Source organism: Apium graveolens, chromosome 7, assembly GCF_009905375.1.
Source record: "Apium graveolens cultivar Ventura chromosome 7, ASM990537v1, whole genome shotgun sequence".
NCBI lineage: Eukaryota > Viridiplantae > Streptophyta > Magnoliopsida > Apiales > Apiaceae > Apium > Apium graveolens.
The window spans coordinates 77,263,181-77,335,269 of NC_133653.1; the positions used below are offsets into that span (position 1 = coordinate 77,263,181).

The 72,089-nt window shown below is 35.3% G+C and overlaps 3 protein-coding genes across 3 annotated transcripts; 2 read left to right on the forward strand and 1 right to left on the reverse strand.

The window, feature by feature from the left end:
- Positions 1-6,847: 6,847 nt before the first annotated feature.
- On the forward strand, positions 6,848-13,877 carry LOC141670425 (U3 snoRNP-associated protein-like EMB2271). The gene is made up of 7 exons (XM_074476255.1): positions 6,848-7,421; positions 8,684-9,026; positions 9,452-9,676; positions 10,918-11,143; positions 11,367-11,536; positions 13,301-13,366; positions 13,562-13,877. Exons 1-7 carry the CDS (start codon positions 7,024-7,026, stop codon positions 13,640-13,642), a joined length of 1,509 nt encoding a protein of 502 aa, XP_074332356.1. The 5' UTR covers positions 6,848-7,023; the 3' UTR covers positions 13,643-13,877.
- Positions 13,878-15,253: 1,376 nt separating this feature from the next.
- On the reverse strand, positions 15,254-25,854 carry LOC141670663 (uncharacterized). Its single transcript, XM_074476612.1, has 19 exons — positions 25,610-25,854; positions 24,370-24,473; positions 23,525-23,611; positions 23,316-23,391; positions 23,142-23,216; positions 22,912-22,965; positions 22,731-22,790; positions 22,539-22,655; positions 22,157-22,251; positions 21,858-22,060; positions 19,783-19,880; positions 19,373-19,476; positions 19,115-19,280; positions 18,809-18,928; positions 18,334-18,416; positions 17,867-18,008; positions 17,462-17,491; positions 16,602-16,672; positions 15,254-16,440 (listed from the first exon to the last, which is right to left on the reverse strand). Exons 1-19 carry the CDS (start codon positions 25,646-25,648, stop codon positions 15,603-15,605), a joined length of 2,562 nt encoding a protein of 853 aa, XP_074332713.1. The 5' UTR covers positions 25,649-25,854; the 3' UTR covers positions 15,254-15,602.
- A 24,907-nt stretch (positions 25,855-50,761) lies between these two features.
- Positions 50,762-51,538, forward strand: LOC141673768 (putative mitochondrial protein AtMg00860). Its single transcript, XM_074480509.1, has 2 exons — positions 50,762-50,923; positions 51,158-51,538. The coding sequence occupies exons 1-2, from the start codon at positions 50,762-50,764 to the stop codon at positions 51,536-51,538; spliced, it is 543 nt and encodes a 180-aa protein (XP_074336610.1).
- The last annotated feature ends 20,551 nt before the right edge of the window (positions 51,539-72,089 follow it).

Below are 72,089 nucleotides of genomic sequence, written 5' to 3' on the forward strand. Positions count from 1 at the left end.
ACACAATCAATAGGGAATCCTAATACAATACAATAAGGAATCCTAATACATATCCATCTATTGATTGCTACAATAAGTAAAGTCCTATCTCGACATATCTCTCCAAATAATCCCTCATTTGATATCTCCTGAATTCCAGCTTGACAATTATTGATGTGACTAAATGCTGATGTCAGATACTGACCAGCAAATACTGATAGTAAATGTTGATGACGTCACCTCTGTCAAACTCTGATATCAAAATAGTGATCAATAAACTCTAATAGTTTAAATACCGATATCATCAATTTCTTCTAACATTCTCTTTTCTAAAAAGGACTTGAAGGCCAACAAAACTAAAAAGTTCCAGACAAATCAGTGTTCAAGAATTTAAATCTTCGAATTCAGAGAAAAATGATGAGGATAATGACTCAGTCATGCATTCAACCAACAAAGATGAACGTTCTTATAAACAAACTTCATCCAAACAAGATCCATGAAGTTAGAAATTTGCATTTCATCTCAAAACTGTCTGGAAAGCCAGTGTTTGACCATAAAAAAAGAATTAACAACTTGTAACTTCTTCTTTAATTATTGAAAGGAGGATATACACCCTTGACATGTAGATATGCTTAGACACAACAAGAGCTGGAAGTCCTACTTTAACTGTCAGAAGTCTAATACTTCGAGAATCAATGAAGGTCCAATATTTTTCATGAAGAGACTAAATTGTCTAGATGAAGGGATCTTTCCTAAAAGGAATATCAAATAGAAAAGAAATATGAAAGAAAACATTCTCTTACATGCTCAAACACAAGGAGCTACTTTCAGAGTAATATTTTTTTCTCAAAAATATTTCCTTGTACACTACATTTATCAGTAGCTTAACATAAATCAATTATGGATCTTTAATGTTCATATGTCAGTATGTGTTTTATTATCATCAAGGCTTTAATTTATGATTGTTATTATACCAGTCATAAATTGGGGGATCTTGTTAGGAATCAAGCCTAAATCTCGATGATAAATAAATCACATTGCATAATTATGTTAAGGCAACTTGTAGCCTTCAACGGCTAGCCATCCCAAGGGATATTCGTTGAAGGAGTAGCACATCAACTGATGAGGTTGTTATAACATTTTTATGAGAATTCTTTAAATATATGGAAATATAATTATTCATTCAGAATCAGAAGTCATGTTGACTCAATGGATAATCTAGAATAGGGTGGCTAAGTGTAAATATTTGATGCCATATAATTTAGATTAAGTGAAGTGAGTTACCAAGTACTAAATGAAGGGAAAGCATCAACTACCATCTATATCAACTTATCAATGGCTAAGGAAAGTTGTAACAAAAAACCTCCAATGGCTAAGGACAACTGTAGCTAATAATTATCAATGGCTAAGAAGATATATATAGCAACTGACAGTAACATGATAGTGATCAAAACCTAACACTGTCACAACATATGGGCTAATGGGAATCTCAGAAAAGAAAAAGAGAAGTCATAATAAACTTTACATGTGATCTTGGATTCTGAGAAGAAGAAACATTGTATTTCCATGCATGACAAACTGGAGGGATATTCAAAGCAATATATCAGAATACAATTCAGCTTCATTTGTCAAGACTCACGAGAAAGAGAATAAAAAAGCAACCTTGCTGGATCTCGAAGACTGTGTTATGTATTGTCTAATAAGCATTGTAACTTGGTGATTTATAAACCAAGTAGTAGCAGATGTTTAACTTAAGAAATATATTTTACATTTTGAGAGAGCTTGAGAGAGATATCCTCATCTAAATGAAATACTATAAAATACAGCCATGAGATTACATTTGTAATTGTAGCAGATTATTTTTGTCAAATAAACCTCAAGTGGCAAGTCAAAAACAAAACACCTGAAAAATTAAAACATCTGTGTTCATGTTTCATCTCCCAACCCAAGTACAAATTAATCTAAAAACTTTAATTTATATTCAATCCCACTTTTACAAATTAACTTAAACTGTGATTGTTAGTGAAGCTCTATGTGAAAATAATAATTTGGCTTCATTTCCATGTCATTTCTTTTCTTTGCGTTGATGTCTCCGTGATAATTTTACAGATCCTCTAACCGACCTTTAAGAATTTTAACCTCTCTATTAAATTCTTTTTTCTTTTTCCTATTTCAGCTATCCAGTATGCAGTTTATTGTTAATTTTTTATAATAACTGAGCAAGTTTAAGTACACTGACTTCTGAAAATTAGTTAGCGCAAGTACAATGGCATCACTTTTTTCAGAAAATGGCTGAATTTTAGACCATCTCCAACCCAATTCTAAATTTGCACTTTTACACCATTTTAGTGTAAAACTCCTCTCCAACCCAACTCTAAAAGTTACACCATTTTGGTGTGACACCAAAAGTTACACCAAATTTGGTGTCACGCTAATTTTTTAGAGTTTTTGTATATTCCCATATCGCCCTTGTATTCCTTTACCAAAAAGAAATTTGTTCCATTTGTATCCAACTACTTTATTACTTTTAACTTTAGTTTTGTACTTTGGTAATAAAATAACCTATGTAGTAAAAGAATGGTGTAAAATTTGGTGTTGATGGGTTGGGGTTGAATTTAAAAATAGTGTAGTTTTGACACTATTTTGGTGTAAAAATTATACCAAAATAGTGTAATGGGTTGGAGATGCTCTTATAATCAACAACCATAAATGGTCAAACCATATACTCCCTCCCTCCTTCCCAAATGTAAACATTTGGGTTGAGCACGAAATTTTAAAAAAATGATAAAATAGTGGACAAAAGTTAAAAAGTAAGTAAAGTAGTAGGACCGATTAATATTATATGTATAAAGTGGGTATGGTGGAGAGAAATAGTGAATATAGTTATTTTAAAAATTAATTTTTTTTACTATTTTGGGAAAATTTTAAAATGTAAATAATTGGAAGGAACATCCCAAAAAAGAAAGTGTAAACAAATAGGAGGACAGACGGAGTAATAATTTTTAACGTAAATAGTCGATATCTACTTTGGTGTAAACATGAATGCCCAAGGTGTTATAAACCTTGACCGAAAATATTAATTATATTTAATGTAGAGGAAATATAGGAGAATAGAAGATATGGAGAGAAAGTTGTATCTCATTTCATTAGCTAAATGAGCTATTTATAGTAGTTGGTTTACAAGTCTTACTAAGTAAGCTATTCAAATCTTCTTTATTAAGTATTACAAAACTTTCTCGATAAGCTTTACGAGTCTTCCTCGATAAGCTTTACAAATCTTCCTGATTAAGTTTCTTTCTTAAAAAGCTGTGCAAGTCTTTCTCAGTAAGATTTGAGAGACTTTCTCGATACGCTTTGATAATCACTTTATATTTATTCAAATATTTTAACACTCCCCCTTCATTGTCAAATGCGAGTTATTGCGAAGATTAACTACCTCGTTAAAACCTTGCAAGGAAAAACCCAGTGGGATAAAAATCTTGACAAAAGAAAAAGAGTACAGCCTCCCCCTGAATAAAATGTCTCACATTTTGATATTTTGATGTAGCAAACTTTTTAACCTCCGCATACCCATATTATTTCTCAGCTTCTCAAATGTCGATGTAGGTAGTGACTTTGTAAGTATATCCGCCAGATTATCGCATGAGCGAACTTGTTGTACATCAATATCACCATTTTCTTGATGTTCATGAGTGTAGAAGAATTTTGGCAATATATGTTTTGTTTGATCCCCTTTAATATATCCTTCCTTAAGTTGTTTGATGCAGGCCGAGTTATCCTCGAATAAAATTGTAGGACTGTCTGAAATGCTTGATAATCCACATGAATCTCGAATATGTTGAATGCCCGACCTTAGCCAATTACATTCTCTGCTTGCTTCATGAATTGCTAGTAACTCTGCGTGGTTTGATGAAGTTGCAGCTATAGTCTGTTTTGTAGACTTCCAAGAGATAGCAGTATCACAATATGTAAATAGGTAACCTGTTTGTGATCGCCCAAAGTGAGGATCTGACATGTATCCAACATTTGCATATCCAACTAGCCATGATCTTGAATTGTTTGGGAAGAATAGTCCAAGATCGATTGTCCTTCGAAGATATATGAATATATGTTTGATTCCATCCCAATGCCTTTTAGTAGGTTCAAAACTAAATCTTGCTAACAGGTTCACTGCAAATGTAATATCAGGTCGTTTGTTGTTTGTAAGATACATGAGAGTGCCAATTGCACTGAGATATGGAACTTCAGGTCCAAGAGCCTCTTCATTTTGTTTTCTAAGACGGAAAGGATCTTTTTCAACCTCGAGTGATCGAACAACCATTGATGTGGTTAGTGGATGAGTTTTGTCCATGTGGAACCGATCAAGAATCTTTTCAGTGTAGTTTGATTGATGAACAAATATTCCTGAAGATAAGTGTTCCACCTGTATACGTAAACAAAATCTTGTCCTTCCAAGATCTTTAATTTCAAACTCATTTTTCAAATAGTTAGTAGCATTAGTAATATCTTCAGTAGTACCGATAATATTCAAATCATCCACATATACAACAATAATAACAAAACCAGTTGATGATCGTTTAATGAAAATGCAAGGACACACTTGATTATTAACATATCCATCATTCAATAAGTATTCATTAAGCCTGTTGTACCACATATGACCAGATTGTTTCAAACCATACAATGATCATTGTAATTTAACAGAATATAAATGTCGAGGCTTAGTGTCCTCAATATTTAATCCTTCGGGAATTTTCATCATATAAATATCACTATCAAGTGATCCATATAGGTATGTTGTCACAACGTCCATCAAACGTGTTTCTAGTTTTTCCATACAAGCCATACCCATTAGAAAATGAAAAGTAACTCCATCCATCACAGGAGAGTATGTTTCCTGGTAATCAAAACCAGGTCTTTGAGAGAATCCTTGGCTACAAACCGGGCTTTATATATCACAATTTCATTTTTCTCATTTCATTTTCGTACAAATACCCATCTATTCCAGGCAGGTACTACACCAGCTGGTGTTTGGACTATAGGTCCAAATACATTTCTCTTGCGCAAGGATTGCAATTCTTCTTGGATCACAATTTTCCATTTTCGCCAATCATCTCGGTGTCAACACTCTTCCACACTTTGTGGTTCAAGATCGGAGTTCATAATAATATCAGATGCCACGGAAAAAGCATATGCATCATCAACCTCAGTACTCCCACGATCCAGTAATTTCGCGTTATGGACATAATTGATTGAGATCTCATAGTTTTCAAGTACCTTTGCTTCTGTGGAAGCATTTGCCACTTCTGGGTCATGTGCCAATTCTGGGGCAACCTTCTCTTATGGAGGCAATCCCACGTATGGGAGTTTTGTTACAGCCACTTCAGGGGCTTGAACCTCTTTAGGAGGCAATACCACTTCTGGGATATTTTCTGAAACTTTTGCCACTTATGGGGCAATTCCAATCAATTTCCGTTTTTGTGGTACAATATCTTTTGCATCAATTTCGCTGAAATTGATTTATTGCCAGGGATTTTAATCCTGGTCGGAGCATTAACAGCAGGTCTATATGATTTCACAATATTTCTAGAATCATTAAATGCATCTGGCATTTGATTAGCAATATTTTGCATATGTATAATTTTTTGAACCTCAGATTCACATTGTTTAGTTTGCGGATCAATAACATTTAATCCTAAGGTATTCCATGATATTTCTGAACTTAATTTATGCAAAATTTTATCTCCCCCTAATGTAGGGAACATAGATTCATCAAAACGACAATCAGCATACCGAGCAGTAAAAACATCACCAGTTAATGGATCCCGATACCTTATAATAGACAGAGAATCAAAACCAACATATATACCAATTCTTCTTTGAGGTCCCATTTTAGTTCTTTGAGGTGGTAATATAGAAACATACACAGTACAACCAAATACTTTTAAATGAGATATATTAGGTACTTGACCAAGAACCAATTCTTGAGGGGATTGTTTGTGGTAAGCAGAAGGCCTTATTCTAATTATATTTGTAGAATGAAGTATTGCATGACCCCAAACAGATATAGGTAACTTTGCTCTTAGGAGTAAGGGACGGACAATAAGTTGAAGTCTTTTAATTAAGGATTCTGCTAAACCATTTTGTGTATGTACGTGAGCTACCGGGTGTTCGCCTGAGATTCCTACTGACATACAATAATCATTAAAAGTTGCAGATGTAAATTCAGCAGCATTATCTAGTCGGATTGATTTAATGGGATGGTCAGAAAATTGAGCTCGAAGTTTAATTATATGGGCAAGTAATTTGGCAAAGGCTGTATTTCGGGTTATAAGTAGACATACATGAGACCATCGAGTTGACGCATCAATTAAAACCATAAAGTACCTAAATGGGCCAGAAGATGGATGAATAGGACCACAAATGCCACCTTGAATATAGTAGTTGACCGAAAATATTAGTTATGTTTAATATAGAGGAAGTATAGGAGAATAGAAGATATGGAGAGAAAGTTGTATCTCATTTCATTAGCTAAATGAGTTATTTATAGTAGTTGGTTTACAAGTCTTACTAAGTAAGCTATTCAAATCTTCTTCATTAAGTATTACAAAACTTCCTCGATAAGCTTTACGAGTCTTCCTCGATAAGCTTTACAAGTCTTCCTGATTAAGTTTCTTTCCTAAAAAGTTGTACAAGTCTTCCTCAGTAAGATTTGAGAGACTTCCTCGATACGTTTTGACAACCACTTTATATTTATTCAAATATTTTAAGACAAAGCATAATTAAGCCTATTTTAAAACTTCTTATAAAATTATCGGTAAATGGACCTAGTTTGGGCCTAAATGGAACGTTTACAATAAACCAACACCCGAAGCCCAAAACACAATACACTCTTCCACCTTTCTTCTCCCCAGAACCAAAACCCCTTAAACCCTAGTTGTCATCTTCATCATCCCCCTTTCAATTTAAACAAACCTATACTTACAATACACACACATTATTATAGCTCTAAACCACTAAAAATACAATCTTTATTACTCCACTATGGGGAAATCAGTCAAGAAAGCTCCCAAATCATCAGGCAAGAAGCGCTTCTCAATCGAAAACGACACGTTTTTCGACAACGACAAGAAACGGCGTCGTAATTTCGAAGATGATAACATTGAAAGTAGCGATGAAGATGAGTACGGAGAGCTGAAAGGCGGAGAAGAGGCGGAGGAGGAGGAAGTGGAGACTGCGGCGGAGGTGAGGAAGCGAATTGCGGAAGCGCATTTGGAGAAATTGAGGAAGATTAAAGATGAGCAAGACAAGCGTGAAGTAAGTGATGATGATGAGGAGAGGGAGAGGGATAGGGAGGGAGAGAGGGATACGTGGGTTGCGAATGTGTTGCAGCAGGAGCAGCTGGAGGATAGTGGTCGTGTGAGACGCTTAATTGCTTCGAGGTACTTAATTTTGGATAATGTGTGTGTGTGTGTTTGTGTGGTAGTAATGTGATGATGTGGTTTAAGGTCGGGTTATTTTTTGGATGTTGCTTGCATTGAGTTAATTTATGGGTTTACTGTAGTGTAGTGTTGGTTTCGTTAAGTCAATGTGTATGTAATGTGGTGTTTGAAAGGTTGGATTTTTAATAGGTTGCTTGCTTTGTGTTAATATATCGATTTATTGTGGTGTGGTGTTTGTTTCTTTGAGTAAATGTGTGTGTGTGATGTGATGGTTTAAAGGTTGAATTTTTATCTTAGGTGTTGGGTTTCGGTATTTATGAACTGTTTGACTAGTGTTGTGTTTATGAGTAAAGTGTTGATTTATTTATATAATCTAGCTCATTAGTGTATTTGAAGTTACGCAAAAAAGCTTTGAACTTGAAATTTAAAGATACATGAAAAAATGTTTTGACACGGGATGAACAGATCTTATGTGTTGTGTTGCTTGATCTGGGGTACGGATTACGGAATACGGGATACAGCACAAATCCGATTCTCCGAATTAGATTTTGTTTTTTTTAACAAGCGAATTAGATTTTGTTATATAAGCAATACGGGCAATCTATACTTATTTGGATAAGGTTGCGGGAACAAATCATAATATTTTAGTAAAAAAGTAAATTTGTTAAGATATTTTAGCAAAAATTTAACATATTGATCAATTAAAAGTTTTAAGCACGATCAGTATAGCGACGCAGTAAGCACCGTGTCCGAGTATGCGGCATGGGAACGGCAAACAAAACCTAAGGCGTTTTGTTCGTGTGGTATAGGTACAATTATGTTACCAGATTTTCAGTTTCTTGTATGGATTTGGTTACTAGTGAAACTACTAGAGAGCCAGTGGAAGTTGTCAACGTCCAATGGCAATTTAGACACTTATCTACCTATAAATAAAATACTAGTTGAATTTATTCCATTTTTTGTAGATAAATGTAAGTGTTTTTGTCTTGCATTACTACATACTTTGCATCCTGGAATTTATTGCCAAACGGCAGTCTTTGATCCGATAATTATAATTTAATGTTTTGTGACAATTTTTAGATGTTATGCTGCCCCTAATTTCCCGTTATAGTGCCTTCTATATCTTTTCTAATGTTGCGCACATGGGGAACATACTTGATTGTAATCAGTATTTCTAAGAACTTACTTGGTAACCATGCTTAAAAGTACGAAACTTCAGTAATGTTAATATTTTTTAAAAAAATTATGTTTATCATATTTAGGGTACAAAAGCCAGAAGTAACTGAAGGGTTTCGCGTTTTAGTAAAGCACCGGCAGTCCGTCACAGCAGTAGCTCTATCTGAAGATGACTTGAAAGGTTTTTCAGCTTCCAAGGATGGTACTATTGTTCAGTGGGATATTGAAAGTGGGAAGAGTGAAAAATTTAAATGGCCAAGTGATGAAGTACTGAAATCCCATGGTTTGAAGGATCCACAAGGGCGAGCAGTAAAGCACAGCAAACATGTTTTAGCACTGGCGGTTAGCTCTGATGGTCGCTATTTGGCGACTGGTGGTCTTGATCGCCATATTCATTTATGGGATACTCGATCACGAGAACATATTCAGGCAAGCAGCTGTATTTTTGTGTTTTTTGGTTTTTAGAACTGACCAAGATAGAGAGTAGAGAGTGCTTCTTTATTTTCAGAAACTATTATGAATTAAGAATGTAATTGACTCTAGACGTAATTGTCATATAATATCTTATAGTATCTGTCTTCTAATTTATATAGTAAGCCATACAAAGATCCAGATTACAGTTAATTCTTGTCCAGAGCATTTTGGAAAATATTTTCTGAAACTTTAGAAATTTTAGGAAGCTAAATATAAGAAAATATGTAAGAATATGTGACAAAATTTCATATCTATTATTTGGCTCAAGAATTATTTAGGTTTTGTGTATTTTTGTCTGTCACATCAGTAAAGGTCTACCCATCACTTGTGTTTCTGTCTTGCTCTTACTGATTTTAGTTTCCAACTTATTGATGTTACAGGCTTTTACAGGTCATAAAGGACCGGTGTCATGCTTGACATTTAGGCAAGGTACTTCAGAATTGTTTTCTGGTTCATTTGATCGAACAATTAAAGTGTGGAATGCAGATGACAGAGCCTACATAACAACATTATTTGGTCACCAGAGTGAAGTATTAACAATTGACTGCCTGAGAAAAGAGCGGATCTTGACTGTTGGACGTGATCGAACTATGCACTTGTGGAAGGTATATATCATACGGCTGTCACTCTTCTTGTATGGTTCTTATCAAATTTGTTGCTATTAGCTTTTCTGAAGTTTAGACGAGGTACTAATATCTTGAAAAATGATCAATACCTATAAAGATACTTTAGGCTTTCATTTGTTCTTTACGTCTGTACCTAATATAACTTGCAGTGAAAGAGCCAGGAATCAGGTCCGGGGAGCCAAATTTTAGATTCCGTGCCTGTCAGATTCTAGAGCCAAATTTTAGATTCCGTGCATGTCAGATTCTAAGTGTATAATTTTCTTAGCTGAAGCCTGAATTCAATTCGTTTCTAGCGCATAGTCTAAGTTTATTCACAGTGTAAGTTTATTTAAGCATGAGAATTCATTCTACAAATAAACTAGATAGCATGAGAAAATTGAAAGACGATTAAAAAAATAAGTAAACTTAAGTTCTTTAACTTGTGATAATGTGAGAATACAGATAAAATAAAACCAAGACTTATAGATTTGGGTAAATAGTATGTTATAAAAACATCAAATAAATGAACTAGGTAAACTATAGCAAATAAATACTTGGTGGCCAAACCAGGAAATATAGGATATGAGAGGGCCAAAAATAAGTATGTCAGAGATGAAAGGATAACATCTTATATTTACTAGTTTGCTCTGAAGTATGAATTTTATTTGTCCTTATTCTAGGTTTGTGGGAGGTGTTACACTTTCTATTCGACAGCTTGAGGGGTTGAAATATTTTTATAAGTAATTGTTCCTTATAAATACAAAATAATTAGGCAAATGAGCTAACGATTAAGGGGTTGCTTGGTTTAGAAGATTTTGGTATCAGGTAAACCCACACATGGTGTTTGGTTGACTATTTTTGAAAGTCGAAACCCATATCTCAAACAATTTGATACGAGATTTGACCCCCTTGGGGGGGGGGTTGGTTTGAGGGAGAGTTGAGGTATCAAATTAAATTTATTTATTTTGATTTAATAGTAAATAGTAATATTTCTTCTTTTAAAAAAGCAATAAATTAGTATTTAGTTGGTTAGATTATAATTTGTTAATCACAGATGTTTCATACTAATTTTTTTCTTTGTATTTTGTATAGTAACTTAACTTCACTAAAATGTTAGAACTTTCAGAATACACAAAAATGGTTCTAGATCTGAAATCAGCAAACATGAATGGTTTTATTGTACTTTATAGCCTTGTATCTTTCCACCACATTGATGCATATTTTCTTACTCTACAAAACAGGTGCCAGAGGAGTCTCAATTAATATATCGTGCTTCAGCATCATCATTAGAGTGCTGTTGTTTTATTAGTAATGATGAATTTTTGTCGGGCTCAGATGATGGAAGTATTGAGCAATGGAGCGTATTGCGGAAGAAGCCTGTTCACATTATAAAAAATGCACATGCTTTGCAGACTTTAGACAAGTTGGAACACAGTGAAAATACAAGACAATCGAATGGGCATAAAGGTAAAAGTCAATTGTTGTTTAATATTTTCTTTGTAGCAGCATACTGGTTGAGTTTTTTTACATGGTTGTATTATGTTTGCACCTGAGTAACTTCATTATTGTATGCACTTTCATGAAAATTGAAACCTGTATATTACCATTATTCACGGTTTGATAATATGTATACTGTATAAAGTCTATTACCATTCCTCAAATTTTGATCATATGGATAATATCCATGCAGAAGATGGTATCATCAAAAACCCATGTCTCTCTGCGCATTCCTGGGTTGGATCTGTTTCTGTATGCCGAAACAGTGATCTCGCTTCCTCAGGAGCTGGTAATGGGGCAATTCGTTTGTGGGAAATTGAAAGGGAATGCAAAGGTCTTCGGCCATTGTTTGAGCTTCCTTTGGTATGCTTCCATATGGCTACCCTTAGTTCCTTTTTTTGTAGTGTATATGATTTTTGAATTTTTTTTTTACATATACACCTTTAATATTCAGTTTTTACATGTTGTAACTCTTAATAAATAATTACTCATATAATATCATTTTTAGCTGATGAACACCATTTAATATGTAATATTTTCGTTATTATATTTTTTATACTACTTGCTACTATATTTTATATCCTGTCCGAAAAATGAGTGGATATAAATCTCTTGTCATGGTATACAGACACCGTTTAGCGGTGCTTTAGTCACCTGTATCCTTGTTATTAATCTTCTTTGACCTTCTTGCACTGGGCAGGCATTTGCCCACCATTACATGGTCTTGCGACTTTGCTGAGACCTGTTTTTTGAGTAAATCATCTCGCTGCCCTGGTCACTGCGACCCCCTTTGTGAGGAAACACATCTTTTCCTAAAATTGCTGGCATATCTGCCGAGTTTCTTAGTGAGAGTTGTCTTGCGTCCCTAGGTGTTCTCTACCTACTTGTCATTTTCGGCCACTGCTACCATTTTGCTGAAGGTGGTTCGAGTTTTTTTGGGAGTATGGCATGGGTTATGAGATCCTAAAACTCATTTATCCCTTAACCTAGCTATGTTAGGCTCCTTTACCAATATTATAGTTCACCAAAACATATTCTATGCCCCCTTACCTGTATTTAGCTACTATGGTACACAACACACATCACACGTGGTTTGGTGGATTTTTCATACTTGGCGCTGATGCGCATGCAACCATTTTTTATGGTAAGAGATTATGATCCTACTACTCGGTACAGGGATCTACTACATCTTGTCCTTGGGCATCGAAATGCAATAATATCGCATCTCAACTTTGCATGTATATTTTTAGACTTCCACAGTTTTGGCTTGTATGCTCATAAGGATACAATGAGCACTTAGAGTATCCTCAAGATATTGTTTGCAGTAAGAGTATAGTTACAACCTTTCTATGCTTAAAGGAAACGAATGACACATGCGTTAGCAACCAGTGGAACAAGTCCTGGTGCAAGCACCAGTTAAACTTGGGGAGGCAGTGTTTTAGTAGAGTATGTGATTAAGTGGCTTTGTTACCTATTTCATTAGGAACAGAAGATTCCGGTGCACAACCTTTATATGATTGCCTAGGCACCGAGTATTTTGGCTATTGTGGTTTGCAGTAGAGTGATTTAGTATGTTGCTTTTAGAGATTAGTAGGACACATTTAAAATCTGCGCACATGAATTATAGATTAGTATTGTGGTAAGTCAGAAACTAGGAATATGGCCTCCGCCCCGGATATTAGCTCTCTGATATGTATATATATTACATTTTGTGTTTTTAAGTTCTAGATAGCTCTAACACTTAACATTAGAATTGGTAGTCAGCTAATGTTTAGTCATTTACTTTGCATACGAAGTCATTAGCCTGTCAGTTGTGCAAGTTTTAGAATTTAAGCTAAGAATCTAAGTAGGAGTCCGAAAAGCTTGATGTTATGATTACATGTTTGTTTTAAGACAGTTGTCAAATTCTTTTGGATTTTATGTGTACACTAATAGTACATTTTATGAGAACATTGTTACTTTTCATTATTTTGTAATATTTGCACTATAGGTTAAAGTTGATGATTGGCACCAGAATTTACTGAAAGTGGTAGTAGTGAACCACTATTATTATATTTATAGTGTTATGCAGATGAGGTTATTTTTCAGGATATGCTGAAAGTATTTCCTGTTTTTTGTGAAATGCAGGTTGGGTTCGTAAATTCATTGGCATTTGCAAAATCAGGAAAATTTCTGGTTGCTGCAGTAGGTCAGGTAATAAATCTGTTATTTTGCTGATACTTTTCCTCGTAATGATAATACTTTTACCTGTTGATGTTGAGAGGTCTTTAGCAATTGCATTGCTTTCTTCTATTTTACTTCATTAATATTATTTATACTGTAATTATTTTACACAGTAATTGTTCAGATCACAATAGCTCTGACATTACTGAATAACATCATACACAGGAACCCCGTTTAGGAAGGTGGGGACGTGTTTCGGCTGCTCGCAATGGTGTGGCTCTGCATTCTTTGCAACTTGCAGATTAATTACATATATAAGCTCTTCAGTTTTGCCCAGATTCATTGAGAAGTATTATGTCTATCTTTATTAAAATTTTGATAATGGTTGAGACACTGATTTTGTATTACCAATGGCCTAGCCCGTCCCTTCCAATGTGGTATTGGGTACTTGTGTTCCTTTCACATTATTTAACAGGCCTTGAGATATAATTAGATGCAGTTATACACCAGTACTATAAGAGGGTTCCGGTTTATCTTGTTCTCCTTGTCTTGAGTTTTTCGTTGCACCGACACAATATTAGTATCAAAGTCATGTCAATCATTTGTTGAGCACTAATTCAAATAATACTCCTATAATTTTGATTCTGCTAGGTTGTCGATAAACATTAACGTTTATGAAGATTATTTCTTGAGGATATTTATTTTCCAATTAAAAATCTGATATTTGGAGTCAAACAAAGCTGAAATTCTTGAATTCTTTTTAAAAATTGTTGGCATTCAAACTGAGAAATATCCAGAAGGATGCAAAGTAGCAACTATAATATTGTGTTCTAGAGTTTAAATTTGGAGGGAAAGATTTGTGCTAATACATTTTCTCTAACGTGTTTTCAAGATTTTTCAAGGAAATAAAAGAATAGAAGGTTGATATGGGTAAATATTTCTCCAAAAATTTCTTTCCAATTAGAGAGATATAAACTGCAGTTTCTTTTCACACCAAAAAATTTGGATACACGAAAGATAATTACTTACCAGTTTTTTTCTTTTCTTTTCTGCAATATTCGATTCCTTTTACGCTTCAATATTTCTGCAATATTTCAATAACTCAATATGGATGTTTAAGCGTAATAGCTTGCAAGTCGGCACGATGCTATATCGTATCCTGTAACGTACAACTTCATTAAAAGGAGTTATGAGCTCACAAGTCTTCTATATCATTTCCTGTAACGTACAACTTCATTAAAAGGAGTTATGATATATATAACTATAATATACTTCTTCCGTACCACCCAATTATTTACATTAAATTTGTGTACAGAGATTAAAAAAAAGTATAAATTAGTGATGAAAATTAAAAAACTTAGGTAAAGTAATTAGGTACCTATCTCTATTTAATATATGAAATGAATATAGTTGATGAAAATAGTAGATATAGTTGATTTTATATAATAAAATTTTATTACATTCGGAATTTTTTGAAATATAAATAAATAATAAAGACATTTAAAAAAGAGAGATATAAAAAAGTAAATGGGAAGGAGGGAGCACTATTTAGTGAATGTGCCCCAACATCTGTACGCTACAATTTGTTTAAAATTTGTTATCTCTTGGAGTAACATTATTTTTCTCACTTTATTTTACGACTGGTCGAGGGTTCGAATTTTCTAAACTTTTGGCTTAACCAAACTAGCAAGTCAAGGCAAAATGTACATGCCCAGTGTCCGACAGCTTCACACGGTTCCCTAGAGAAAAATAGCTTCACATAGTAATAACGTCAGCGAATAATATACGACTTGTGTAATAACTAATCCTCTACAGACTACAGTTCTATACTTCTATCACATATTAGAACGCCTTCCTGCATAGCAGTTTTATTGGGAATAACATTGTATTAAGCTAAATTAAATGTTGCAAACAAAATAATAGAAACGCTCTGCAAATGCTATAAACAGTCAAGATATATCGAACAAAAAGTAATCATTTGCAACAAAATCTTTGTGTAGCAATCTTCCCTTCATATTTCCTGAACAAAGGGGCAAGATTCAAAGCTGCCAGGCCAGCAACCTAGGAACCTAGGAGTTGGGGAAAGAATGATCAGCACTATCCGACTATTAAGCCAATGTACAGTAAGATTCAGAAAATTATATCTGACTATATGAAACAGAATTTCATCAAGTGCGATTCCTTTTCAAACTTGATTTATGCTGTATTCACTATAAATGAGAAAGCCCAGGTGAGATGAATTTAACAATTCATATTTACAGGCAGCTTATTTTTCTACTTCGAGTTCTGCAGCTCCTGAAGTGACTACTGTTTCAGCAGGTTTATTAACATTGCTAGAGGAGCTTGAAGTCCCATCTCCTTCTGACTGTTGACACACAGCGGTTGATGTATCAGAATCTCCGGGTTCTGGCAATCCTCCAACATTACTTTTCCCCACATCAGTTGGCTTACCAGTGGATGATGGAGAATTGTCCGTCTTCTTGGCCGAAGAATCATCTGTTTTATTGGCTGAAGAATCATCATCACGAGATTCTAGCTCAACTTTAAACTCAACATTTGGCAAAGCTGGGGGAGTATCATCTACACTCACAGGTTCATCAATATCAGTAGATGGTGGTGCAACAGGTTCTGTAGTTGCATCAGTCTGTTTAGTGGACTCTGAATGTTGAGAATCAACATTGCCAGCTGCATCAGGTAATTCAGTGGAGTTGGCAGTTGCATTGGAAGATTCAGTAGAGTCTGCAGTTGCAGTGGAAGATTCTGCAGAACTAAGATTTACATCAGTTGGTTCAAGAGAATCAGAATTTTCCCTCCATTCTACCCATTCAGGCGGCTTTTCAATCTCAGTGGCTGCTGTTTCTGTCAAGTCTTTGGACAGACTGGAAAGTGAGGAATACTCCATGGTGTTTTCCGTAGGTACCTCAGATGTTCCAAAATCTGCTGAAGCATCACCAATAACCTTGTCATTGACTACCCCATCAGTAACATCAGCAGCAGCCTCGGTATAAGGTGAAGGTGAAGCAGCAACACCACCAGCCGTGCCTTCATTAGCCGATTTCCCATCCTCAAAAGCAAACCAGTTGGAATTCGTAAAGAGGGATCCACTGGAAAACAAGTGATGTTAAGAGACATCAAATTGGCTGATAGATGACATCAGCATCACCAGAAGATAGACAGCAGGAAAGCATAAACAAGAAACCTCGTGATGCAGTTATTACAGTACAGCCAACATTGTCGCATTTAACGTCTACAACAAATAATTTACCTTTCTTTGTCATCTCCTAGCCTTAGAGATGAAATTACAACTTCAGCCGATTCATCATCAAAGTAGACATCCTGCCAAAAACAAAAAGTAAGAGTTAAATGCAGATACTATAAAAATAAAAACAAGACATATATAACCAACATAATCAGCTATTTACATACAGTGCATAAGCACAGGCAAAGCCCAATTTAAAAGCTGGATTTTTATCCTAATGCAAAGCTAAAACTGTCCTTGGCCCTCCATATATTGACCATGCAAACAATATGACAACCATTGACAATATATAAGAAACATCGATAGTGCCTGCTTGGGAAGCAGGTAATTGCACATAATAATCATCATAATAAAACAATGTTACAAATAATGACGGAAACATAGAAAGCATTTAAAGCATTTATTTACATATTTATACACCCCTTGCACATTTCCTAAATATTCTCCTGTGATTGTCACACTCATAATCCGAACCAAAAAATGACGAGACTGCCAAAGAATTACTACCTTTCCATCCGTGTAATGCTTTTGTGCCTGTGTGACTAGTAGATTTAATGTATCTAGGTTCCAAGTGCAAGGATTGATATGATTTCCCTATTTTCCTTAGTTTACACTAGGTCGTGGGAATACCACACCTAACAAGTGCTTTTACATGCAGTACAGATACGAAGATGAAAATATCTGGTGAGATAGAATACTGTCATGCATCTTAAGGTTTGAGAACAAACAGGAAAACCGTACCACCAAAAAAAAAGGAATGACGCAGCTTTTAAAAAAAGTGGCTTTCGGATTTGATGCAAACACATAACTTATCGACAACATACAATGAGAATAGAGCTCGTCACAAAAGACCAACCAAAACATACCTCGTCATCACGTTCCAGCGAGCCATGAGCCTGCACAAGTAGCATAATTTGTTAAAAAAAGATGCAATGAAAATCATGATATATATATATAGCTATTTATAGTGCAAACATTAGTCAGTACACACTAATATTATGTTTGGCGTACAAATGAAATGTTGACGGCAAATTAACTTCGACCAAGGAGAAACGACAGAGTAAAATTTTATTCAGACATTGAACACAGCACAAACAATAAATGTAAAACAAGACAATGTCATTCTTTTGACTGCATACGAAGTTTCAGTAGTATATGTTCTGCCGGATGAAAAACAATTCCATGTGTAAAACAAGGGCAGCCTTTCAATTGGTAAAACAAATACATAACTACGTAAGCACATTAGAAAGCTCTAGTAGCACAGCCAATACCTCTTCATTGTCATCATTGTTATATATGCCATATCTAAAAGCCTGGCTAAGATTGTTTGCTAGGGCTGCAACATCATAATCTCTGTCTTGATAATCATCATCGTCACTGTCTCTAGTCCTGTCCTGTAGAGCTGTGGGCCTCCTGTTATAATCAGTGGCAACATACACAACACTTAAACATAATTAAATTGAAAGACATATAAGTCGTTATGCGTCCCACAACTGAGCAAAGAAGATTGCATGTTTCCTCAAAATTGTCTTCAATTGTGAAAAAATATTTACATATATAGGCAAATTAAAGTCTTCAAAGAACTCCGGTAAGGCAAATACAATTATTTTAACATATTAATACAATATCACTCATACCTCATATTTAGAAACAGGAAGCCTAATAAGAATACATTAAAGTTATGCATTTGAATAAGCATCACCGAACAAGAGAGGAACAATTGTAATGAAGTACCCACCCACAAGCCCATTGATGGACATTTTCTAATGTGTTGCGCTTCAGTAGAACACTGGAATACCAATCTGACCATTCACTAGTTTCCTGTTAAAGAGACAATTCATCAAAACTTAGTAAACTTCTAGCGGAGAAAAAAAAAGAGAAAGCCAGAATATATAATAAACTTGTGGCCAGGAGCACCTTCATTAAATTAGCGGCATGTGTCCAATATAATCCAGATTATGACCCATATGGCCATATATCATAACATAGATTACAAATGACAACCACAGATATGAGAAATCAACAATTGAATAAATTTTTATTCTTTCATTTAATTTTAATATTCTACATTTATACAGACCTCCAGATGATCCCTAATATACTTAAGGCCAGGAGCACCTTCATTAGATTAAAGGAACAGAGATTACCGAAATCATTTTGGATGCCTAATTATAAGTAATGAAAAGGGTGACAAGCAGAGTTATGAGAAAAACCTGCAACAATGTCTGAATGTCAGTGTTACTTCCCATTTGGACAAGTTTGTTCGATATTCGAGTAATGTGTCCAATATTTCCTACTCTCGGAGGCGATCTCCCTTCAGCAGGGACAGTTGGCTGCAAGACTAGTTCAATCTTAATAAATTGCCATATAGAATAAAGAAACACTCTGAGGTAAACTGTATACATCAACACCAAGATATGAATTGGTTTCACATCAAAAGAAGATGCTAAAAAAAGCAAAGTTAAATCACTACATTATATTTAATTTATGCCTATAGTCATACAAAAACTGAACAATACCTTGTTCACATCACCGATCAGTGTTGAATTTTTCTCAGCTTCAAGAATTTTTCCAACAAGATTACAATCATGGAGGAGATGTTTAATAAGTGGAACTTTTTTGCTCTCTAAGCAAGACAAAATTATCTGTTCTACATGGTGATGCAGAAAGTTATTGTATGGATACCTACAATCGAAATGTAACCAAGTAAGTTTTTTTCCCCCAGATACTTGTATTCCACTAAACACAATCAAGTTAACAGATAATGTAAGCCTTACTCAAAAAATAGTTCTAAAATCCGATTAATAGCCCCAAGGAGGATCAGTTCCTTCTCAGCAGCTTCGCTACTGACAGTCACTAACACAGAGATGAATTCTATGATCTGAAGATTCAAATGCAGGACAAATATGTTGTTAATCAAATTATAACAGCTATGAAACAGAAAAAAATATAACTATTTAATAGCTGAGAATTACAAGCCCTGCCCTGACGAACTGGAATTTATAATTAGTAATCATTAGGTTGTGAAGGATACCAATTAAAATGCAAAACATTCATCCAGTGCCTATAACTTATATACACTTATAGCCTCACTACTACTTGAGCATGTTCACTACTATTTTGACTGAACAGTTTCCTCATCAATAACAATATACATAGAACTCCTTAATCGGTATGTAAAGCTTACCTTCAGACGGTGCTTTCCAAGCGGTGGATGCAGCTTCCCATATGTCGTCACCAACACGTTTTCCTCCGATGAGACATCCAAAAGCTTGAGGAGATCGCCTGCAAGGTGAACCATGGCTAAGAATGATAGGGACCTATGCTGAAGAAAAAATAGTACCAGGAAACTAATATTTCTCGGAAGTGATTAACAACCGAATAATTTGTCACAAGAAGTCCCCGCCGACTAATTGATATTCCAAGAGTTCAATTCTATGATATTAAAATCCAAAACGCAACAGGTGAAAAGTTATTCATTTAATCCTTGTTAGACTAATACTTGAATAGCCTTTTGTATTGCTACATGGATTCCTTAGCCTCCTGGCAGGCTGTCCTACATCACATTTTTCATAGTTACGGGTGTTCTACCGAAATTCATCGTACATGCCAGTGTTTCCGTTGCTTCTTATTGAAATTGGTTCTATGCCGACAGCAGAATCAATTGAAAGCTGCAAGGTTATATAATATATGATTTGCAATTAGAATGAACTTTTTATCAAGGAAGAAAAGCAATTACAGTCTTTTCATTTCAGTTCACATTTCCATAAAAACCAACCACTTGTTCGCGTTGGAACAATGACCACAGATATATACTTCTCTTACTACAATGCCAATAAATATAATGCATGAGAACCTCATCAAACCATAATTATATGGTTCTTTGATATTTAATTATTCAAATACCAAATTTCAGCAGCCCTCCTTACAACATACATGCATTGCTAACGGTAACTACAGCTAGACCTGGTCACTTGTGTGGTCCGTGCGTGCCGGGCCGGGCCGCACACGGGTTGGGCACTCGAACTATCGACACTGAACTGGCCTGTTAATGAACGAACCGGGCTCGGGCCGGGCTGGAACCGGCAAAATTGAACTCGTAATCGGTTGTGCGTGTTATTCGCAGGCTTCTGTGCGGGTTACTCGCGGTTTCCACTTATTTTCAAGTTGCAGGCTAAACTACTATATTGAACTACTATTATTATAAATATACTTATAGTATTGTTATTTTGTTAGTGCGCAAGTGGTAGCCTAGTCTACTCTGTTACTATGTAGCAAATAATTACAGAAAGAATAGACTAGCAGTGCAGCTGAGTAGAGTACTCGCGGGCTGCGGGCTGTGCGGTTATTCACGGGCTGCGGGTTCTTGTTAATCAACTCGTAGTCGGCTCGTGACGTCAACCGACTTGTGCGGTTTTGAACCGGGCCGAATAAATCCGGGTTTTACACCGAGCCGGTCCCGGGCGGGCGGTTCAAACCCGCACAAGTGGCCACCTCTAACTACAGCAAAACCAATACAACTATACGCCACTCCCACTCTATATACTTGAACTTGAATTTCAGTAATTAGTTCTTATGCAAGCCATGCTTATAGCAACCTAGAGACTTTGACACTGGCATTAATACTCGTATCCACTACCCTGAACAACTTCCATAGACATTGTAATACATAAAACTCTCACTCAAAACCAATGTCAACCAAAGAAATTTACTCAAATTTGAAATCGTTACTGAGGTTTCTGCAAAGAAGTAAAAAACAAAAGATCAACTCAAGCCCACACTGGCACACTATCTCTTCCATTTACTCTGTACAGAGTAAATGCACTCGCAAGCTGTTATAATATTAACCATATCTTTTTTCCTTCCGTGCTTAGCAATTACATTTAATAGGTGAAACTGTTCCAATCAGACAAAGAAACTCACAAATATTTATAACAAATTTTGTACACACAGCACATAGATCCACCATCTAGGTTAGTCAGTAGGTCCCTTTTGGCCCAACCCGGTTTCAGAAAAACTTGACACCTTAATTAGTGTTGGTTATCTAAAAGTTGTTACAAAAATCCATGAGGGATCAGGATTCAAATATAAAATTGCTTCTTACAGTAATATGAGTAAAAATAATTAAAAGAAAAAGGTCTTCTGGTAAATTATACACTGAAAAACAGGATTTAAATTGACTTAAAAGTTACCAAGTCGAAATTAAATACCTCAAAGACAATCGCACTCCATATCTATAGCCAAAACAAAGTGTCATCTTACCTAAGCTTTCCAGCATGCCTTCCACTGTCTCGGGATTAGCAGTTGCACCAGATCCATGACTCATTTGGCGATTGTATGAATAATATGTTCCTAACGAAAGCCTCTTGGGATCCAACAACGATATGCATACAGACAGTGAATGTACCAAGACAGATTTCGGTCGTGAGTCTTCTAAAGCATGGCGAAATAACCTACCAATGAAGCTGTTGAAGGAGAGGGATGGAAAATGTTTAACTATAAGATAACAAATGGTTTAACATTGTAAATATCATTCACAGACTATGGGGATTAAATGCTACCTTGGGCCGGAAATTTTAGCAGCGAGCCCTGGGGGAGCGTACCGAGTTATTGCACAGAGTGTTTCTGCCGCATTAGCATGCACTTCAGGACAATCCTGTAATACCAAAAGTAAGATCCTAACAAGTTAATACACTTCATATATTTGCGAAACCAAAAGAAAAAAAACTCTCAAGTTTTAAAATTATGGTGTCTGGCATTTATGGTCAGATGTCTGGTTCAAGTCAATAATTCAATTTCATGAAATCAGTTATCTTCCAACATTAGTTAACAAAAGAAGCAACTTTAGACTGCTAGGTAGAAGAAGACGAACAAGATCAAACAGGTCCCACAAAAAGCACACTAGTGAGTAGTTGATATAGTGACAACAAAGGTGCAACTTACAGACGAGCTAAACTTGTCGACAACCATTTCTAGCACATCTGTCTCTTCTAACCACTGCATTGATTCCACATAGTTGGTATAAAGATGTTCATCAGCGCCTATCAAACGAACTAAAACCTGTCGACGGGAAGATACATTTGTAACCTCTATATCATATGCGGGCACACTATTCGAATTTTCAAGATAACAAACCTCCATAATAGATGTAATTCCAATAAGATCAACCAGTTTCTTTATGATGTCCTGATGAGCCTGTGTAGTCACAGAGGAAACATATGTAAACTGAAAGGTAAACATAAATTATATTTTTGAAAATTATAACACTAAAAGAGAATGATTCATCACAGGTGACTAAACAAGAAAAGGCACTTACTCTTATATAATTCATAAAAGAAACAGTCTTCCGCAGCAAAAGGCATACAACAACCTAGCATGTCAAATAACCATGCGAGAGATCAGAGCAGAAATAACAAATCCCTTGTAGAGAAACTTATGTGAGAAGCCAAAATCAAGCTCCTCGATTTTAAATTTTAATCAAAACAAGAATATTCTACAAAATGCATGTTCATAAGTAACTAATGTTAACTAAAACTTAAAAGACACCTTGCTGAAGTAGCCTGCTAGAAGAGTGCTGTGCGAGTTTTCTGGTTCTAAGAAGAAGAATAGCAAGTCCATCAACTATTAAAAAATATAAACCAGATTCAGTAAATAGATTTGTTAAAATTAAATAGTTCATATATTAAATTTAAATATTATAAAAATAGATCTGATGTTTACCCCCTCATCCTCGACCAATGCTTTGAGTATGATATCAACTTCACAAGTAAAAATTTCACAAGCTATGAAAGGAAACCTGTTTACATATTTCTTTGTTAGTCACTGGGCATATATAGCTATAGGGATTAACTCACTTATTCAATACAATATAAATCGTTTAGAGAAACACATATTCGACAATGTTTAGATGCTGATTCACAGACACCTACTTAAAAGTTCGCCTTTTTTCAGCATCCTCCGGGGCCTCTTCAACTATGTAACGGATGAGTTGTTCTATCTGAGTTCTTTCCCGCAAACTGTAAATTACCAGAGAAAGAAACAATGCCAGAAAATTACAAATTGGCCTTCTAAATGGACCCAAAGAAAACATCAATTTAGAATGTTTTAAAATTCATCAGCCCACCTTTGAGGTATCAACAGTTAAACACTGCTTCTTCAGTTCAATAAAGGCTAAATATGTCACATGCTGGCACTATTTGCCTTGGCTAAATTAAGAATAAGTGAACAACAAAATAGAAAGAATGATTTCCACGAAAATTTCCTAAATAATTTTGTGGTCGCGAAAAATTCCTTAAATAATTTTGTAGCTTATAATCCTAAGATGTTAATCAGAGGAAGAACACAAAGACAGCTACTAAAAGAGTGAGTTTATTCATACTTAGCTTCATTGTCACTTCCAATATAAAAAGAGGTATTTTGTGACACTTATTATTTGGAGGTCTAAATAGTCACATTTTATAACCTTCATATTTTTCACTTTCCAACAAAATAAAGAGCCTATATTGGTTGTTGCATCATATATATATATATATATATATGTGTGTGTGTATATATATATGTATGTAACAAGATGCAAAAACTATTTCAGCATATAGTTAACTTGGTCAACATCATGCATCTGAACCAAACAAAGACATACTTATGTGTGATAGCTTAGGTAAAAAATTATATTCGAGAACATTACAGCACAGTACTGAAGCCTATATACAATAGTTTCATGCTAGAAGTAAATACATAGAAATGTATACATGTTGCATTGCTTAAGATGCCTTACAAATTAATTAGACGGCTATTTATAGCTTTGCACTCTTGGATAATCTCATCCTCATCCAGAAGCTCCTCTAATGAGTATTTATCCTTATCCAGAATTGTGTCCACCTGTAATGGCATGGAACAGATAAGTGTATATATTTACTACAACCTTCATAAAATTACACAGAAGGCAATACGATCTTATTTAATAAGGAATTTTGAAGATAAGTACTTAAGTGATATTTAATTTTGCGTCAAAGATAGTGTATAATGGAAATTTGCAAGTTAAGTGCAATTCAATAATTTGCCAAAAGCAGTTGAAACAAGTTAAAAAAGGGTATATAGTTTTAAAATTCCAGTTAAAGGATATATGGTGTATTTAACTTCAAAATCAACATTCCTGCTCAGTTAACCAATAAATTCCACAACAACAGAGTAAGTTGCACTGGTTATAACAGAACCTAGGCGCCTAGAAACATCCGTTCATAATACAATGTGATTCTATGTTGTAATAAATCAATTTACTTTTTTGTCTCCACGATTAAAGCAACGCATATGTTAGAGATTTCTGGAAGTGTTTTAATTTAAGTTACCATTATTATGCTTTTTTTTAAGTTGCAAAAGTGCACTCTGTATGTAACCAACTAAACACCTCGGTGTCTAAGCAAACAGTAACCCAGCACAAAGTATAGAATAGATAGTCAGTTCCACAATGCAAATTTCAGCCAGGCAGCTTGACTATGCAATTAAGATTACAGTAACTAGCTAACATGGAAGACACAATGCAAAAGTATCATATCATTCACTATGCAGGTATTCTATAATCACATATTCAAATTATCGACACTTTCCAAGTAACATCAAAATTCTCCGAATCTACAGTTCCAGTATGGACTCTTATCCGTATGAATTCTTTATTTTTACGATTCACTTGACAGCCATTCCCTATCACAACTGTTCATCATGTACGAAACTCGATTCATGTAAGAAACTCAAAAACAATAGAATAACCTAACACCTTCCGAATCTCACATTCCAAATCGCAATCAAATTAACAAACGCTAAACAAAAAACAATCCGATTAACAAAATCCAAAAACATATCCTAGTAAATTAAGCGACCCGAATAACAATTTTCATGTGATATCCGCATTTGACATAATCAATCCATAACATAACTAACAAAACAAAATAACAATCGGATCGAAACAGTAACTGAATGTATATATACATATACACACATATATGTGTGTATATACTTACAGGAGATGCTGTGGACAAACCGGTCATACGCCAAAACATATCGAAGAAGGAAAAATCAAATCGGTGGATAAAATGAATCTCCGATCTAAAAAAACACGAAAGAGATATACGTATAAGTGGCGTATACGTATATGTAAAGATACGAAACCCTAGAAATTGGGGGAAGATTGGATCGATAGATTCAAGAACAGATGCAAGTGAGCCTGGGCGGGACACTTGTGGGACTGATTGTTACGTACAACTTTTTTTAATTATTATGCTGCAATATTATTTATCTGGGCCTTGTTATATAAATCGAAAATTAGTCTATAAATTGTTCAAAAATTTGTTTCATAACGAATTTGACAATTTTTAATAAATTTTTTATTAATTATTTAATTATTAAAAATTGTTCGATAAATAAATTATAAATTAATAACTTAATCAAATAATTTTAATTTTTAAAATCGGTAATTAGGTATTTAGGTGACTACTTATTTATTTATCTCAATATGTAATATCTTCTCGTACTTTACTTTTTTTTCGTTTTTCAATTGTTTGTGTATATGTGATTTTTTAAATGAAGGGGTGGATGTGTTTTTTGAGAACAAATGAATAGATGGAGGTAGATTTTTGTGTATTCTATCCAATGAAATAGGAGCTTTTGATATATTGCTCTTTCTGAGGTTAGAATTATTAAGCAGTTTTGTTTTGTATGGCAGCTATTATTTTGGTATCTTTATTCTTGAGAATTTTCACTAAAAAGATGATAGATATTCTCGAGAATCTTTTGATGTTTTATATCATGAACATCTAGATAATTCTTTTTCGTGAGATTTGTATTTCAAATCATTTGGATGGTTTTTGGATGGAAATATGCATTTTTGACTGGCACATTGTATTATAATCAGTGTTTTCTGATACCATGTTGAGTAATCAGCTCATCTAAAATTTTAAGGTCTTAGAGAAAGGCCCCAATAGGATCATATATTTAACACTCCCCCTCACTCGAAAACCCATTTATGGGTCGAATAGTGGAACACCGGCGCCCATCTTTGGGGTATAAATTGGCTTTAGTGTCCACAATAAATTGTGAGTATGTTGGGGGTGGCTGGGAATCGAACCTAGGCGGCGCCTACGCACTAGGCGGTGCCTACGCGCTAGGCGGTGGTAAAACGTCCTAACTTGGACCTAGGCGGTGATTTAGGCGTTTTTACAAAAAATCGGGTCAAAATCGGGATTAGACGGGTTAGGCGGTCAAAAATCGATCCTAGGCGGTCTAGGCGGAAAATAATTAAAAAAATATTTTTTTACGTTTTTATAATTTTAATTCATTAATTTCATAATTTCACACAATATCATGTCAATTTATAATATAAAGTATTGGTAAGAAGTAACAAGTAATATAATATATTTATTTTCTCACTTAAAATATAAAATAACATATTATAATTAATTTAAAAGTGTGAATTAAAATATAGTTAATATTGTAAACTCAATAATTAGTACATAACACATGTCAAATGTGTAGATATTGTTTAATACTATTCTAATTTCTTTTTTTAAACAAATATTTGACATATTGATCATTATATAATTATAAAAATTAAAAATAATATTTATATTCTTCCGATTAATGTTCCGATTAATCTGTCAGATTAATCTCCGACTTGCCGATTAATTTCTCGAAGATATTCTCACCGTCCTGACACGTCTAGCGATTTCTGGAATATCGATAATAATACAACTTAGATCAAAGTCCAGAAAAATTATATAATTGATGTAAAGTAGTGTTATTGTGGTACATGATCAACCGTCATCATGATTAATATAGTAATTTCAGAATTTATATTAATATCGATAAAGAATTTATGGTGAATACAATAATTTGAGAAAAGTTAACTATAAAATAAAATAATATAAAGTAAGGATTCTGGAGGGGGCACATTAACAACATTTTAAACACACGAAACAATAATTAAACACACCAACAACTATGAGTTTGTAATGTATCTATCCAAGTATTTAATATATACATATAAAGCTCCAAGTTCAAATTCACAAACATATATATTCAGTAAATATAATTTAAATATATTTTAAAATTAAAACGAATACAAATCATAAAAGAAAAATAAGATATCAAAATATTAATATTAAATTATGATAACGTTGTTGAGTTGAAAAGATATAAAAGTAATAAATTTAATTATTTTAAAATTCAAAAATATATTAAATTTTATGGAAAAAATACAATGACAAGTAAATTAATAAAGATTATTATTAATGAGGATTTACATACATTATTTTGTAGTTTTTCGAAACAAAAAAAATTAAATCATCATTTACTCAAATATCAAAAAATTCAAATATTTTACTAATAAAGAATTATGTGCTATAAAAGTTTTATTTTGTGATCTTTTCAAATTTTAATTAAAAAAAATTAACATAACATATAAAAATTCATAAAATATAATGTTAAATCATCACATGCATTGCACGATTATAAAGTTAGTATAAGTAACTTGATGTAAAATGGCACCACAACATCATCCCAGTGGTTCCCTAAATTATTAAGCGGTAATTTGGCTCAACAAATTTGGGTATCAAGTATGATTTCTGTCTATTCAAAATCTTAGGCGAGGCGTTTGATTTATAAATTTTCAATTCTGAAAGAATTAAATGTCTCAATTATCACAAATGTGCAATTTGTGTGCCTAAACTATATAAACTAGAAAAAACGTGGCCGAATTATACAAAATCATGCAAAATGGTGCTCAACAGTTAAATTTTAACGTTATAAGTAAATTTTATAAACATAGGGCATATCAGTTGTAAGGTAATGAATTACACAGAGGGGGTGAATGTGTTTTTGGTGTTTTTATGTTTTTTTTAACTAATTTGGTTTTGAACAAAGTAAATCAAATCATAGGAATGAATGGTCCATTTTTTTAAAATTTGAATATAGAGTGGATTGGCCATCTTGATAAACAGCAACATTTTCTTCTTCCATAGAGTGTAGTTGGTTTTATCAAATGTAAGGATTTTGATGCTACTGATTTTCTGTGTATTCATTCTTCCAAGATCTTGAATCTGTTTACTTTCAGATTTTGCTCTGATACCACTTATTAGGTAATGAATTACATAGAGGGCGGGGGTGAATGTGTTTTTGGTGTTTTTATACTTTTCTTGAACTATTTTGGTTTTGAACAAAGTAAATCAAATCTTGTAGTAAGATGTGTTAAAATAGAAATTAAACATGCAACTATGAATAACACAAATCTTTCAAAACTCACTTACTTTTATATTAAAAATTAAAAATGTTTTACTACAAAATTTCTAGGCTATTTGTTACTAAAGAGCTTAGCTTCAATCTTGAGAGAATACAAGAGTTTCTGATCTATATTGTTACTACTAACAAAAGGACCGGTGTTAACTTTATATGATAGTTAACTACTGGTTTACACAGTGTATAATAAGATATGTTATTCACTTTAGTAAACTGTCACTTATCATTTCCATTTTAGGAAAAGTATATCTTCCATTTCTGGCTTGACATATCTTTGCACACTGTGTTTACTTTGATCTTCCTTTGTCAGTTAATCTTCACCCTTGATCTTACACATTCTTCAAACTGCTTTTTATAGACTTGTCAATCCGGCTGATTGGATTGTTTGTTAATTGTTAATCTTGGATGTTGAACTGGTCTGCAATTTGTACTTTGAGATTTTACCCCGAGATCTCCAGTTTGGCCTATAGAGATCTTGACATCTCGATAAATATATTGACTTATCGAGATCTCTAATACTCCATAGTAAATTTGACTTGTATAGGCCTATGAGTTCTCTATAAGATAATTTAGCTTGTCGAGATCTCTCATCTTTATATCTTCAGTTTGACTTATCGACATCTCTGAGTTCTCTAGTGACTTGTTGACTTGTCGATAACTCTGAGTTCTCTAGTAAACTTTTGCTTGTCGATAACTCTGAGTTCTCTAGTGAAGAAATGACTTGTCGATAACTCCAATATTCATATCTTCAATTTGGTTTGTCGATATCTCTTGGTTCTCTAGTAGCTTTCCTGAGTTCTCTATAAGTCATTCTGGAGTTCTCGAATGACTTCTCTATAACACTAAATCTGTGACTTGTAGAGATCTTGACTTAAAACATTTTTCTCAAAACAGATTTATTCAACACCAAGCTTCTTCATAATTCTTCTGAGGCATGATCTTCTTGATCTTCTTCTAGATAGAATTCTTAGGCTTGATACTGTTTACAGGAAAAGACTTCAGTCTGCTCTTTGACATTTTTACAGACTTTAAATATTACAAATACAAAATACAAACTAATATTACAATACAACTTACTTAGGGTTGTCAATTTAATTTAGTCTTGTTAAAGTACATGCATGTCTTGCACAACAATCTCCCCCAATTTGTGAAAAGATTGATTAACACAAATCCATGCTTGTTAACAAGACTAACCACAAGTTATAATGGAAAATAAGACTAATATAAAAATTGACACAATTACAGCAATTGTACATTAGATGATTTTGAGTTTGAGTATTCACAAGCATCAGCCAAAGATTGGAACTTCTGATTCTTTTTCTCATGAGGTCTTTTAAATATACAAGAATTTCATGTTCCTCTATGATTGGAGTCCCTGTTAGAGCTTCTATCAAATTGAGTTTATATGGCTTTGGATAACCATCTAACATTTCAATTCCGAATCGTGAAAATGAGCCAGCTTTTATATTTAGAAATCTTCCATCTTTAGAGATTCTACTCATCCCTTTTACTTTGAGTTCTTCATATCTTTTGATATATATTTCAATTTCCTCATCATACTTCCTCCTTTTCTCCTCATATTCTGCTATACTCATTGCTCTTCTATCCTCCCTTGCAATCAACCATTCAGCTAAAACTGATCTCCATGCTCTTGTAGCAGTGTCCTTGTCCTTCAACAAACTAATCACTCTCTTGATTTCTGTTGGAGAGAGAGTGTCCATCAAATTGCTGCCAAGAAAAGTGAAAGTCCCATCTTAAAAGTAGATTCTCACTTCCTTTAGAGTGACAATCCAGACTCTAACCATTTCCTCAGCCAGTTGTTGAAAATAGTCTTCATCTGAACAACACCAGTTTAGGGGTAGAAAATCATTCCGCTTGAAACAATTCCAGATGGCCCTTTCAGTAACTTCAACTGTTTCAGTAGGTTTAGCTTTCTTAGGTTTTCTCCCACAGACTTGAAATGAGTTTTGTGTGATGGTTTGACAAAAGGTAGGTCTGTAATTTTCTTGAGAAATGTTTGGTTTGTGGTGATTGAAATTTTTAGAAAAGAGTTAGCAGTTTGTCTGTATAGAAATTTGGGATGGGAGGTTTGAGGTGGCTTAATGTTTGAGATTGTTGACTTTGAATGTTGAGCTAAAGGTTGAGCTAGAGTTGTTTGGATTTTTAGGGTTTGATGTGGTTCTGAGCCATCATGATTCTTCTTGCTTCTCCTCTCACTTCTTCTCTTCTTCTCATCATCCTTCTTTTATTCTTGCTTCTTTTCCTTGTTACTAGTTGCCTTGGAGATTTGACTTGGATTTGAACCAGTAGGTTTTTTATTGTCATCCTTCTGCTCATCATCATCTTTGTCATTTCTTAAGTTGTATTGAGTATTTGGCAACATGGTGTCAGGATTCAAGAGATATCTATCCAAGATTTTTATCATTTCAACATCCTCATGCTTCTTGTTCTTTTTGTACTTCAAATCAGACTGCAATGTCATGATCAGCCTCATGTTTGATCTGACACAATGTTTAGGAACAAGGAGATGTATGGCTTGCTTGGTTGTTGGACAAACATAAACTACTCCCTGATTTGGATATAGATAGGCTTCTGGAAAAGCTGTTATCTGTGCCTTTTTGAGCTCTTGGAGAAGTTGAGTGTCTTCTTGAGTAACTGGATTCACTCTGTCAATCATTACATCCATTCAGATGCTCTTAAAGTCTGAATATTTAAAAGAGTAACCTGAATGCACCTATCCACACCACCATCATTGATGTTCATGACAATCCTTTTCTCTAAAAAGTTATGAACTTTCACCACTACTGCCCTTATGAAGTTGATGTTCTTGACCAAAGCTTTCTTGCAAGTCACATAGTTATTTTGAAGAGACACTCTTAGTGCTGCAAGAAGGTTATTGAATTCCTGATCTTGATTTGGTCCTTCTGCAGCCCTTTGAAGTCTTTCTTTTCCAATATCAATTTGAGCACTTGAACTTTGACCAACCTGAATAGGCTCTTTAGATTTTGCCTTAGTATCTCTAGATTGTTGAATCCTAGCCTCAATCTCCCCCTTAGTCTTGGTGACAGGCATGAGTAGGAGAGTTGGAATTTCTAGCCTTATTTGTTCAAGTAAAGAGGGCAGTGGTATGTTAAGCTTCCCCATGATGGCCCCCAAAGCAACAGAATTCTGTATTTGAAAATGCTTGTGAGAGTCCACCAGGGTCTGGATATCTGATTGTTGACTTTTGACTAGAGAAGTCAAGGCTTGGACTTGTGCATTGAGAGAAACATTAGAAGTCTGCAAGTCTGAGACTTGTTGTTGAAGAGATTGGATTTGAAGATTTGTAAAAGTGGAGCCAGGCTGATGAGAGCTTGTAGATGTTGAGGAGCCAAAAGTTGCGTCCACATCCTGTTTGATGCCATCCATGAGCAAAGTTGAAGGCTCATATATGCTTTGGTGACGTTATTCTAGCTTGACCTCTGTGTCATTTGAATGAGTGATTTGTTGTTGGACAACTGCATGAAGAGCAATGAAGGATGTTTTGAGATTTTTGACTTCTTTTTCAATGGAAGCAAGATCCATCCTTGACATTTGATCAACAAAATGTTTGAAATTTGAGGTGATCCGTACTTGAGATGGTATAATCTCATCCATTTTATCCTTTACAAGCTTCCTTATCTTATTATCATGATCAGTCAGCTTGAGTTCCAGTGATTTACCAAACAGGTGAAAAGCTTTGAGTTGAGCTTTGTAGACCTCAGTGACTGCATCATAGACATCCTATGGAGTCAAGGCCCTGGCATTGCTTCCAAGAATGATGACATATTCATCTCTAAATCTGGCCAATACCTGATCCATCTCCAACACAAAGTCTTTAGATAGCCATGCATCCACATTCTCATCTGTTTCTACATCATTCACAATCTTCTCCTTCTGTTTTTCAACATCTTCACTGTATGTGAGCATAATGGCTTGATAGTCTTGATTGCTCATGTCTGAAGTGAGTAGATGCTGTGAGATATTTGCTAATCCAGAAATCTGCTCAACTAAAAGAACATCTATAGATATAGGTTGAGAGTCAGATTCTTGCCGCCATTGAGAGAGAATGTGTTGTTGTTGAGGTTATGAGGTTGAAGGTTGAGCTGTTGAGGGATCGGAACTACCTGTGACTAAAGTCACGGTTTTACTCACAGATTGCTCTGTGTTTATGACCAGTTGTTCTACACTAGTTGTGGGAACCTCCAATTGAATTGGAGGGAATTTGACTGGGTACCTGTCATGTGCACCAGTCTCAAACCCTTGTGCTTCTTGCAAAGCACTGTCACATGAATGTGATAAACTTGCCTCTCCCATAGCAGGGTCATTGGCAATTGTACTCCTAGCATCAACTGCTAATGCAATTTCTACTAGGGTTTTGAGGGGAGTTGTTCCTTGTACAGGAACCTCCAATTGAATTGGAGAGGATTTAGATAGCTCCCTCTTAGGAGTACTATCCTCAAACCTAACAGCCTGTGAAGGCTGATTTGCACATGAAGGTGCATTTGAGACATCCATGGGGTCTTCAGTAAAAACTGATGAATCTCCCATAGTTTTGATGGTGTCATCAAGATCTACCCCAGCTAGTAGCCTCTCACCATCTGATTGTAGTGTTTGGATTGTGAGCAAGGTTTCTTAAACCAAATCACTTGATTTAGCTTGCACTTGAGAATAAGATTCAAGTATTGTAGGTAGAGAAGAAATTTGGGAGATTAGAAGTTGTTGTTCAGAAGTGAGTGTTGGCAGCTCCCCCTGAATGGATAAGGGAGCTTTAATAGATGTACCCTCACTATATGTGCCATCCTTATTTCTTCTACCATACACTTGGATTTGATCAAGTGCAGGCTGTGCAGTCTCTATACATGATGCATTGGGGTGAATGCTCTTTTCAATAGACACACTCTGTTGAGAGGATGTATCTAGAGTTTGTTTAGTCCCCATTTGTACAATTGCATACTTTTGGGAGGATACAGAGGTGGCCTGAGTGGTCAACTCAGATTTCTTGCTCTTCTTTATTCTCTTGACCAATGGTGACTCAACTTCTGTTTGGTCCTCTCCACTCTCAGTTAAAACAGTTAAGGTGATCTCCTTTCTCTTCTTTTTACTCACCTCATCCTTTTGGAAAGATGAGGTGGTTGGTTTCCTAGCTGCTATTGGTTGGTTTGAAGAAGTGGCTTCAGCTTGGGAAGGTCCTTATAGGTGTTCCTGTGTTTGTACTTCCATAGGTGCAGGAACCATAGCTGTGCTAGATTGTGCATTGGATCTCATGTCAGGCATTGGGTAAGGGTAAGTCCTAAATCTCTCCATCATAAATGGAGTGATTTTCAGACTCACATTTACCTTATTCTTTGTAGTAAGTGAACCATATATTATTTTGGACACTTGCTTATAATTGCTTATTTTTGTGCTATATATACCATTCAACAAATGTATGTCTGTTACTTTATGATTTAAAGTAGACATAATGAACCTAGGAAAGAAAATAATATAAATATCCCGAAGTTATGAAAACATAAATTTCATAATTTTAAAAGCACTTTTTATGGTGCTCTTTGTACCCGCTTTTTAACAAATAACGAAATGACGCGCGGGTGAAACTAATCCCAAAAATTCCCAAAATAATTTTAAAATTCTCATAATATTATAAACTCCATAAAATATGAGTTTCGTAATTTTTAAAGATTTCCACAATTAAATATGGATTTTACAACCAAACACACTCGGAATATCATTTAAAAATAAATAATTAATAAAATATTAATTTCTCAATTTTATAAAGTCCTAAAAATAATTACTGAAATTATAAAATTATAAAACCAATTTTAGAAATAATCCAAGTATTTATGGAATTAAAACTATAAAAAAATCACTTTTACAGCGAAATAAAATCACATAACTCACTAATAAATCACACAATTCAATCCCACATATCAACATATCATAAATAATTAAATAACAATCAGTATCTGCTGTCAAAACCAATACACACCTTTATTTAATTATTCAAATCTTTATTACACTTTTAAATATTAAAATAAAAAGAAAAATACACGAGTCGTTATATCATTTCCCCCTTAAAAGGATTCTGTCCCCAGAATCTGACTTAACTAAATAAATGAGGATATTTATCAAGCATGTCTGACTCTAATTTCCAAGTAGACTCTTCTACTCGAGGATTTCTCCACAAAACTTTTACTATAGGAATCGACTTATTCCTAAGGACTCGTTGCTTACGGTCTAGGATTTGAATCGGTTGTTCCACGTAGGACAAATATGGTTGAAGCTCAATCGGTTCATATTCTATGACTTGATTCGAATTAGGGATATAGGGCTTCAACATAGATACGTGGAACACATTATGAATGTGCTCCACTGCGGTGGTAATGTTATCTCATAAGCAACCTTTCCCACTTTCTTCAAAACCTCAAAGGGTCCTATAAATCTAGGGCTAAGTTTACCCTTCTTACCAATTCGTACTAACCCTTTCCAAGGTGATACTTTTAGTAACACTAAAGCTCCTATCTCGAAGTCCATATCTTTCCTATGTGAATCTGCATACTTTCTCTATCTATCTTGGACTGCTTCTAACCTTTTTCGGATCAACACTATGTCATCTCTGATTTGCTGAACCAACTCAGGACCTGACACTTTCTTTTCTCCTACCTCATCCCAATACAACGGTGATCTACACTTACGTCCATACAAAGCTTCGTAAGGTGGCATCCCGATACTGGCATGATAACTGTTATTATATGAGAACTCAATTAAAGGTAGGTGTTCATCCCAATTACCCCTAAAATCCAGAACACAGACTCTCAACATATCCTCTATGGTCTGAACTCTGAATCGTTCTTTCACTTTGGCCATCCGTCTGAGGATGATAAGCGGTGCTCATATTCAACTTTTTTCCCAGGCATTCTTGGAATTTAGTCCAAAACCTGGAATTAAACCTCGGGTCTCGATCTGACAGTATAGACACAGGCACTCCATGTTTGGTAACTATCTCATCTAAGTATAACTTAACTAGCCTTTCCAATGAATATCTTTCATTAATCGGAAGGAAATGCGCCGACTTAGTCAACCTATCAATGATTACCCAAATAGCAATATCCTTCTTCATTCCTGGCCACCAAAAGCTTTTCTTCAAGTCCTGGTACATCTTAGTACTACCAGGGTGGATAGAAAACCTAGAGTTATGTGCTTCGTGTAATACCTCGCTCTTCAATTCTGTTACATTAGGAACCCAAACTCTGGATGAAAATCTATACAAACCTTGACTATCTTTTTGAGTACACAACTCTTCTCCCGTCAAATTATCCGACTCTTGTTCCATAACTCCTTCTTGACACCTTTTGATCTTTTCCATCAATGCCCGGCTGGAAAGTGACTTCATATAGTTGCTCCTAACTTTCGCTAGGTACTCGAACCTCAATTTCAATTTTTTCCAAGTCTTGTGCTAGTTCTCCCGCAATCTTAATCATATTCAACCTTTCTTTTGTACTCAAGGCATCAGCCACCACATTGGCTTTACCTGGGTGATAGTTAATCGAACAATCGTAATCCTTAATCAGCTCCAATCACCTTCTCTGTCTCATATTCAAATCCTTCTGCGTGAATATGTACTTCAAGCTCTTATGGTCTGTATAAATATCACATTTCTCTCCATACAAGTAGTGACACCATAACTTTAGAGCAAACACTATAGCCACCAACTCAAGGTCATGAATTGGATATTTCTGTTCGCGAGGCTTTAATTGTCTGGAGGCATAAGCAATAACTTTATCATGCTGCATTAGCACACAACCTAATCCTTTTAAAGAAGCATCACTATAGATCACAAAGTTTCCCGTCTCATCTGGCAGTGCTAACATTGGAGCCGTCACTAATCTTCTCTTTAATTCCTGGAAACTTTCTTCACACTTTTCCGTCCAAACGAACTTCTCATTCTTCCTAGTCAACTTGGTCAATGGGGATGCAATCTTCAAGAAATCTTTCACAAACCTTCGATAATATCCTGCTAATCCAAGAAAACTCCTTATTTTCGTTGGTGTCTTCGGTTGCTCCCACTTTGATACGGCTTCAATCTTTACTGGGTCTACTTTAATACCTTCTTAACTCACTACATGTCCAAGAAACTGCACCTCCGTCAACCAAAATTCACACTTGGATAACTTTGCATATAGTTGCTTTTCTCTTAACTTTTGAAGGGCAATTTATAAATACATTGCGTGATCTTCGGGATTCTTCGAGTATATGAGGATGTCATCAATAAATACAATAACAAACTTATCCAGATACTCCTTATATACCCTATTCATCAAATCCATGAAAGTCGCTGGCGCATTCGTCAATCCAAACGACATCACTAGAAACTCGTAATGGCCAGACCTTGTTCTAAATGCAGTCTTGGGGATATCTTCAGGCTTTATCTTCAGTTGGTGGTAGCCAGATCTTAAGTCAATCTTTGAGAAGTAACATGCTCCCTTAAGCTGATCAAACAAATCGTCGATTCATGGCAAATGATAATTATTCTTTATCGTCAACTTGTTCAGCTCTCGGTAGTCAATACACAATCTCATACTTCCATCCTTTTTCTTCACAAATAGCACTGGAGCAACCCACGGAAAAACACTAGGTCGAATGACTCCCTTGTCCAATAATTCCTGAAGTTGTTTAGCCAACTCTATCATTTCCATTGGGGCCATCCTATATGGAGCCTTAGAAACTGGTTCAGCTCCCGGAATCAAATCAATAGAGAATTCTATCTCTCGATCAGGTGGCAATCCTGGTAACTCTTCTGGGAAAACGTCAGGGAATTCTCTCACTATGGGAATCTCATCCAAAATAGGGGTCTCTTTCTTCGTATCCACCACATGAGCCAAGTACGCCTCACACCCTTGCCGTAATAATCTCTTTGCTTGCATCACTGAAAGGAACTTTCTATCTTGTCTCTGTCCTTGATAACTGATCCTTTTATTATCTGGGGTGTACATAACAACTCTCTTTTTCTTACAGTCTATATTCGCCTCATATAAAGACAACCAATCCATACCTAAAATAACATCAAAGTCCTCCAACTCGAAAGGTATTAAGTCAACAGGGAACATATATTCTAAAATTTCTAGGGAACATCCAGGACAAAATTGACTTACAGTTACTTTATCTTTATTAGCCACTTTTATGGTCAAAGGTTCTTCTAGGTCTTCTAACATCAATTGCATTTTATTCACACAATTCACAGATATAAAAGATTTAGAGGCTCCTGAATCAAACAAAACGTTAATAGGTACGGAATTAAGAGAAAGTGTACCTGTAACCACATCGGAATCATGAACTGGAGACTTCTTGGTCATCTTAAAAGTCCTAGCTCTAGCAGTACTGGTTGCTGGTCCTTGGGACACACTCCTTCCAGCATTACCTTGGGTCACTGACTTATAATTCCTAGCTATGTGTCCCACTTTGCCCCAGCTAAAGCAAGTAACTCCTTGACTCTCAGACTTACACTCCATGGAATAGTGACCTTTCTGTCCACACTTAAAATAATTGACATTCTCTCGGCACTGTCCACTGTGCTTCTTTCCATACATCTTACAATCACCCATGGGCTTACTCATCCTTGTCGGGGCAGAGTTAACTGAAGTAGTACCGGGTTCCGTCTGGGGAAAATTCTGCTTCTTGAACTTCTTATTCTTACCCTTTCCAAACCAACGCTGGAACTTCCGACTCGCTATTCCTGATTCTGACTTAGCATGTCCATTTTCAAATTTTCTCTTCTTCTCACCCTGCTCCTTTGCAGCCAACCTCTGATTACTTTCTATTACTAGGGCAGCCTGAACTACCGAAGTATATATCTTGAGTTGTAAGGCTACAACTCCACTCCTTATTTCTGGCTTCAACCCTTGTTGAAACCGCTTCGCCCGCTGAGCTTCCGAACTCACATATTCCGGTGGTATACGGGCCAACTCCGTAAACTTCGCTTCATACTCCGTGACACTCCTATCTCCTTATTACAATTCCAAAAATTCCATCTCCATTTGACTCTGGAGACAGTCCGGAAAGTATTTCTCCAAAAATAACTCTGTAAACCTGGCCCATGAAACTGGACCTTCTCCTTCTAGGGCTCGCGTAGATTTCCACCAATAATTCGAATCATTCTTTAAAAAATAACTAGCATAGTCAGTCTGTAAATCCTCACTCACCTTGGTGAGTTCAACCACCTTTTCCATCTCCTTTAACCATATCCTGGCAGCAACAGGATCTACTTCTCCTTTAAACTCTAGGGGCTTTACTGCCTAAAAAGACTTAAAACTAGCACCCTGATTTACCCCCCTCATCTCATGCTGCTGCTGGATTTATAGTTGATGCTGTTGGATTTGTTGTTGTTGTTGTTGTTGCTGTATAAGCTGTTGTTGTTGTTGTTGTTGTTGTTGTTGTTGTTGCAATTATTGCTGCTGCTGGAATTGTTTTTGCTGTTGGGCCAGCTGTACAGTCTGCTGATGCAACAAGTTCATCAAGTCACTCATGGAAGGATCCCCAGCAGATCCGTTATTGAGTTGAGAGTTTCTCTTTGGTGGCATCTTCTGAAACATAACAGTCATATATACGAAAATGGATTGCTCCGGCAGTTTATATTTATGCATCAGGAGAGCGTTGCCACTAAGAAAATATTCTCATCCCCAGTTTAATTGGATCCGTCCTGAGTGAATGATTATAATCTAAAAATGCCAGCAACAGAAACAACAATAATAATAACAACAATAATAGCAATGCACAATATATTAAAACTGAACAATAGAATAAAGCAGCTGAAGTACAATAACCAACAGAATCCAACTAGTACAACTAGAAATCCAACTGGAAAGAACCCATCAAAATACACACCAAAATTGGCTGTCATAGCAGCCTCGCCTACTATAAACTATCATAATATAATGTACATATACAAAGTAAACAACTACAGAACTCCTAAAACCGAGCTCTGTATCTCTCTGCTGCACCCTGTCTAGCCACTACCACTGCCACCAATGGAACCTAGCTCAAACACTAGCCAATTTACTAGGTCTTGATACTGCACAGCTCTGAACTCTGAGCTAATGAAATGGTCAACATATCCAGCCCTCTCTATAGCCATCTGGGTCAATGCTCTCACACGGGCTCGCACCTCAGGGAAGGGGCAGGGATGCCCTGGAAAGGTGCAACGGGTACCTGATCAAACTGAGCAGCAAACTCCGAACTCTGATCCCTGATAAAGGAAGTATTCACCGCCCGATGAACATGGTAAGGGATCGGTGAAGAAGTACCACTAGGGGCCACAGGAGGTACTGGAGGTCTCATCATGGAAGAATTGGGACCACAGCCGGGAGGGAAATCCCTGACAGCAGACACAGACCTACGTACCCAACGGGGGCGAGTACCAGGTCCAGGGATGTCTCTCGGCACGAAGGAAGGGACTGGTGGAGGAGGTATAGGGGTCTCCTCAGTAACAACATCCAAGGGTTTCTCAGAATCTGAGCTATCCGAGTCAGAGGGATTCTCCCGAGATGGAGAACTCGAAATTGCAATAGGCCACTGTCAACATAATAAATATACAGGGAAAATACAACCAGGTCAATGCAATTCTATCAAAACATTTAATAGATGCCAGGGTAACGCCGTCGGAACCCTCGACTGACTCTAAAGGTTTGCTCCTCTATATGAGTTGCTGACTCACACCTAAAGACTCACGTTATCACCTACTCGACACAATCCCAAACCTGAATCAGGGACTTGAACCTGTAGCTCTGATACCAACTGTGACGGCCTCAACCCCGGGGTCAGGAGTTGACGTCACCAAACACAATTACCAACAATATCCACAACAGGATTATTATTAAAATATACTAACTTGACCCCAAACCAAGATCCGATCCAGGTTTAAGTATGGTTCAGATTCACATTATTACAACTCACTTATTCAACTTCTAACACACTCTATCTTTATTCAGCAACTCATCAGGCCTCATGGCCTGATACAAACTACCTCAGAGGAGCCGGGTCCAGTAGGGGCGGGAACATGGGTCTGTCTGACTGGTCTTCTAGGCATCTGCGAGATATACATAACAGTTTGCATGGGAGAGCATAATTGCTCAGCAGTACCAACATATGAATAATGAAATAAAAGCAGTAACGTAACAATAGTAGGAACAGAGCTGTAATCACGATATCAACATTTATAATGAAAATCGGAGATAACTGGATATCACTAACTAGCAAGCTTTATCAAAACAACATAGCAGTGTGCTGTGTAAATACCAGAGTCCAATTTTAGCATGCTAATCACATGTATGAAACCGTTGTATCAACTACTTATGCCCTTACGGGAATCACAAATCCAAATCAGATACATAGCGGATATGTGAAGACAGCTGATCAGGCTATCAACACGAGACGGCTCTAACTGCCATCCCATTTACCTGTTCCGGAACTCAGAGACTAGCTAGGTCTCTGACCTGCTGGACTAATCGGTTATATAACGCGCGCAACCGAATTAGCCTCTACGCCACCTCAATAGGCCTACTCTGGCCCCAATGTATCCCATATCTGACCGTTTTATCCAGTTTTCAAAATACTTGTACCTATCTCATTTTCAGAATCATTTATTTTACCAGCACACATATAAAATCCATTTCACAATCATTTCATTCGAGATAGGTACCTTTTGAAGTTACTTTTCCCCAAAACAATTTGAAAACAGTGATTTATAACTACAGGGGATACGTAACTTAAAACATTTTTATTCCATTATGAGAATAAAACATTTAGTTATTCATACGTACTGAACCATAAAAGAATGGTCAGGGGTACTTGCTTTGCAACGCTTATAAAACCCTAAGTAGCCTTCACGCTGACTTCGGTCCTGGGGAAACTTGACTGGGATCTACAAATATAGAATAACCTATTCAGTTATACCGACATGCTTGATATCCTCAAATTCTAATAACCAATCTGATAACCCGACTCGTTATATTATTATACACATAATCATGTAATCACATAACCAAAACACAAATAGGGGTGACACGTAGAATATAATTATGTACATTTACAAATATATTTTTAGAAAATTTTGGCAGCAACTTATTTATTTATAAGACTACCCGTCGATTACAATCGACGTCAATAATCCACAACAATCCTCATTATTACTCCACCATTTTATACGACGTATACTACAATACACTTCGTAATTAATTATTTTAAATCCGAAAGTATTTTTCATAAATTATTGTATTTATTTATAAAATTTAGGACTCATAACATCGTCATCACCATCCACCGTCCACTCGTAACGAGTCATCGCGGTACGACGACAAAATTTCGCGGGTACCCGATATATTCTCGGGTTTCCAACGCAAAATTTCACCGATTTATCCTTAAGAATTATTCCGCACAAATAATTAATAACATGAATATTAATCAAAAATCCTGCAGAAAATAGGAAATAAAAATTAAAGGCTGCAATAATCGAGCCCAACTGCAAAACTTGGACCAATACTAGAGGCCCAAAACAACCAGGCCCAACTGTAAAGCCCAAACCAACCCAACAGAGAACACAAGCAAAACCGCACAACACACTGCACAGCCGCACAAACACACGCGCCATCGCGCCACACACACATGTACACACACCTTCACACACACTTACACACAGGTACACACATATATATAATCATATGCATATACACAATTGAATGCACAAATCGAACCAGCCAAGCAAGAAAAATCAAGCGGCGGCTCACCGGAAATGGGCCGAAAAACAAGAACGGCGATAACCAGGAGCAACATCAAGGAAATAGGAGAGCGGAGAGAGAGAACAGAGAAAATCAAGAGAAAGAATCGAAGAGAAACGAAGGAGATTACAGCCGAGGCCGAGAGAGAGACAAAGGAGAGATGATGCTTTACTCTCCCAAAACCAACTGTTGACACATATCTGTTAATTGGATACGTGTCAATTTCTTTTATAAGATTTTGACACGTATCTCTGATATACCCGGGAACCAAAATTTCGCCCCGAAATCTGAATTTAGTGAACCCAGCCACCCTTATAATAGTTTCGAAAAATTACCAAAATAAAGTGAAAATAATATAAATATCCCGAAATTATGAAAACATAAATTTCGCAATTTTAAAAGCACTTTTTATGGTGCTCTTTGTACCCGCTTTTTAACAAATAACGAAACGACGCGCTAGTGAAACTAATCCCAAAAATTCCCAAAATAATTTTAAAATTCTTAGAATATTATAAACTCCATAAAATATGAGTTTCGTAATTTTTGAAGATTTCCACAATTAAATACGGATTTTATAACCAAACACACTCAGAATATCATTTAAAATAAATAATTAATTTCTCAATTTTATAAAGTCCTAAAAATAATTACTGAAATTATAAAATTATAAAACCAATTTTAGAAATAATCCAAGTGTTTATGGAATTAAAACTACAAGAAAATCACTTTTACAAGCGAAATAAAATCACATAACTCACTAATAAATCACACAATTCAATCCCACATATCAACATATCATAAATAATAAAATAATAATCAGTATCTGCTGCCAAAACTAATACACACCTTTATTTAATTATTCAAATCTTTATTACACTTTAAAATATTAAAATAAAAATAAAAATACACGAGTCGTTATAAAGGGAAAATTGAGCCATTTTAATGACTGTAAATTTACGAGTTTACCCTTTTATTTTCAAAAATTGCACAAATGACACCCTTATAATTTAAGCTAAAAATAAGAAGAACTTATGTATACATGAAAATTCAAACCCCTAACCTTCTATTTTCGAAGTACATGTCACTACCATTATGCTGCGTATCTCATTGAGTCTTCTTTAAAAATCTTATTAGATAAATCAAATCATCTCTTTCTATCATAATTATTTTTTATTATCTTAACTTTTGAGTAAATAAAATGTTACATTACATTATTTATCTAACCCCGTTTTGTAGTTTCTATAGTTTAATTTATAATTATATCTCCTTTTATATATTAAAAGAGGACTAAGGACAAATTGAACCATTTTAATGGCGGCAAAATTATAATTTTTCCCTTTTATGTTTGAAAATTATAAATTTCTCGCACAATTTTTATTGAAAATAGGTATATTGTTGTATCTACTAAGAATCAAACCCTAAATCTCTTAATCAAAGATTTCATATCGTTACCATTGTGCTACATAACATCTTTACTTACTTTAAAATTTTTATTAGATCAACCACATCCTATCTTTTTATCAAATTTTTTATATTACTTTAATTATTGAGTAAATAAAATGTTGGTTTATATTATTTATGTGCCTTCTTTTTATTTAGTTTTTGTAGTTTCATTAAAAAATTATAAAAATGCCACCACCTCATAAATTTTTATGAAAAACAATATATAAAAAATTATAATAATTTTAAAATAATCTATAATTTATTGATCAATTTTTTACATTATAATATAATACACATTTTTAATTTGTCATTCATTTATATTATAAATCAATTTTAATATAATTGATATTAAAAATATAAGATATTCTCAATGTTTTTATATATTACGAATTAGTAGACTATTTTTTATTTAAAAATATACTAAAAATGTAAAATTATTATTTTTAATTATTCTCCGCATTCTTGTGACAATCCCCGTTCTGGGGTGGATTTGTTATGAAAAGAATTATTGTTTAGGATTCAAGGTGTGCTCGTGGATCAGGGGCGGGAATAGTACTCCCTGACCCCGAACTGACATAATGCATATCCCTATAAACAAACTTCAAATATTTTTGTTATAATGATATAATTTTGATTTTTTTATTAACATATAGCTAACAATAAATATCTAATATCAAAATTTTCGGGATAAGTTAAAATCGAACTCTACGATAAAAAATAAGCTCTCATCACTTAAGTTATCCAATACCGCTCTAATAGTATGTACTATGTATGAATAGAAAAAGAAGTAAGACAATCCAAAAAAAAAAAAATCATTTATCGTATTCAAAAATTATTTATGTATAAATACAAATTCGTTAGAAATAATATTTCAATATATATAAAGGCTCGTACCTCGCACGGGCTTTTACGCTAGTTACAACTTTATTTTTCAGAACATTTCATCATTTCACGATTTAACTTTTCTACATGCTCACATTTGGACCCCTCATATGCTTACAACCAGGGTACAAATAATTTTGTTGTTTTTAACACAATTCACTCCATAACTATTTAAACCTATAAATAAAAAAAACCAGTTAAAGTATTTTAAAAACCTTACCACATATAAGGTAGTATGTTGTATCTTTTTTAATATCCGTATACTGTCACTGTTTTCAATGATCTCCCAAGCAGGATACTTTATATTATAGAAAATGATATATTGAAGCTCGTTCTTATGCATTGGAAAAAGATACCGCACAAGAGAAAAATAAAGGGATCTTAAAAGTTAAATTACTTATAGAACATACCTTGTAACTAGCAATTCGAGTTACGTACCATGTCAAATCTATTTTTTTTGTAGTTTGCATTTTGAACCAAATTTGATTGCTGAAAAATCAGATCCATGCTATCATGAAATATGACATATAGATCAAATTCTGACAATTAATTATTTGTCAAATGACCAAGTTGTGAAATCGTTTAATAACATCAGTATCATGTGTCATGGTGCATTCTATTTTTTTTAAAAGAAATTGGCATTACCGTTGAATGTCTAGTCGGAACAATCTATTTGGTGAACTCCCATATCTTCAACTTTCTCCTTCATTGAATAAATGTGTCAATGTGTGCATCAAATATATTTCCTTTCACCCACTCGTTTGACATCAAAGTGGGGAGTTAATCCATGTTCCATCCATTATTTTTCCACTTGAATAGTATTTGGCTGTGTATATGAAACATTAAATTATATATGCGTGCATTTCATAAGTATAAAAATTACCAATAATATTGTTGCCTATATTGAAGTTTGAAAATACATAAGATTCCTTATTTCATTAAATTATATATGTGTGGCCTTCACTGCTAAGAGTAGAGGCCTTTATATGATGGACATAAGTGATGTATGGTGATTTCATTATCGTAGGAAGTTTCTTCATGCGGTATGACCTGCCTATTACAACATTATCCAATTATTTTCCACTCATAATTAATTTCCCTTAAGATACTTCAATGTAATATACATGAACTTAATAATAATAATAATAATAACAACAACAACAATAATGATGATTAATAATAATAATAATAATAATAACAATAATAATAATAATAAAAGAGTTAAAACACATATTAAGTTATAGATTAGAAATAGAAAAGAATAAGACAGGGTAACGAATTCTAGTATGAGTCGGTTACATATGTCTTTATATACATCTTTTCTCTTGAACCCTAAAACTAATTGTTGGATAAACAAGAGCTGGAAGACATGGCGGTGTATTAGGAGAAAGTAGATCAAGCCTGCATGAGTTAAAAGTCATAAACAAAAGGTACATGTCCTCAGGTCTACAACTTCTGTAAACTGGCTTCATATTCATATTTGATTATTCTATGTGCACTAAACTAATAATAATATATTGTTATTAAGAAGCATTATCATATCTAATAATGGGTGTGTTACGCTGGTGTCTAGGAATCAAATTTTGATTTCTATCATGATATAGGTACTACGTATATTTTTAGTTCAAGGCCAAAATTTCTTTTTTTTTGTTTAATTTATGATAAGATTTAATCTCTTCTAACATATGTTTTATATATGAAATTCGTTTACTTATATCAGGATTGAGCCATACGCTATCTTTAAAAGGGTCTCATATATATCGCCATCATATATGTAATTAATTTGTATGCAAAGTTTTTAATAATATTTGTAAGTCAGCGGTTAAACTGTTCCTATATTTATATTTGGATCATAATTATGTTAGTTATTAGGTAATATTTAAATATTTAAATATTAATTTATATTAACTGTGATAGTGTGTGTATGTTTGTATCATGATCGGAGAACAAATGGATTACAGATTGTGCGATTTAGTGTCTATTATTTAATAATAAAAATTTAGTGTTCATGGAGTCTCTATTATTTATGTTAACACGATTAATCACGATTTCAACAACATGTATAAGTATAATCGTTTCAGTAATTTAATCGGAATATGGTACTTTAATAATACAAGTCAGTGTTATCATACCTGAACTTATATCATATGCTAGTTTAATCACTTGAGCCATGATGATATTTTTTGTGATAGTAATGTTAATATATTATTTTGAAAATAATAACTTGGAATGTCCCATGCATACTCAGTGGGTATATATAACTTATATTAATATATTCGATATCCCTTGTGCTAAAGTTGAATGTGGGTACTAGTTTCTTTTACTACAAAATCATGACAAATGAATCTAGTTAATAATTAAATATTGATAACATAAGTGGTGCATGCATGGTTACTAAATTTTATATGCGTTATGTTATGTTTGTTCATCATTTTATTAATATAATAATTTTCTTGATATGACAGTAGGCTAGTACATAGATGTGGTCAAATTGGTTAATTATTATGTACTGAAATTGTGGCCACAGGGACGAGTAGCTATGTTCATGAGGCTAGTTATAAGATTAATTAATTTATAAATAATATATAAGTAATAATAATTAGTATATGAATGAATATAAATGTAATGTATATTATTAATAAATATAATTTTGTATTCAGATCGCGGGTTAAGAATTTAGCGGATCGTTTACGGATTCTGATAGTATTTTAGTTGTAATATTCGAGTTACGGATTCTGTCCCCTTTTTATTCAGCGCTACTCCTCTTAGCATTTAAAAATATTTGATTCGTTCAGTTTTTCTGTATCCTGCTCATTCCATTAAATATTTGATTTGACTTTTTTGACTTTCAAAAATTATTTTAAAATTGATTTGGAAATTTTAAATATCTGTTTATGCGATTTTCAAAAATTATTTATGACACCCTCTGTTTTGGAAATCTAAACTAATTATCTCAGGTGATTTTAAATTTTGTGAGAATATTTTTTATTTTGAACCCTTAGTGATTCAGGGTATACCGAGTTAACCAGTTGTAGGGGTACTACAACCATGTCATTGCGGAAATAGAGACATAACACTTCCATGACAGTGTGATTGGTCACAGTGTATCCTTCTGTTAGCTCTTGGGAGGAGCTTTTACACATTTGATATTTGTTCAGGATACGTGGGTGCACCCAGAGTTTGATTTGCGATTTGATTTATGGTGACATTGTATATGTCGTGCACGTTATTCATTCTATTGCACGCATTAGGTACCCTATGATGTGTGTATTTGTATCTGTTCTGATTCGGTATGAAGTATCCTAAACCCTCGTTGTTTCAGCCTTACTTGTTTTTGGAATTATTATTTTATTATAAACTGTGAAATATACGTTTATGGTTTTCTGTTTTATAAATTGTATTCCAAATCCGTACCGGGCGTTTGGCTCATGCCGTATTCTTTTTCTGGCAGGTGTTTAAGGGAATCTGGGACTGTGTGATGGAGAGCTACCCATTTATTGATTAAAATTTCAGACTTTATCATTATCAAGACTTAATTATTTAGAGATTTCGGTATTTATGTTATTGATTTGACAGTTTTGAGATTTAATATTATTTTAGAGATTTTTAGACTGTTTAATTTTCATTTAGGGAATATGTTAGTGCACTGTTTGTATGTTTATGGATTTTAATTTAATATCTCCTTCTATTTTAAGAAGGGGGTGTTATAGAGATGGCATCAAAGCTCAGGTTCTTTCTTGTAGAAAACGTACTTAGGTTGACTTGTGAGTTTGGGTAGACGATAGGATGGGTGTTCTGTTTAATTTCGTTTCATTCTTCTCTTTCTCATTTTATTTTGCTTCATCATTTTGAAATCTGTTTACAACTGCTTCATCATATATATTCTCATAATCTTCATTCGTTCGTTATCTTATATTGTAGATGCCTCCTAGATGTGATCCTTTTCACATTGACCTCGCTGTGCTTCCTGCGATAAAGGGCAAGTAGTGACTCAGGCTGTACAACAGGCTTTGGCAAACCAAAGAAATCAAAATGGACAAGGAAATCAGAATGGACAAGGAAATCAGAATGGTAATGGGAATCAGAATCAGAACGGTCAGAGGCCATCAGTTGGAGCCGTTTGTATGGTTGGAGAGGTTTGTGAAGCAGAAACCAGACTTTTTTAGTTTAATACCGACTCCTATTGATGCTGAAAATTGGATTGTTTATCTCGAGAAGATTTTTGATGCAATGGGTTGTGATGAGATTCAGAAGGTCAGGTTAGCTGTGTATAAGTTGGAGGGGGATACTCAGAGGTGGTGGAGAGGAGTCAAAGCTACTAGAGGGGAGGAGTATGCGGAGGCTTTGGAATGGCAGGGATTCAAGGAGGTATTCTATGAGTAGTACTTCTCTAATGCTGATAGAGAGAGACCTATTTGAGGGAGTTTCATTCTATTATACAGCACCACGATGAGAGCATTACTGATTATATGGCGAGGTGTATAAGGTTAGCTGGATTTGCTGGAACAGTTGCGGGGACTGCTGCATAACAAGTTGATAATTTTTAAATGAGGGTTGAAGTCTTATATGAGGGGTTCCATAATTTCTTTTAAATCTGATAATGTGGCAGAGGTGACTGATGTAGCAAAAGATGTTGAGAAGGAGAGCATAGATTTCAGGACTTCTAGGTCTAATAGTGGTAGTAAGAGGACTTAGGATGATCAGGATTTTGCACAAGGTATACAGTGGTACGGAGGTCAGAGTGGACAGCAGGAACAGTGGCACGGACAGAATCAGAATAGGGGTGGTCAGTAATTCCATGGCTGGAACCGGTATGTTGGTCAGAATCAGAATCAGTAGTTTCAGTGACAGAAGCAGCCTAGATAGTGGCATAATCGTCAACAGGGATATATCCGTTACTCAGTGTATAGGGGAAACTCCAATATGATTCCAGTGGCTCCTTGTGCTACATGCGTGGACATCATCCAGGTAGAGCTTGTTACAGACAGACTGGGGCTTGTTTCTTGTGTGGTAGCCTGTCCCATAGGGCTAAGGATTGCACAGTGTCATACAACACTGGTGGAGGAGGAGCTGGTGGTGGTAGTGGCAGTCAGCGGAATCTTACAGCTAGAGTGTTTGCATTGACTGTAAATCAGGCAGCAACTAATTCAGGTACCATTTTGGGAACACTTCTTGTTGGTAGACGTGATGCTTATGTGTTATTTGATACCGGTTCGACCCATTCTCTTGTGTCTTTATCATTTGTTCGTCATGTTGGTATTGCACCTTCATTATTATATCCTCATATGTCTATTGCTACCCCGATGGGAATTCTGTTATTATTTCTGATGTGTATCGAGAGTGTCTGATAGCTGTTGGAGATAGAAGTTGTAAGGTTAACTTGATTCCGATGGAGATGCATGACTTTGACATTATTTTGGGCATGGATTGATTGAATGAACATCGTACCATAATTGATTTTCAAGGAAAAAGGGTTATCTTTGGGGATGCAGATAAACCAGAATTTGTATGCCAAGGGTCTCCACCGAAAGGGGAGGTTAAATTAATTTCTGCTCTAAAGGCGAGCAAATTTTTATCTAAAGGTTGTGATGGTTACCTTTCTTTCGTGAAGGATACATCGAAGAATGAACCTCACATCGAGGATTATCCAGTTATGAGGGAGTATGAAGATGCGTTCCCCGATAAGCTACCAGGTTTGCCACCACATTGAGAGGTGAAGTTTACTATTGAACTTGTTCCAGTGCCGATCCTATTTCTAAGGCGTCTTATAGAATGACACCACTTGAGTTGCAAGAATTGAAGGAGCAGTTGCAGGAGTTATTGGATAGGAGATTTATCACATCAAGTGTGTCTCCATGGGGCGCTCCTGTGTTGTTTATGAAGAAGAAAGATAGTTTCATGAGATTGTGCATTAATTACAGGGAGTTGATTAAGGTGACTATCAGAATTAGGTATCCTTTGCCACACATTGATGACTTGTTTGACCAGTTACAAGGGGCGAAGTACTTCTCGAAGATAGATTTGAGATCTGGTTACCATCAGTTATGAAAAAGAGAAGAGGATATTCCGAAGACTGCATCTCACACTCGTTATGGTTATTATGAGTTTCTCGTGATGTCCTGTGGGTTGACGAATGCATCAGTGGTATTTATGGATTTGATGAAGCAGGTCTTTCATGATTATCTAAATAAATTTGTGGTGGTCTTCATTGATGATATCTTGATGTACTCTAAAAGCAGAGAGAAGCATGCAGAGCATTTATGCATTCTTCTTGACATCTTGAGGGAGAAGAAATTGTTTGTAAAATTTTCAAAGTGTGAATTCGGGTTGGAGGAAGTGGCATTCTTGGGGCATATTATGTCTGGTAGGGGCATTGAGTTAGATCCTACGAAAGTCGAGGCTATAGCTAATTTGCCCAGACCTAGTAACGTGATAAATGTTATGAGTTTCTTGGGTTTAGCAGATTATTATCGGCATTTTCTGGAAGGTTTCTCATCCATAGCTTTGCCATTAACTCAACTAATGAGGAAGGGCGTTAAATTCGAGTGAAATGATGACCGTGAGAAAAGTTTTCAAGAGTTAAATTAGAGGTTGGTGTCTGCTCCAATACTTGTGTTGCCATCAGGTAGTGGAGGTTTTCAGGTTTAAAGTGATGCTTCTAAGAGAGGATTGGGGTGTGTTCTTATGCAGCATGGGAAAGTGATTTCTTACGCTTCTAGGCAGCTTAAACCCTATGAGGTAAACTATCTTACCCATGACTTGGAGTTAGCAGCAGTGGTCTTTGCTTTGAAGATCTGGAGACACTATCTTTATTGGGAGACTTGTGACATCTTTACTCTTCATAAGAGTCTCAAATACCTCTTCACTCAGAAAGAGCTTAATATGAGGCAGCGAAGGTGGCTTGAACTTCTTAAGGATAATGATGCAAATATTCAGTACCATCCAGGGAAGACGAATGTAGTGGATGACGCTCTTAGTAGGAAGAACTTGGGGAGTGTTGCATCTCTCATTACTCAACCGTACCTTATTTCAGATTTGGAGTGATTGGGTATTGAGTTGTATGTTAGAGGTTCAGGAGGTAGCATTGCAAGTTTGAAAGTGGACCCGAATCTTGTTTCAAGGGTTAAGGAATCTCAGAAGAATGATACAGGTTTGGAGGCTATTAGATCTGAGGTGGCAGGTGGCAAGCAAAAACATTTTCGTGTTGATGATAAGGGTGTGATATGGTTGGGTAGTAAATTATGTGTTTCTGCAGACCCGACAATTTGTGAGAAAATTTTGAAGGAGGCTCATAGTTCTTTATTTTCCATTCATCTAGGTTCCACTAAGATGTATGGAGATTTGAAGAAGAACTTTTGGTGGAGTGGAATGAAGGGAGATAAAGCAGAATTTGTGGGGAAATATCTTACATGTCAACAAGTGAAGATAGACCATCAGAGGCCTAGTGGATTGTTGCAGCAACTAGATATTCCAGTTTGGAAGTGGGAACACATTATTATGGATTTTGTGACTCATTTACAGAGGAATTTCTAGAAGAATGATGTCATAGGGGTGGTGGTTGATAGACTTACTAAGTCCGCTCACTTCTTGCCTATTAGAAAGACTACTCCTGTTCATGAGTTGGCAGAGATTTTTTAGCGAGATATTGTTATACTTCATGGTGTACCTGTGTCGATAATTTCTGATAGAGATACAAGGTTTACATTACGTTTTCGAAAGGGGTTCCAACAAGCTTGGGGTACGAGACTTAATTTTAGTACAACTTATCATCCGCAGACTGATGGACAGTTAGAAAGGACGATCTAGGCGTTGGAGGATATGTTGAGGGCATGTGCTTTGGAGTGGACAGGTGATTGAGATAATTATTTGTATCTGGCTGCGTATAATAATAGTTGGAACGCTAGTATTGGTATGCCACCATTTAAAGCTTTGTACCATCTTGTTGGGATGAGGTTGGTGAGAGAGTCACTAAAAGGCCGGAGTTGGTTAGAATCACTAATGAGAAGGTAGAGAAAGTTAAAAAAAGTTTGAAGGAAGCTCGATCTCATCAAAAGAGCTATGCGGACCAACAGAGGAAGCTTGGTGGAAAAACTCAATAACATTGAGCTGCTAGCACTATGGTAGATGATTGTGGAGTGAACGAACATGTACAATATTTGTTATAAGCTCAAATTTATTAACCATATTTCTTTCTCAAATCGGACTGCTTAAGAAGAAACAAGCATATTGACAAAAAATCATACTTTACTTTGAGACGAATTAAGCATATTTACAAAAATTATAATCAAAATCTTACTATTTGTGATATTAAGCAAATGTATCATTCATATTTATATAATATTTATATAAATTTAATTAATTATTGAATTATTGATATGTATAGCAATATCACTAAACTCGACAATTATTCATGAGGCAACAAACTCCACAATTTTCGATATCTGTCAAATCACACTTTATTGTATATAGCAAAGCCAACTCTATGAGCAATGTTAGTTCTTTGCTATATTACATACATTGCAAATATAAAATCACATTATTGTAACATAATTAAAAAACACACAAATCCACATGCATATATAACATATTCAAAATTGTAGGCGCGGAATCATATCTTTGATGGTTCCTGATATATATAAAATCAGAATAAGTGACAAATGATTGGAAGAAAAAATGAAATATATATTACAATGATCACGGTGTGTAGAAATATAGAATTCACAGCCTGTAGCACCAACAACATATCTATAAAGCACTTATTTATATGCCACTTCTTTAGCCATAACCATGTAAGTTGTTCATTACTTATTAGCAATTGATGTGCCACTTTTATTCTCCTACTAATTGTGTAATTATATGTTTGGGTTATTATTCCTTAATCATTTTAGAACAAAATCGTAAAGGATGATCAGGCAAAATGTTAAGGAACACTTACAGAATAGCTAAAAGATCTGGATCATTGGGGTTATCAGGTAGATAAAAACCAAAATCGCTCAAATTACCCGCCAGTGAAGGTTCCGCCCTATTTCAAATGTCATCCAGTTTTTCATTCTTCAGCGTAAATGATTTTTTTTCGTGAAAATATGAATAATTAAACTCAAGAATATATGTTAATGAAACAAAGGCTTTATATTTACCACCAATTTTTTCAGCAATAGTATTCAATGGCATGTTCAAATTCAGAGTTAGCTTATATAAATGTAATTTTTATCAATAGTTGATATGAAATTAAAAACCGCATTAATCATATGAGAAAAATATTTGCTATGAAATTTAAGTTTCAAAAAGTTACAAACAAATAAACTTGATTGCACAAAGCGCGACAAGGTTTCACTATATGCAACATCTAAGAGGTTTTGACATATATTACATGTCATTTGTCTCTATTAAATAAAAATATTTAAGAAATAAATATATATAATAGGCTTATAAACCTTTTGGCCTTAAAGTATATGCGTTTGTACCCATAAGCCCCTGAACTCTGCGAGCGTATCCTTTGACCCCCAAGGTATGTATTTTCATACCCTTTAGCCCTTTTTACCGTTACGGTAAAAAATCAGAGGGGCAAAAAAGATATTTGACCTCCGATTTAAACCGTTATAAGGGTTAAAAGGTACAATTCTCGTAGTATGAGGGTGAAAAGGTCTACCTTTGGAACTTAATTGCTAGAGTTGTGTTCTTCTTGTTTCTGTTGCTTGAGTTGTGTTCCTGTTTCTGCTGGCTATAACTTTCTTCATTTGCTCTGGTGTACAAATTTATCTACATCACACTCCTACCTTAATCTTGAACTTAATTTAAAACTTAATGCTAGAGCTTATTGTTCCGCACCATCGTCTCGGTGATTGCTTTGCAAGCATTGACGATCACAATATTAGTCACAGGTGATGATGTGACATTATCATCACCTGCTTCTGGTCGTCAAATTTGATAAAATGGATCATCTGGATACCTGATATTGAAGAAAATAGAAATGTGTCTTATAGCTTAATCCCTGATATTGTCGGTTTCAAAAGTTAGGTTGTCTAGTTTACCGGGGAGATGGATATTTTCTGCATGGCACTAGGTACGAGAGTCGCCTTAATATCATAGTATTTTTAGTGCGGAAGTAAAAATTAGAATTTACTCGATCCAATGACATGTGCATGTTACTTAGACAGGCATACTGATGTTTTTAGTGAAGAATACTTGATCTCCGCTGCTGTATTTCCAACATCAACTCGGTCTATAACTCTTAGAGCAACTGAAGGTTTCTTTTTCAGATACACTAAATCTAAAGGCCTCAATTCAAGCTTTAAAAGGTAGGGATCTCCCCTCTCTTCTGATAGGCAAATGTTCATATACTTATCATTAGCTCGAAAAATTTCCTCCATAACTGCATCCTCTGATGATTTCACGATGGTTATTGATGTGATACCAATTAAAACATTGAAAATTGTATCTGGAGGTGATTTCTGTAGTTCTCCATCTTTGAATGTAACACTTAACAAATAGTTTTCATCCTTCCTAGTTTTTAAACTATAGCACCATTTATTACCAAAGGTTGAGCTGAAAACTCGAACTTTTGTTGATGAACTAATCTCTTGGCAACTTGAGATATTGGGGTACCACCGGTCATCTGTAGTCCAACTTATATTGTGTTTTACATTGTGTTACATCATATTTTCACGTCTTTTCTCCCATTTTTATCGTCATACTTTGGCTGTGTTCTCATTGCAAGTTTAATTATGTGATTACATACATGTAGTATAGTTACATATTAAATTCTAAAATGTAAAGAAATGTATTCATGGTCGGTTACAATAAGAAAGGATGTGCCTTTCTTCGGGCAAAAAGGTTCGTTTCCCAGAGCTGATATCTGCATGTCAATCTAATCTGTTGATCAAAAAAGCTGTACTACATATGAATTTAAGACTAATATACAATTCAGGGAAAGTTCTTCCCCTCCAAGGTTTTTTATTTCATTGTGGAAATTAGAAGATGTGTAGGTTCCTGTACTTGACGAATAAATCTAGCTACATAAGCTATTTAACTCCTATGACAATTATCATTCTGATTAACCCTCCTACCCTGTTGACAATTTCATAGCTGCAAGTTATTGGGTGAAACTTACTTTCTTTCAAACAAATGAAAAATAAAATTTCTGATAACAGGTAACAACCTTGTTTTACCAAAATTAAAAGCACCCTATTAGTCATTGAGACTGTGTACTGCATACCTTCCTGTGCGCGAGTTTGCTGAAGTATCAGTGAGGTATCAGTGAGATTAAGAGGATATAGAATCTAGGTACTCTTGTTTCCCTATAAATTAATCCTTTGAAAAATGTATCTTTTAACCCTCAAAGTATGAGAAATGTACCTTTTAACCTTTATAACGGTACAACTCGGAGGTCAAATGTCTTTTTTGCCCTTCCGATTTTTTACCGTAACTGTAAAAAGGACTAAAGGGTATGAAAACACATACCTTGGGGGTCAAAGGGTACGTTCGCAGAGTTTAGGGGTTTATGGGTACAAAGACATATACTTTAAGGGCCAAAAGGTTAATAAGCCTATATAATATCATGCACTACAAATTCTTTATTTTTCCCTTTACATAAATAAATGGAACATACGATAATGGATAATTACCAAAGTTGACATTCTCTTGCGCAATGCGCGATAAAATTATCTTGAAATTAATTAATTAAAATCCATGTTATTAAAAGATGAATATCGGGTTGAACACACATCACCTTTTTGTTTTATATCTTTGAAGGATAAAGAAAAATTAGTGATGTCACATGAAGTAGTATAAATACACAGGTTGTAACAATATGTATCAGTTCAAATTTATTAAATATCTAAGATAAGATATTACTTGAAATATGACTTACTATCAACGATTTTACGTGCATTGCTACATCACGAATTGATTTTTTCGGCAACAATGCTACAATCCTTTCAAAAATCTCTTTAATTGGAAAAAATGTGCACCGACAAGATTCCAAGATATATTTCTGAGAATCACTATATACAATGTACATAGTAATTTTACAATACTACATCCATTAAACGATATCCCAATTTTTTTGTGAAATAAGTTGACACATAATTGATAAAAAAATTAAGAGCATGGTTGAGAAGGACATGTAAAAGCTGTTGAATGCAAGAAATGCTAAAATCATAAAATCCTATAAAGATGAAGAATGGAACTCTAAATGGAAAGACTATACATATCATATTTCTCTTCATAATTCTTCTTAACACTTGTAGACAGCTGAATCTGAAATCAAAAGTCCTTTGCTTGCTCATCTCAAAGCAACTACTCTCATGGTAAAGTATGTTCACTCCACACAGGCTAAAGCTCAAACTCAGATGGATGCACTTAAGGATGCTTTTTATGAAGCTAAATCTAAAAGTGAGTTTGAAGTACAGAAATAATTGGAGCCCATCATTTCCAGACAAGACAGAATAGAGGTAAATCAGGCCAAGTTAGAAGCAACTCAAGCTAAAATGTCAGGACAATTGGATGAGGTACAATAATCCATGGAGTTAATTGCTTTCCTACTTGGTGATGATTGCAAAAAGGGGGAGATAATTTCTAAATCTAAATACAAACAACTCCAGTTAAAAGCTAATGATAGGGATGATGCTCTTGATGGTGGAAATAAGGGTGGCAAAGCACTTGGGAGGTACAAGGGTGGAGAAACTGGTGGCTCTGATGGTACATCTAAGTACACTATCCAAAGAAGAGCTGGAAGTGGAAGAACTGGAGGAGATGAAAGAAAGAAGACTACAACTGTTATAAAAAAATTGACTACTCTGACAACTATTGAAAGACAAACTCTGACAGTCACAAATGTTGATGATGACCAGGATGAAAGGGTTGTGGAAGCTGGTGCTGAAGTAAGTCAATTCATGCAAACTCTGAAAGTGAAGGAAAGAAAGACAACTCTATTCTACAAGGATCCTAAAATTAGACATAACTGACTTTTAAAGAGAAGAAAAAGCTACTATAGGGTAGCAAGACACCATCACCAAAAAGAGATTCTTCTGATGCCATTAACAAAATTTACAGTGGTAACTCACAAGATAGAACAGCTGACAGAAGAGGTGGTCTGGGTCTCCCAAACGCTGATAATTACACAGGAAATGCTTTAATTCTTAAAGACTTAGAAATTTTATAGGAATTGGTGAAAATGTGAAGCTTAAAGATTTACAGAAGATTATATTTGATCAAATTGTGCTAGATTTGTTTGACACAAATAAGCCAAAAGAAAATATGATGTATTTCCTTGAGTCAGGAAAAGAATTAAAGATTTTACAAGAACAAATGAGAGATAAACCATGACAGGAGTTGGAATATATTGTAACTGTGCTGAAAGTAATCAACTCTACAACTGATAGGTGGTCTACATATCTGAAGGACTTAGTATCCAGAAAGAACAAAGGAATGCTCATCAAATCTGTTAGATATATTTGATAATGTCATGGCTAATATGTTTTATGTTTAACTTTCAGATCTTATGTGAACAGGATAAATCAGTACTTAACTGTTGATCAGTACTTATACTGGAAGTCAGGACTTAAGGATATCAGTACTTATATTATCAGGAGATAATCATCAGAAGATAGATATCAGAACTTAAGTGCTGAAGGACAATCAGATAAGGACAGTAGCTGATTAAAGGAAAGAAGATCGAGATAAATATAAGAAGAGATATGCATGAAGAAGGAATTCCGTGAAGAATGGAATACTTGGAAGAAATGATATCTGATTGATATATTTTAGGAAGCAGAATTATATTCCATATCAATTAGCGATTATCTTGTAACTGTGTAGTATATAAACACAGACATAGGGTTTACACTATAAGTGTTATCATTATTAGAAAAGATTATTCATTGTAACCCTAACAGCTCTCGTGATATTTGTTCATCACTGAGAGGTAACAGTTCCATACTGTAACAGAGTTTATTGTTTCAATAAAGTTTGTTTTCTGTTACTTAAGTTCTTAAAGTTCGATTTAAGTGTACTATACACTGTATTCACCCCCTCTACAGTGTGTGTGTGACCTAACAATTGGTATCAGAGACTATCTGTTAACTTACATACAGTTAAAGATCCAAACACAATCATGTCGGACACAGAAACTCCAACTAAGCCTACCACAACTGAGGAACCACCAAAGACACAAATTCAGAGTCGGTATGAGACCATCAGAGTCCCCATACTGAGACCATCTGAATATCCCATATGGAAGGTAAGGATGACCATGTTCCTGGAAGCAACAGATCCAGAATACCTGGATAAAATCAAGAAAGGTCCTCACAAACCAACCAAACTCGCTGTTGCAGTTGCAGGTGAAGCAGCAAAAACCGTACCAAAGGAGAAGAGTGATTATACTGCTTAGGACATAGCATCAATTGCTAAGGATGCTAAGGTACGACACTTACTGCATAGTGCCATTGATAATGTAATGTCAAATAGGGTAATCAACTGCAAGACTGCTAAGGAGATATGGGATGCGCTGGAAACAAGGTGTCAGGGAACTGACACAATTAAGAAGAACATGAAGACAATACTCACTCAAGAGTATGAACACTTTGACTCAAAGACTAATGAGTCATTGAATGATTTATATGATAGATTTGTCAAACTTTTGAATGATTTGTCATTGGTTGATAAAGAGTATGATCTTGAAGATTCAAACCTTAAGTTCCTGTTAGCTCTTCCTGAATGCTGGGATTTGAAGGCAACGACAATAAGAGACAACTACAATCTTGATGAGACAACTCTTGACGAAATCTATGGAATGCTCAAGACTCATGAGCTGGAGATGGAACAAAGAAGCAAGAGGAAAGGAGGAAAGTCAAGGACAGTTGCTCTTAAGGCTGAAGAAGAATTCCCCAAAGCAACTTCCTCAAAGAAAGACAAGGGTAAAGCTCTTTTCATAAAGTCTGATACTGAGTCATCAAGTGCTGAGAGTGATGATGACTCAGATTCTGAAAGCTTGCCTGAGACTGATGCTGATGAGGAGATGATGAAGCTGTGTGCTCTTATGGTGAAAGGAATCACAAAGATTGCATACAGGAAGTTCAGGAAGGGAAAGAAGTTTTCCAGGAAAAGCATAAGTTCTGATAAGAAGAATTTTAGAAGATCTGAAGGCAGAGGAGGAAAGTCTGGCAGAGGAGATTACACCAATGTTAAATGCTATAACTGTGGTGAGAAAGGCCACATATCTCCTGACTGCAAGAAGGTAAAGGGTGACAAAGGCAAGGCTCTTGTCACAAAGCAGAAAAGCTGGACAAACACCTCAGACTCTGAAAGTGAGGAGAATTATGCATTGATGGCAAATGCTGATAAAGAAAGTGCTGAGAGCGGTTCTGAAGCTGCTGAAACAAAGGTACCTCAGACTACTTATGCTTTTCATACTGATGATATTAATGAGTTGAGAAGATATCTTAAAACCATGTTTGTTAGCTATAGAGACCAAACTTTAACATGTGAAAGATTAACTTCTGAAAATCTTGCATTTAAGAAAAGGAATGATTTTTTAGAAAAAGAGTTAGTCATGTTCCATCAAACTCGGAAGGATAGAGATGATGCTTTTTATGTTAGGAATGAAGTGCTAAAATTAAATGAATCTCTAAAAACTGAGTTAGAAAAAGAAAGAGAGATTATCAGGACTTGGACTTACTCTGGCAAAATAACTCAAAATTTGCTAAGTAGTGGAAACTGGAAAGAGGGCTTAGGTTATGGAGAAGATAAGAATGATAAAGAAACTGAAGAAATTAAGCCTGTTGTTAAGCAAAAGCCAAAGTTTAAACCTATTAAGTTTGTAACTGTAAAGTCTGAAAATGAGAAATCAGAAGATAAAGAGGAATTAACTTCTGACAAACTAAAACAGGAAAAGACAGCTGAAGTGAACATAGGCTTAATGACAAAGAAGCAGCTTAAGCATAAGCTGAAAGATGTCAAGAATGCAAACAAGGTAAAATCACCTAGGAAAAATAGGAATGGAAAGGAAGGTGTGAATAAAAGCAATGATTATAAACCTGTTCCTGATGCTCCTAGGAAAACATGTCATAACTGTGGAAGTTCTAACCATCTGGCTTCTTTTTGCAGGAAGAATAAGAATATTAACTCCTTACCTTCAAAATCAGGAGTTAAGAGTCAGTCTGTTAGATACAAACCACAAAATCCTTGTTTTCATTGTGGTAGTTTATGGCATTCCATTTATACTTGTAAGGAATATCATAGTTTGTACTATGATTATTATCAAATAAAACCCTCTTTGAAGAAAGTTTCCATTGTTCTTTCTAGTGTAAATTCTGATTCAAAGTCTGATAGTGTAAATTCTGATAAGAAAAATGTTAACATAAACTCTGATGCTAAATCCGCTGCAAATGTTAACAAACTTAATAAGGCCAAAGGATCCAAGCAAGTCTGGGTCCTTAAAACTAATAATTAGTGGTCTTTGTGATTGCAGGGCAACAGGAAAAATATTCTAGTTCTGGACAGTGGATGTTCAGGACATATGACTGGAAATAAGGCCCTGCTATCAGACTTTGTGGAGAAAGCTGGCCCAAGTGTTTCTTATGGAGATGGCAACATTGGAAAAACATTGGGATATGGCAATATCAATCTTGGAAATGTCATAATTAAACAAGTAGCTCTGGTCTCAGGACTTAAACACAACCTACTGAGTATAAGTCAAATCTGTGACAGAGGTTATCATGTTGATTTCTTTGAAGAACACTGTGAAATTGTGAGTAAATCTAAAGGCAAAGTTGTTCTGAAAGGATACAGACGTGGTAACATTTATGAAGCTAAGCTTTCAACAAGTACTGATGGTTCTGCAATCTGTCTGATAAGTAGAGCATCAATTGAAGAAAGCTGGAATTGGCATAAGAAACTCTCTCATTTAAATTTCAACAATATAAATGAACTGGTCAAGAAAGATCTTGTGAGAGGATTGCCAAACACAGTATTTGCTCCTGATGGTCTTTGTGATTCATGTCAGAAAGCCAAACAAAGAAAATCTTCATTCAAGAGCAAGACTGATTCATCAATTCTTGAGCCTTATCATCTTATACATGTTGATCTATTTGGTCCAGTAAATGTCATGTCTATTGCAAAGAAGAAGTATGCGTTGGTCATAGTGGATGAGTTCACCAGATACACATGGGTGTATTTCTTGCACACAAAAAGTGAAACTGCATCTATCTTGATTGATCATGTCAAACAGCTGGATAAAATGGTCAAAGATTCTATGAAAATTTTAAGGAGTGATAATGGCACTGAGTTCAAGAATTTGATAATGGAAGAGTTCTGCAAAAGCCATGGAATAAAGCAGGAATTTTCTGCTCCTGGAACTCCACAGCAAAATGGAGTTGTTGAAAGGAAGAATAGAACTCTCATTGAAGCTGCACGTACAATGCTTGAAGAAGCAAAACTTCCAACCTATTTCTGGGCTGAAGCTGTGCAGACTGCTTGTTTTACTCAAAATGCAACACTCATTAACAAGCATGGAACACCATATGAGATGGTGAAGAAAAAGAAGCCAAATCTGAAATATTTTCATGTATTTGGATGCAAGTGTTTTGTTCTCAAGACTCATCCTGAACAGCTATCAAAGTTTGATCTAAAAGCTGATGAAGAAATCTTTGTTGGATATCCACTTTCCACAAAAGCCTTCAGAGTCTATAATTTGAGAACAAAAGAGGTCATGAAATCTATCAATGTCTCTTTTGATGACAAGAAGATCACTGGTCTTAAAGATTTCATTGACCATGATCAGCTGAGATTTGAAAATGAAGACTCATATTCTGATACTGAAAATCCTGACAGTCTAAGTCCTGATACTGCAAACTCTGATGGATTAAACTCTGATGTTATTGAAACTGTGGTGACTACGTTAAAGGAAGATGCACCTATGCAGGGGGAGCATACTCAAGATCCTACCACATCTCAAGAAACATCCGAACATGCATCTGGCTCTTCAAGTTCTGATTCGTCAAGTTCTGATAAGCCAAGTTCTGATAGTGCTGAAAATCTAAATACTGAAGAATCCAACTCAGAGAGCATAGTTTCAGGGGGAGCATCAGAAAATGAAAATGAAGATAGCATGGATCATGGGGGAGCATCCAGTTCTAGAGAAAACCTTTCATCTGCAAGGAAGTGGACAAAATCACATACACCTGATTTGATAATTGGAAATCCTGATGCAGGTGTCAGAACTAGAACAGGTACTTCAAATGAGTGTCTTTACAATTCTTTTCTCTCTCAGACTGAGCCAAAGAAAGTGGAAGAAGCTCTTCAAGATGCTGATTGGGTGCAAGCAATGCAGGAAGAGTTGAATGAATTTGAAAGAAACAAAGTCTGGACCCTAGTACCAAGACCAAAGAATAGATCTGTTGTTGGTACAAAGTGGGTATTCAGAAACAAAACTGACAGTGATGGCATAATTACAAGGAATAAGGCAAGGCTGGTTGCAAAAGGATATTCTCAACAGGAGGGAATTGATTATGATGAAACATTTGCACCAGTTGCTAGGTTAGAAGCCATAAGGATATTTTTGGCTTATGCTGCTCACAAAAAGTTTACTGTCTTTCAAATGGATGTGAAAAGTGCTTTTCTTAATGGAGAATTGGAGGAAGAGGTATATGTTGAACAACCTCCAGGTTTTGTAGATACCAAACATCCAGACTATGTCTACAGACTTGACAAAGCACTTTATGGACTTAAGCAAGCTCCTAGAGCATGGTATGAGACTTTAGCGCAGTTTCTTCTGGAAAGTGGATTCCACAGAGGGACAATAGACAAAACACTGTTCTACCTCAACCATGGAAAGGAATTACTTCTGGTCCAGATTTATGTTGATGATATCATTTTTGATCTACAAATGACAAACTTTGCAAGAAGTTTGCCAAACTAATGCAGTCAAGATATCAGATGAGTATGATGGGGGAACTTAGCTATTTTCTGGGCCTTCAAGTCAAGCAGAATGAGGAAGGCACTTTTATTTGTCAAACCAAGTACACCAGAAACTTGCTAAAGAAATTTGGAATGCAAGATTGTTCAAGTGCATCCACTCCAATGGCCACTGCAACAAAACTGGATAAGGATACCGGTAAATCAGTAGATATTACTGACTACAGAGGTATGATTGGCTCTCTACTCTATCTAACTACTAGTAGACCTGATATCATGTATGCTACCTGTCTTTGTGCAAGATTTCAAGCAGATCCAAGAGAACCTCACTTAACAGCTGTAAAAAGAATCTTTAAGTATCTTAAAGGAACAGCTGCTCTGGGATTATGGTATCCTAGAGAATCAGATTTTAAACTAATAGGTTACTCAGATGCAGATTTTGCAGGTTGCAAAATTGACAGGAAAAGCACAAGTGGAAGCTGCCAATTTCTTGGAGGCAGATTGGTTTCTTGGTACAGCAAGAAACAAAAGTCAATTTCCACATCAACTGCAGAAGCAGAGTATATTGCTGCAGGAAGCTGTTGTGCATAGATTCTTTGGATGAAGAATGAGTTACTGGATTATGGGTTAACATATTTCCAAATCCCTATTTACTGTGATAATCAAAGTGCTATTGCTATGACAGGTAATCCAGTTCAACACTCAATGACAAAGCACATCAGCATCAGGTACCACTTCATCAGGGAACATGTGGATGAAGGTACAGTGGAATTGCATTTTGTTCCCACAGATCAACAATTGGCAGATATCTTCACAAAACCATTATGTGAAGCTACTTTTACAAGATTGGTAAATGAACTTGGAATGGTTTCAGGTTCTTTCTCTAAATCTGCTTAGACTTGTTCTATGAATCAGACTTTATGCTCAGTATTTACAGAATTAATCTCATTGTATATTCTGTGCTTAATTGATAAATATCTTTAAGTACTGACTGTTATCTGATATATGTTTCTAAATTAGGATAAGTGATATGTTTGTTCTAGTACCGATTCATTCCTATGAGGATAACTGTGCTAGATACTGACCTAGTAGTCTTCAATAAACAAATGATTCCATGGAAGAAGTAATTATTTCAGTGGAAATCTTATGACACTAGCAAATTCTGATAACTGAGCTTAGTTAAGTTTACTTTGGATATCTTATTACTAAGTCACAAATTAGAATAATGCTACTCATCTGTTAAGTTCTGATACTAGTAAAACTGCTGAATGTACTAAGTGCTGATAAACCTCTCTTATCAAAAGAAAAAGCAAAAAGATCAAAGATTAAAATCAGGTACTCCTTTGAGATCTAGAGTAAAAATGTGGAAGGGACGACCCAAGTGCATTGCTGGTATTAAGTAAATATGCATCAGAAAAGCAAAATATTTTCTTGGTGACTTTTCACACTCTATGATTACTGGAGAAATACTCTGAAAATAGCATAAATTCTGATAAACAGTCGTGACTCACTTACACTGAGAAGCCACTGTAAAACAGAATTGCAAAAGATGCATAAAATTAGCACAAAACAGTTGAGATGGACTCTAGCATGAACTCATTCATCAGTAGGTTTCAGGACAATGACAGATCTTTAGCAAAATTTTAGTTATGCCTTATTTCTAAGATGTACTGAAGTGAATCAGACTTTACTCTTTGTCTGTTTTTAGCTTAATGCACACACTAATCACTCCATCTGAATGATGAAAATTTCTGTGGTGGTCAATATTATTTTAGATAAACAGTCATTGTGTCATTATTGCACAAATTCCGAGGACAAGTTCTAAGTTACACGTCCTGATGATTAAGTTCTGACGTCCATAACTCAGAACTTGTATGAGTATTTACTAAGATGGGCATTCCTTTTTCGAGTTAAGAAATTATGTTCTGATGAATGTTAAGTTCTGGTATAGGTCTAAGTTCTGATTTCTCAGTCTAATCCTTTACTTGGCTTATCTGTGAATAAAATTTGATAACAGTCTCAGTTCGAACTCGAATATGTTGAAGTGGAAGATTAATAGTCATTATTCTAAGGATTAATGGTATTTGTACTTGAACAGTCCACTGGTTCTTGTGTCTTGTGCGGTCTAGACCATGATTCCCCTTTTCAATGACTGTTATTCTTTTTCAAAGTCTAGGGAGACGAGGTAGAATTAATTCTACCTGTCAACATTAAATATCTTTGCGTCTCTTGGCATTCTCTTGCCTATATAAGCAACCACTTCACATCAGTCTTTCCATCACATTCTTCTCACACACTTATCCTCCTTCTTCTATCAAAAACACAATGGTTCGATACAACATGTTTTTGAACAACCAAACCTTCACTATGGAGCTAAGTTGTGCCGAGTGGCAGCAGGAGTGGCATGTAACAGCCATTCCTGAGGAGATCTGGGATTCTGTCCCACAGGAGGTGCTAACTCATCTTCTATTCTTCTATATGGATTACCATCGCCATCTGGAGCGATTGGAGGAGGAAAGGCGGGAAGCTATCCGTCAGCAAGAGCGAATCATACGACTCGCCATCTTGTTCATCGAAGATAGGAAGAGGAAGATGACTTAATCTTGTCTTCTTCCTGTTCTTCTTCATCCTCAGCTTTGTCAGGCTTCTTAGCTAGGACTAAAGCTGTTGATGTTAGGATTAGGAGCTTAGGGAAAATCTTGTATAAGTATTGATGTAATTTCCATTTCATAAATGTATTGTCTTGATATATTAATGAAAATTGTTTTTACTTCAAGATTTTGTCTCTGAGTTATTTTATCTTGTGTTGATAAATCCTGATTGATATTCTGATGACCATATAACTTTTGTTTTATATTAAGTTTTGATTCATTTTCAGCACTTATATATCTAATTTATCTTGGTCATTTTCATGTGATGTACTTTCAGAATTTCAATGATGCAATGGAAAATAATTCAATCAGTGCTAACGGTTTAAATTTTGAATTAAAACTGTTTCTCTTGATAAATGGAACGGTTTTTCCTTGAAACTAGGCAACTGGGTAAGTAATGATTCCTGTTTTCTCGAGCCCAGTAACTGTCCGTTATTACTGCATGTCTGACAGGTGTCCAACGGTAACATTTTTGTTCAGAGTATAAGTACAACAGAGAGAAGATTTCTTTAATCTTTTATTTTTTTTATACTTTATCTCTCTCCTTACTTTTACTCTCCTTCTCTTCTTTCTCACGTTGGTTTTTCATAAAGACATTATCTCAAACACCTAACAGGCATCCTTGAAACTCAATATTTTTTTTCACATGGCACCAAAGGATTTAATCATTGATGGTGCAAAGTTTGTTCCAAACAACTATGTTGCAATTCTTGATCATGCTGACGCTCCATCTGAATTGCACTTTGTGCAAGATCTTCTTGCACATAGTGAGGTTGGGTACGCCTTAACTCAGCCTGAATTATTTTCAAGTCAACAAGTTCTGAGGTTCTGGAGGACTGGAGTTTTTGATGATGGTGGTAACCGTGGAACTCCCAGTATTATCTTCTAAGTGGGTGATTCATCCTTTGTAGTCACTCCTGGTACAGTACGCAGGGCTTTACATCTTCCAGAGGATTGTACTTTCTCAGTTCCAGAGGACTCAGCCCTTCGGGAGTTAATGGCTGAATTGGGATATGAAAAGAGTCTGACGAAACTTGGACAGTTGAAACGGGCTAATATCAGAAGAGAATGGAGTTTCTTCTTTGATTGCATCACCAAAGCTTTTGGGAACAAATGTTCAAATTTTGATGCTATCCCAATTCTGAGTCAGCACATAGGGTATGCTATTATCCATCAAACTCATTTTGATTTTGCAACTGGAATAATTGGTTTTATTGGGGATAGGATGACAGAGGATCGAGATGTTGTTTATTTTGCTAGATTCTGTCAACTTATTTACACTTACTGTACCGATGAACCTCATTTAGTCAGCACTCAAACCCCACCTTTTAAGGTTGCAAAATGATACTTTAATGACCTGGTAAATGCTGATACTAAGAAGAAAGTGGTTAGACCATTACAGATTCCTAAGTCTGTGAAACTGATCCTGGTAAATGCTGATCCTGATACTTATAGATCTGTTTACTCTGGTGTCCAACCACCTCCAACCACCCAAAATCCATTAACCTCAGTACCTACCTCTCATTCTACTCAACCTACCCTCAGAACTTATCTCAAATCCTATCTCTCCACTTCACAGACTGCTCAACCTTCTTCTTCAGCACCTACTGTGAAGCCTACATCCTCTAAGCCAAAGAGAACAAAGACTGTTCCTCAAACATCTCAAAAGAGGAGGAGAATTACTTTGAGAGATGAATCAGATTCTGAGGAACAGATTCCTTCTTCAGAACCTGTGGTGGTTGAAGCTGAGAAAGCAACTTCTCAGAAGGATTCTGAAATTGGGGGTTCTAGGCTTCTCAAGAGGCTTAGACGTATGATAGTTCCTGAAATTCCCAAGGAATCCAAATCAACAAGGAAGTACAAGAAACAGAGGGCACAAAGGCCAGTTTCAGATGATGAGGAGGAAGAAGCTAAGGAAGGAGATCAAGAATCTCTGATCTCACAAGACAAGGAATTTGCTCCAGTCACTTCTTCTCCATCAACTCCATCTCAGGAAGCAGTATCTGACAAGGCTAACTCACCATCTGTGTCTCTTGTTGATCCAGGCACAAGTGCTGAAATTGATATTCAGAACCTGGTTGTGCCTACAATACTTTTCTTAGAAGCTCCAACAGCAAATAATCCTTCCACAACACCTGTTACTGATGATGTTCAAACTCCAGAGTTATCAACAACACCTTCTCTGCATCAAGATGCTGATGATCAGATTTTAGGTGAGCATCAGGATATGGCTGTTGATCAGAACTTAGTATCAGATCAGCAATTAGAGGATGCTGAAGCCTCCATTGCTACTCACACTGTTGTCTTATCAGAAGATACTGATTCTTTAAGTTCTGATGCTGCAAATGTTGGAGATACTGGTGAAGCTGCTACAACTGTAGATGCTGATGAAGCAGGTCCTTCAGGACATACTCCTCCACCGACTCTTCCTAAGTCTGAACTGGTAAAGGAGTTTGTTATCAGGGATGCACCAGTGCCTTGGAGTGAAAATCCTGCAGGTCAGGAGTGGACTAAGGAATGGAACTCAGTTTCATGTGTTCCAAATGCTTTACATCTTGCTGAGCACTTGACTAAAGCTGATGAAATATTAAATTCTGATGATTTTAAAACCCAGCTTAGAGTCACTGCATTGAGTACTAAACATCTACAAGGTCTTCATTCCAATACTCATGCAGAGCTACACAAGATTCAGGAGAACTTTATCAAACAGGAACAAGTTTGGAAAATTGATAAGAAAAAGTTCTTTCAACCTACCATTGACAGGATTGCTTATATTGAGAAAACTCAAGAGAAACAACAAGCTCAGATTGATCAAATTCTGACAAATCAAGCTTCTCAGCAATCGCAACTTACTGAAATCCAGACCTCAGTGGAACTACTTATCTCTCTTTTATTACCTGCTGATGCCAAAAAGGGGGAGAAGGTAATTAAGTCCAAATGCAAAACCAACAAGACACTGCAAGGAAAGGATGATGGAAAAGATGACCAAGGAAACTCTGAAATGGGTAGTGGTCATAGTCAAGGTAGAAGGTTTACATCAAGACAAGCTAGTCACAGAACAAGTTCTGATACTGGGAAAAGAATAAGTTCTGCTGCTGGTAAAAGGATAAGTTCTGATGAACTTCTAGATCTTGATGAGGAAATGTCAAGACAGTTATTTCTTCAAGAAAATCCAGGGATGGACTTGGAAAGTTTAAAGGAAGAAGAAGCCAGACTTAAATCAGAGAAAGTCACATCTAAATCTGAAGCTTCTGGTAAAAAGTTACTTCCAAAACTTAAAGGCATTGTGATCAAAGAAAGGACACATACTGAAGCAACATTGGCTAGATCACAACCACAGATAGATCCAAGATCCAAGGGTAAAGAAAAGGTTGGTGAACCTATCAAGGCTTATGTACCTCCTGAGGAAGAAGAAATTACTGATGAAAAAGATGATCTTGCTCTGACTTCAAGAAAAGTTCTTAAAACAACATCTGACATGGCTCAAGTTGTTCAGAGTCAAGAAATTGTAAGTTCTGATATTCAGAAGAAGCAAGTAACCTCTGACAGAGCTCAAGTTAACTTGATATCAGAAAATAGATCAAAGACACTCCTACCAGGATTCACTAAAGCAAAACAGACTCAATCTTTGAAGACTAATGCAAGTGGTTTTGAAGCAAGAGTAGTTACTGGAAAGGAAGCTAGAGATAAAACTGGATTGGGAAGTGCTGATGAAAGAAGAGTACACAACACTACCAATGATCCAACTTTCTTGAGTGAACCAGGTATTGGAGCAACTCCTGAGAGATTGAATCAACTGGAATATGTACAGATGGTTTACCATACCTACTTGAAAGAATACATCATGTTGTATTTCATAACAGATGGTAGGGTTTATCATATAAGACAAAATGCCATTCCTTTGAAGTATTTTGAAGAATTGGAGCATGTACTTTTCTTACTTCAAGTGGATGACAGAATAACAGAGACTGCTGCAAACTACTTAAAAGAACAGATTCAGAGACAGAAAAGGCTTTATTCTGTTAAGTCTGACAGCATATATGTTCCAAAGTACAGAGATCACAATGGTGATATTGTTGATATGAAGCCTAATACTGCACAGATCAGAACGTATCTTGGTATTAAGGGACTTGAATTCAATCTTGAGTCTGACAAAGCTTATGTCATAAGACTAGATCAGGAGTTGAGAAAAGCAAAGATTAATGATCTCAGAGCTGCAATCTTTCAAACTGGTGAAGATACTGCAGAGCTTAAAGGTGTTAAAAGGAGAATGATTGATGAACTAAGATATGCTGAGAAATGTTTGTTGAAGAACTATCTCAGAACAACTCCTGACATCAGAGAGATCAGAAAATGAAGAAGCCAAGTCGAAGATCTACAACTGCTTAAATTCTGATATTTATACAAATTGAAGTTGTTATCAGAAGTTGAAATTGGTAAAAACTTTAAGGACTGTAAGTTGTAGTTATCTAGTCTATTTCTCATGCATTTGTACTTAATGTTTTTGACATCATCAAATATCTGTTAAACTTGTATATTTTGTTAATTTACAAGTTGGGGGAGATTGTTAGATATATTTGATAATGTCATGGCTAATATGTTTTATGTTTAGCTTTCAGATCTTATGTGAACAGGATAAATCAGTACTTAACTGTTGATCAGTACTTATACTGGAAGTCAGGACTTAAGGATATCAGTACTTATATTATCAGGAGATAATCATCAGAAGATAGATATCAGAACTTAAGTGTTGAAGGACAATCAGATAAGGACAGTAGCTGATTAAAGGAAAGAAGATCGAGATAAATATAAGAAGAGATATGCATGAAGAAGGAATTCCGTGAAGAATGGAATACTTAGAAGAAAAGATATCTGATTGATATATTTTAGGAAGCAGAATTATATTCCATATCAATTAGCGATTATCTTGTAACTGTGTAGTATATAAACACAGACATAGGGTTTACACTATAAGTGTTATCATTATTAGAAAAGATTATTCATTGTAACCCTAGCAGCTCTCGTGATATTTGTTCATCACTGAGAGGTAACAGTTCCATACTGTAACAGAGTTTATTGTTTCAATAAAGTTTGTTTTCTGTTACTTAAGTTCTTAAAGTTCGATTTAAGTGTACTATACACTGTATTCACCCCCTCTACAGTGTGTGTGTGACCTAACAAAATCCAAGTACATTCCAAAGTATATAAATGAAGATGGTCAGACTGTTGATATGCCTATAAGAGGAGCTAGGGTAAGTACTTCTATTCGGAAAAAAGTTCTAACTTTTAATCCAACTGGTAAGAATGTTGGATTTCTGGAGCTAGATGATTTATCACTTGGCAGATCAAACATTCATGACCTTGGAGCAACTATTTATCAAAATGATGAATCTACTGAAGAGCTGAAGGATATTACACAGAGGATGAAGATATATTTATATGTGCTTGAAGAAAATTTACTCACAAAGTTCTTTGATGATGCTACTAGTTTTGCCAAGATTCAAGATTGAAGTTAAAGTCTGATACACTGATTGTAA

Excerpts from the sequence above, each read along its gene's own strand:
- LOC141670425 (XM_074476255.1), top strand. The coding sequence starts at position 7,024 with ATGGGGAAATCAGTCAAGAAAGCTCCCAAATCATCAGGCAAGAAGCGC. Across the intron at positions 11,144-11,366 it reads ACAATCGAATGGGCATAAAG|AAGATGGTATCATCAAAAAC; the intron begins GTAAAAGTCAAT and ends ATATCCATGCAG. Across the intron at positions 13,367-13,561 it reads TGGTTGCTGCAGTAGGTCAG|GAACCCCGTTTAGGAAGGTG; the intron begins GTAATAAATCTG and ends CATCATACACAG.
- LOC141670663 (XM_074476612.1), bottom strand. The coding sequence starts at position 25,648 with ATGTTTTGGCGTATGACCGGTTTGTCCACAGCATCTCCT. Across the intron at positions 19,281-19,372 it reads ATTTTAGAACTATTTTTTGA|GTATCCATACAATAACTTTC; the intron begins GTAAGGCTTACA and ends TTTCGATTGTAG. Across the intron at positions 16,441-16,601 it reads CTAGGAGATGACAAAGAAAG|TGGATCCCTCTTTACGAATT; the intron begins GTAAATTATTTG and ends CTTGTTTTCCAG.
- LOC141673768 (XM_074480509.1), top strand. The coding sequence starts at position 50,762 with ATGACACCACTTGAGTTGCAAGAATTGAAGGAGCAGTTGCAGGAGTTA. Across the intron at positions 50,924-51,157 it reads ATTACAGGGAGTTGATTAAG|GTCTTTCATGATTATCTAAA; the intron begins GTGACTATCAGA and ends TTGATGAAGCAG.